Source organism: Cajanus cajan, chromosome 1 (assembly GCF_000230855.2).
Source record: "Cajanus cajan strain Asha chromosome 1, NIPB_CcT2T_4, whole genome shotgun sequence".
Taxonomy (NCBI): Eukaryota; Viridiplantae; Streptophyta; class Magnoliopsida; order Fabales; family Fabaceae; genus Cajanus; species Cajanus cajan.
Window position 1 is genome coordinate 24,040,787 of NC_138517.1, and position 72,089 is coordinate 24,112,875.

General features: G+C 34.9%; 3 protein-coding genes across 11 annotated transcripts; 1 reads left to right on the forward strand and 2 right to left on the reverse strand.

Moving 5' to 3' along the window:
- Positions 1-18,690: 18,690 nt before the first annotated feature.
- On the reverse strand, positions 18,691-58,612 carry LOC109815907 (uncharacterized). Of its 9 annotated transcripts, XM_083076936.1 has the most exons (6): positions 57,473-58,612; positions 56,543-56,658; positions 22,479-54,950; positions 20,366-22,381; positions 19,367-20,270; positions 18,691-19,095 (listed from the first exon to the last, which is right to left on the reverse strand). In XM_083076936.1, exon 3 carries the CDS (start codon positions 45,579-45,581, stop codon positions 44,679-44,681), a length of 903 nt encoding a protein of 300 aa, XP_082933062.1. In that variant the 5' UTR covers positions 45,582-54,950; positions 56,543-56,658; positions 57,473-58,612; the 3' UTR covers positions 18,691-19,095; positions 19,367-20,270; positions 20,366-22,381; positions 22,479-44,678. The 9 variants fall into 9 exon arrangements, with proteins under 9 accessions (XP_082933062.1, XP_082933061.1, XP_082933063.1 ...); XM_083076935.1 differs by having other exon boundaries at positions 56,543-58,612; XM_083076937.1 differs by having other exon boundaries at positions 20,366-21,876; positions 22,076-22,381; positions 22,479-58,612.
- LOC145953371 (uncharacterized) lies at positions 31,161-32,090 on the forward strand. The gene has a single exon (XM_083067326.1). The coding sequence runs from the start codon at positions 31,161-31,163 to the stop codon at positions 32,088-32,090; it is 930 nt and encodes a 309-aa protein (XP_082923452.1).
- Positions 38,318-40,330, reverse strand: LOC109815898 (uncharacterized). The gene is made up of 3 exons (XM_083067382.1): positions 40,068-40,330; positions 38,753-39,499; positions 38,318-38,687 (listed from the first exon to the last, which is right to left on the reverse strand). The coding sequence occupies exons 1-3, from the start codon at positions 40,328-40,330 to the stop codon at positions 38,318-38,320; spliced, it is 1,380 nt and encodes a 459-aa protein (XP_082923508.1).
- Positions 58,613-72,089: the final 13,477 nt, after the last annotated feature.

Here is a 72,089-nt window from a genome sequence, read left to right on the forward strand (position 1 = left end):
AAACAGCTTTATCTTCATCATCAATTTTAATTTCAATATTTTCCAAATCCATGATAATAGAATTAAACTCATTAAGATGAGATTGAATAGGAGTACCTTCGACCATACGAATCGTATATAGTCTTTCTTTGAGACGAAGCTTGTTTGCGAGACTTTTGGTCATATAAAGAGATTCCAATTTCAGCCACAAAGCAGCAGCGGTTGTTTCATTTGCTACTTCACGAAGAACCTCCTTGGACAAGCATAGTTGGATTGCTGAAAGCGCCTTTTCATCCAACTCGTCCCATTGCTCATCAGTCATGTTGACCGGCTTTTTGGCTTTTCCATCTAAAGCTTTCTTCAATCCATTCTGTGTAAGAACGGCTTTCATTTGGACTTTCCAAATAGAAAAACAAATCTTGCCATCAAACTTCTCAATGTCAAATTTAGTGACGGTAGACATATTGAATCTCTAATTAAACAAGTAGCTCTGATACCACTTGTTGGGTATCAGAAAGAATGAGCGGAATGCGGAAGCACCGGATCAAGTTAATTAGAGATAGAGAGAAGTAAGTAGAGAGACAAGAAAAATAAATACACACCAAGTTTACGTGGAAACTCCAAAGACGGAGAAAAAACCACGGGCGATCAAGAGCAAGATAATTCCACTATGTAGAAATAGGAGAGTACAAGAAGTTCTCTAATATCATGAGAACAAAGATAATCTCTCAAATATAGACTAAAAATACTCTCTTGAATCTTTCCTCTCTATGTATGATTTTTCTCAAGTGTGTAGATTGCTGAATCAATTGCAATTTGCTCCAAATGCTTGATGCCTTATATAGGCATTGAGAAGAAGCGTATGCACCCAGAATAAGGAAACCTGGAACAAAACAAGGAGCGAAAAAGAGGAAACCATGCATGGAATCATGGCCTAAAATCAAGGAAACGTGTTTTCCTTAAAACAGGAAATATGGAAGAAATTTGTGCCATAACTTTACAATAACCAATATTAAATGTACATTTTTAACATTGATCAACACTCAATATCAAAAGTCTCTAAATATCATATTGATATAATCAACATAGTTATATATATATCTAAAATAAAAGGCTTTAAATAACCGATTTAATGAAATTACTTCCACTAGTTGTTATTCTCTTATTATTCTTTTCAAGTTAATTCCTTTAAAATCTAGAGCGAATCTCAAGTTGTAAAATGACCCGTTGACAGATACATAATACCAAAGTACTAGTTTGTTCTTGTCAAGTGCAATTTTAGCTTCCATCAAATAAAAAATATTCTCACCATTAAGAAGATTAAAACAAAGAAACAATAAAGGATGTACTTGTTGCATAAGCATAACATATGCTATCAAGTGTCAATCTAATGATTATATTTTGTGCTGAAAACACAGATATAATTAAGATATTGAACCACGAAAAACAAAACTGTTTTTCAGTCATGCATGGAAAGGTACGGTACGTGAGTGTGCACTGAAGCACGCGAGAACAAATACCATACAAGAAGCATGCAAGTGTGCTTTTGGCTTCCTGTGCTGCAGTCACGCTTCAAAACCTGAGAATAATTAGAAAATCTTTGAGATACAACCTATAAATTATTCAAGTTAGCCCTTGTGTAGTGCCACTTTTCAAAAGAAACATTCTCTTCCTTTGGCTTTAGCCAACACTAAAGCCTCCTTTCATTCTATTTTCTCGTAAATTTCAACACATAAATGCCAAGTAAATTTCGATACTGAATTATTGCATGGTATTGTCTCACTCATAATAATTGCAATGCACTTGATGCTGCGAGTTTGATTTTTAATTTATTTGTTTTTCTTTATGAGGTTTGGGGTCCAAAGCAAAATATATATTAATGCATAATATATTTATTTTAGATTTTAGAACACCGAAATCTTTTCTGTCAAATCTGAAAATTCTGGCAGTCTCTCTTTTTTCTTTTTCTTTTTTATACGGCATAATATCTTTTATAAGAGACAATTAGTTTTCTTATGTAATAATTTTTTTTTGTAGTTTTTGTAATTAATTTGGCTTATAATAAAACAAATCAAAAAATAGCTTTTTGCAGCGGAAAAAAATTAATTTTGACTTGTGATCCTCAAAAAGATCCTCGTTCCAAAACTATATTAATTATAAAATTATGAATATCAACAATTAAATTAAAATGAAAAAAATTCATTTATCATTATTCTTCAAATTAATGTAGTAATTTAGTATAATAATCAAGTGATAATCCTTTGTTTATTCGACTTGCTTGGTGTGTTTGATTTAATTTATTTTGGATAAATAATTGTTTGTTTTTATTAGAATTTGAAGAGAGTTTTTAAAGAATAAGTAATAATTTTTAAATAAAAAAAACTGAACTGATTAACACGTGCTTATAATATAATACCAACAAACTCGTACAAAATTGAGTTCACTTAATCTAGCTATATTAAATAAATTTCATTTAAAAGTGAAAAGCAATGTGAATGTGGGAATTCAAACGTACTTTAATTTGCAAAAATGAAGCAACAACACGTAGCAGGAACAAAGTGGTCTCTAGAAAACGAAAAAAGAAAAAGAAAACGGTGGAATTTATATACTTTGGGTTCCATAGGATATCTTACAAGCACTTGAAGTGTAGAAATGAATCATGACAATGGGGAAATATATGCACACGTACGTGATATTCGGAAAGAGATTATAAATGTTAGGTTTATTAGATTGAAGAGTGAGTGATACTATTATTCTTCCATGGAGGTGGACCATGATGAGTTAATTATGTATGGGTCCTGCAAAAGCTGCACCAAAGACCAAGCTTGATGTTAGAACTTCACTCAAAAAGTTGCCACGTCGAAGGATTCGTATGATTATGATATTGGGGGTGCTTTTTTACTTTAATTACTTTTCATTTTGCAAAATGTGAAGATGGCTTGAGTTGATGACACTTTTTAGACTCAAATGCACGTGTTCATTTTTTAGGGTTTTCTCCAAGTAGGATTGTTAATTTGTTAGGATATTATTTTTTATAGACACGAGATAGATTAATTCTATATGAATATGTTTACCTTCAAATTTAAATTAAATTGTATTAAATATTGTTAATATGAGGACTATAGGGAAAAACCGGCACTACATGTAATTTTTCACTTTTTTCAAAAGAAATATTAACATTTTAATAATTTTTATCTTTTAACATATAGATTAGTATAATTAATTTGACATAAGAATGTGAATAGGGATGGCAATGGGGCCTTACGGGGTGGGTAATAGTAAACCCGTCCCCGTCCTGCTAGATGAAAATTAGCCTCGTACCCACCCCATATCCGTGCCGGTATCCATGAATTTCTTGAATACCCACAAATATCTATAGATATTTATAAATTTTTTAAGAAATTAAAAAAATTAATTACAAATAATTTTAAGTTTATATTTAATGTCATTGAAATATTAAAAATAAAAATTTAATGTTAATTTTGAACTTATATTTAACGTTAATTTTGTTGAAATAATAATAAAAATACAAGATAATCAATAACTTAAAATACATCAATCTCACAAGTAAGTGAAAGTTTCATATCACAAAATTACAATAATTTAATCTCATAATTCTAAACGAAAGTAAACAACTTAAAATACATAAATCTTATTGGTCAAATCAAAGCTAGAAAATTAATCAAATTACATCCAACATAATTCTATAACATGCTTAACACATGTTGGTAACTTCATCAACCTCACTTTTGTAAGAAAATAAGATGAGAGAGTGTAGTTTTAGGGTTATGTGGTACAAGAATAATTAGAATATTTAAGAAATATTATTAAACGAGTACCCGCGGGTATGAATATCATCATACCCGCCCCCGCCCGTTTATAAACGGGTAAAAGATTATCCGTCCACATTATCCGTGAGTATCAAATTAGCCTATCCATTTATTATCCATAGCAGATTTTACTCGCAGGTATTCGCGAGTGCGAGTATTTTTGCCATCCATAAATGTGAATGAATATTATGAGTGTAGTGGGTAGTTTAGAAAGTAATTAAAAGATAAAATAGTCTCATTAAAAGTGGAACTCAAAAGGAATTATTTTCTTTATTATAACTATAGAATACTATTATTTTGTATTCAAATTAAATCATATTTTATTTCAATCTCTAACAAAATTTATTGTCTGAAAAATATTTCTTTTATAATTATGCTCATACCTTCAATTCAAATTTAAATCAAAATAAATATTATTTTATATTAATTTTATAATTCTAATTTTAATTTATAGAATTAAATAATTGTATTTATTTTTAAAAAATAGTTACCCAATACATTTCCAAAGCTTGAAATACTAATTATGTATCAATGTGTTGAAGTAATAAAATTGGTCTCTAAAAATACTTCAAGCAATAAAATTGGCTGTCAGTACTCAAAGTCTATCTCAAAAACTGGACAATTACATCTAGGGTTGAATTGAATTGAAGGATCAAATAATAGGACCAATAAGCCAATTACAATAAACTTTTATGCTTTGATATTCCACAATATTCTCTTCTCAAATCTAGAATACTTTTTATATTATAAACAAAAAATGGGAGAATAAGTTACTTTTTTGTGAATAGCCTTGTCATCCAAAAGCCTTTCGGCACATTCTTTTTCTACACACGATCTAGAAAACCTTTCCTTTTCTAGAATCACAATCTTTATTAGGTTAGATGAAATCCCTTATAACTATCGTTGTCATTCATGATATGCTATATAATAGCCCGCGGTTTTGTCTGCCTAAGGCCTTAGATCAGTCTAAGATCATGCTATAAAATTAATTATGCATCTAATTTGATGAACTTAATCCGATTATAGTATCTCATAACGTAGTTCCAAGTCCATAAAATCGGCTAGGAATGTGAGTAGTGACAAATATTAATGTAGTTAAAAGTAAACCTCGTACACAAGGGGAAAACAAAAAAACAAAAAGCTGGTCAGAAAACTGTGTCTTGAGGCAAAAATTAATAGCTCGATGAGTGTTTTCTTTCTTTTAGTAAATCTAATGAACTGACATATATATATTAATGTTTCCGTGAGATCCGCTAATATCGCATGAGGGAGTTCTGAGTCCATAAAATCGGCTACAACGTGACAAATTCCGTACAAAATTCAAGTTAAAAATCATCCTGGTGGTAGACATAGACACAAAAGAAATAATAATAATAATGATGATGATAAAAAAAAAAAAAAGCTTGATCCTATGCTTCAAATCTTTGGTTGAGACACTACGTGATCCGTGTAAAAAAAAACTCAATGTTTTGTTATACTTATACTTAAAAGAAAGAGAAAAAAAAAAGATGTAACGTATAGCTTTAATTAAGACAATAATAATAAATAAATAAATTAGTTCATGTTAGAATTATTATATACAGAAATGTTCTCGTCAGAAGTATCTAGGGATTGTATAACTTAATATTCGATTTTAAGACTATTTGTAAAGTTGAAACATGTATCAATTAATTTATGCATTCACTAAGAATAATAATAATAATAAATTTAAAGTGATTTTTTCCATACATATTATTTTAATTTATTTTCATTATATTGTTTTAAGAATAAGAAAAAGCTTTTGATCAATGGTTTTTAAGAAAACTTGCCGCGAATAAAAAAGAAGAAGTTATTGAATATAATAAACTGTGTCGTATCCCTGCTTGTCTGTCTCCACAATTCTGGGATTAGAGTGTGCAAATTCTAGGAAATTACATATTTCTTTTGTTTTATAGGTGGTCTTTTGGCACAGAAAAGGATATCACGCCACGTGTTGATAATAATATTATTGACAACTATAATAATAATAATGATAATAACAATTATTATTATTATTGTAAATTATGTCATATAAATAACATTGATAATTATATTAATAAGTGAGTATATAATTAAATTTTAATTTTACTTATTAATTTTTTTATATAAAATTTAATAACTATTATTTAGTCATTTCATTTGTTATAATGAAATATCTTCTCATTTGATACTCTCCTTTTATATATATATATATATATAAATAACCAATGAAAGTATGTCTTATTGTGAGAGAAGTAAGTCATAACCTTTTGATTATAGATAAAAAATAATTAAAAATTAAGATTAAAATTTTATTATAAACACTCTCTTATAAAATTATTACTATTATCGCTTCCAACTCTATCAATACCACTATAATTAGTTACCCAACAATAATTCCAACACTAGTATAAAAGCATCCAACGCCTCGGCAACAACTGCACAACTCCAACTTAACCCTAAATTACTTTAGATCTCATACACAATATGATCATCGCAGTTCATCCACGTGGAAACAGAAGGATAAGCTAGAGTGCAAATAAATAAACATAAGCATAAAAATAAGCATCTATGCTACATCATCATCAAATTCATCAATCATTTTCATAGAGTCAAACAATGAACTCTATCATACAACATGCAATAAATGCAACTCATGAAAGATATCAATGCATATCAATCATCTAATGCGTCGTCACGCATTCACCTAGGAGATTTCCCTAACAATAGAGTAGTATAAACGACATCTCATCTTATCGAAACCACCCCGACCGCTTTTACGCTCGAAGCGCCCGGTGCAATTCACATTGCGCCCCGCCTCACAAAGTCAGAGACTTCCACGACCTCCCACGCTTGACGTAGTTAGCCATGCGCCCGACGCCATATCAATAAACCCTACACATAATCACTGTTTGATATTGCGCCCGACATGGCCTTCCTCATGCCCGACGTGACTCATTCCAGGGACTCCTATTTCAAATCATGCCCAGTGCAACTAACCCTGCACCTGGCATAGTTAAGAAATGGTTGTCTCTATTGAATGCACACTCAACGCCAAGAACACGTGTCCGGCGTAGATTCAAACAACAACATCCCAAACCCAGAAAACCCATCCAAAATCTTGAAAATCAGAAGATTCAACCACATGAAATCCATACAAGATCACCAACAGACCTCAAGGAAAGTAAAAACAAGCTTAAATCCAACATGCAATCCTTTGATGCGCCCAAATCACCAAAATCCCATTTTAGCCCGAAACCTCTGAAACCTCAATTCAATAGAAAATCCCTAAATCTATGCACCAAATTTGAGTTTATAAACTCAATTTCAACCAATCTACTTACAATCTAGCTTCCCTTACATGAATCCGGCTCAAAATAGCCAAGAACAGGAAGGAGAAGAAACTCCAAGAGGTCGACAACTTCAATCTCCAAAACTCAGCTTTCTAGCCTGAATTTCAAGAAATGACAGAAGTGATTAGTAATCTATGGGAAGAAAGAAATCAAACAGAGAATTTTGGGAGAAAAAGGAGCTCGCAGTCCTATAGTCCTTCTCTTTAGAACTTCTCTCTAGATTTCGTTGGAGAAAGAACTTATGGGGCTCTGTTCTCTAAAGAAACCTTATATACCTTTTCCCTTAAGAGTAACTAAAGTCTAGACAGCTTACCTAGCACCATGTTATAAGTTTCAACACCATCATTATCACCATCACGATATATAGAGGTGGTGACAATGACAATCGTGATAGTAACAATGGTGGTGGTGATCGCACGCACGTACTCGCGCACACACACCCACCCACCCACCCTCCACACACACAGAGAATATATTATCTTTCTTATAATTAAGACCAACATATATTATCTCACACACACAGACCAGAATATATTATCTTTCTTATAATTAAGACCAGAATATATTATATCACACACACACACATAGACAAAGAGAGAGAATATATTATCTATTATCTTTCTTATAATTAAGAATATACAGACACAAAGAGAATATATTATCTTTCTTATAATTAAGACTAGAATTGTAACGCCTAGTCGTATTAATATTAATCTCAATAATATACGTATATATATATATATATATATATATATATATAATATTTATAGATAGAAAACACATGTATAGTAATAATATTATACATAATAACATACTAATAATATTTACCACTACGTACGTAGTTACTTATTTTTACATATATATTACATTTTATTAAAAATATTTATAATACGTGCCTATTTACATACCATAGTTTCTTTTTCTACTTCTATTATAATTTTTACATGGGTGGTTGAAACAAATTTACAATTGGATTCACATGGTTAGCGGGTGGTAAAAAGAAAGTGACTATTATTGGGCCGTCAATCACTGTAGAGACTTCTTGGTTTGGAGAGAAGGTAAAAGTCGACACTGCCACTCCATTAAATGTGACTGCATTTGTTACCGCATCTACACTCCATGTAGTTCCAGAAAAGACTGCAGATATCACTGAGGGAAAAGGTCCTGGAATGTTGGACGCATCCATCTATATATATATATATTTGTTTTTTTTATATATAAATTAATACAAATTTTAAACAAGAAATATAAGGAGTGAGAACAATTTTCAAAGAAATATTTATAATTACTTACCATGCGTAGCAATAGTTAATATTAGAAAGTATACATATAAAAATTCGAATTACACTTGCAATGACTAGTCAGGATAAATGAGCATTATAATATCAACCAGCGAAAGAATTTTTAATCTTAACTTCTTACTCATTTAAATCCCCAAGGTCAAACATCCAGCTACAAATAATTCAAATTTTATTTTCTATAGCCATAGAATAATATTTATCTTTAAAACGAGTCAAAGACATTTTAACAAAATTATATTATAATCAATCATAAAAACAATCACACTAAATAAATTTGAGAATTTATCATTATTTAAGCTTTAATTAAATAACATATACGTAAATAAAATATATTAAGAGCATCAATTAATTAAATGACAATGATAATCATTATAAAATAATTAAATAATATAAAATATGAACATATTAATAGTTATTATGGATAAAAATAATCATAGATTAAGTAAATAAATGAGATTAGGGACACCCCACTAAATTATATATAAAAATAGCATAAATAAATAGACATAGTAGTATATAAAATTTTAAAGAGATAAAGTTCTCCTCCCCCTTACCTTAGTAGATATATAAAATTGTTCCTAAAACAGTGTACCACAACTTTCTTTCTCACGTACTTTTTTTCTTCTCTTTTTACGTTCTCGTTCTCTCCCACTGTGCTCGAATGTTTCAAATGGTTACTCCTATTTATAGGGGTGTAATACCCCTTGATTACGTAAGATGATGAGTAACCTACATTATCAACTGTTGTGTTGTTCAATAATTGCTCTACACATATATACGTTATACGTTATCTACTGCTCTGTACATATTTATCTACTGCATCTCATATTCATATTTATCTACACCTATTCATCATTTCACTACACACATGTCACACATACACGTACACCACTCACCACACATCTCATATTATCTACACCTATTCATCATTTCACAACACACACGTCACACATACACCACATCACTTATCTTTTATTATTTAATTTAATTATATTTAATTACTTATTAAAATATATAAGTTATTATATACATTATAATAGATAGTTTTATATATAATTATAATATTATAAATATTTATAATATTATTGGATATCATATATATATATATATATATATATATATATATATATATATATATATATATATATATATATATATATATGTGTGTGTGTATTTAAATATGATTATTTATATATATATATATATATATATATATACTTATATATACATGATGATTAAAATATTATTCTAAAAATGTGAATTATAACTATCTAAAAATAATAATAATAATACAACCAATTTTATTTATTTTAAATAAGGTAACTAAAATTTAAAAGAAATATTATTTTAAAAATATATATATAATATAAAATTGAGAATGTTGTATCACAAATTTAGAATATTACAATTTTCCCCTACTCACAGAAATTTCGTCCTCGAAATTTTTATTGCTTAAAAATAAATAAGGATAGTTTTCCCTGATTTTTTCTTCCAATTCCCACGTAGCATCTCCAGTAACATCATTCCAGATGACCTTTACCAGTGAAATCTGTTTGTTTGTCAACTGCTTGATCCTTCTGTCTACGATCTGTACAGGCATTGTTTCAAATGTAAGGTTATCCTTTAACTGTACTGTATCAGGTATTATTACATGAGATGAATCAGAAATATATTTTCTTAACTGAGACACATGAAAAACATTATGAAGCTTAGAAAGAAAAGGAGGTAGAGAAATTTGGTAAGCAACAGGACCTATTTTTCTGAGGATTTGATAAGGACCAATAAATCGAGGTGTGAGTTTCTTTGATTTCATTATCCTACCAATTCCGGTTGTTGGTGTAACTTTCAAAAATACATGATCACCTTCCTGAAATTCAAGATATCGTCTTCTCCTATCAACATAACTTTTCTGTCTACTTTGAGTCATTCTCAATTTTTCCTGAATCATTTTGATTTTCTCCGTTGTTTGTTGCACCAATTCAGGGCCCAAGATTATATTTTCTCCTGTCTCAAACTAACACAAAGGAGTTCTGCACTTTCTTCCATATAAAGCTTCATAGGGTGCCATACCTATGCTAGAATGGAAACTATTGTTATAAGTGAATTCAATCAGAGGCAGATATTGATCCCAACTACTAGAATCCTCTAGCACCCAAGATCTCAATAAATCTTCTAAGGATTGAATGGTCCTTTCTGATTGTCCGTCTGTTTGAGGATGATATGCAGAGCTAAGGCGAAGCTTAGTTCCTAATGCTTGATGTAAACTTCCCCAAAATTTAGAAGTGAATCTAGGATCTCTATCAGATATTATGCTAGATGGTACACCATGCAGCCGTACAATCTCCCTTATGTACAGTTTAGTCAATTTTTCTAGTGAATACCTAATGTTAATGGGTAAGAAGTGAGCAGATTTTGTCAGCCTATCCACGATAACCCATATGGAATCAAACTTATGAATTGTTCGTGGTAAACCAACTACAAAATCCATTGCTATGCTGTCCCATTTCCATTCAGGTATATCTAAGGGTTGTAACATTCTTACTGGCTTTTAATGTTCTATCTTGGCCTTTTGACAAATCAAACATGTAGCTACATATTGTGCTACTTCCTTTTTCATTTTAGGTCACCAAAACATTCTCTTGAGATCCTGATACATTTTTGTTGCCCCAGGGTGTATACTCAACTTGCTCTTATGTGCCTCACCTAGAATTATTTTCTTAATTTCTGAATCATTGGATACACATATCCTATCATTAAATCTCAAAACTCCTCTTTGATCTATATTAAACTTTTCACCATCATTTTGTCCCAACAATCTCTTTTTCTTTTGAATGAATTTATCAACTACCTGAGCCTCACCAATTTGTCCATGTAAGTCATTAGTAACTTGAACTGCATGCAATTGTATTCTATCCTGACTTACTGTAGTTGATAAATTCATATCTCTAAATTTTTCTATCAAATTCATCTCATGAATCATTAGTGAAGAGATGTGTAAAGATTTTCTACTCAGTGCATCAACCACAACATTGGCTTTTCCTGGATGGTGATGTAATTCAAAATCATAATCTTTCAAAAATTCCATCCACCTTCTTTGTCATATTTAGTTCCCTTTGATCAAACAAATATTTTAAACTCTTATGATCGCTAAAAACATCAAACTTACCACCATACACATAATGTCTCCATATCTTGAGTGCAAAAACAATGGCAGCTAGTTCTAGATCATGGGTTGGGTAATTCCTTTCATGAGCTCTTAGTTGTCTAGAAGCATATGCTACTACCCTTCTATCTTGCATAAGAACACACCCTAATTAATCCCATTTTTGAAGCATCACAAAATATGACAAATTGTCCATTAGGATTGGGTAAGGCTAAGACTGGTGCAGTGGTTAATCTTTTCTTAAGCTCTTGAAAACTATTCTCACATTTTTCTGTCCACTCAAAGAGTTGTCCTTTCTTAGTGAGTTGAATTAAAGACATGGCTATTTTAGAAAATCCCTCAATGAATCTCCTATAATATCCTGCTAAACCCAAAAAAATACAGATTTCTGTCACTGTCTTTGGAGGTTCCCATAACAGAACTGCTTCTACTTTAGACGAATCCACAAACACTCCGTCTTTGGAGATCACATGTCCTAAAAATTTAACCTCCTCTAATCAAAATTCACACTTAGAAAGTTTAGCATACAATTGTTTATCTTTCATGATTTGAAGAATAGTTTGAAGGTGTTCTTCATGCTCTTCATGAGTTCGAGAATATATGAGGATATCATCTATAAAGACCACCACAAAATGGTCTAAATACGGACGAAAAATCCTATTCATATAATCCATGAACATTGCAGGTGCATTGGTTACTCCAAAAGGCATCACTTGATATTCATAATGACCATACCTTGTTCTAAATGCAATTTTCTGTATGTCTTATGCTTTCACTTTGATTTAATGGTATCCTGATCTTAAATCTATCTTAGAAAACACAGTGGCTCCTCTCAATTGATCCATCAAATCATCTATCCTAGGAAGAGAGTATTTATTCTTTATGGTAAACTTATTTAATTGACGATAGTCTACACACAACCTAAAACTTTCATCTTTCTTTTTAACTAACAAAACAGGAGCCCTCCAAGGTGATACACTAGGGCGTATGAATTGTTTTTCAAGCAACTCTTCTAATTGTTTCTTCAACTCAGCTAATTCAGAAGGTGACATCCTATAAGGTGCCATTGAAATTGGTCCAGTTCCAGGCATTAAGTCAATCGAAAATTTAATCTCTCTGTCAGGTGGCAAACTAAGAATATCATTAGGGAAAACTTCAGGAAAATTTTGAACAACAACTATGTTTTTTAAGTCGACTTCCTCTTTAACTTCCATAGAGGACAAGATTAAATATCCTTGAAATTTACCCCAAGAAAACTTGCTTATTGGTTTGGATAATGAAATCGATAGGTCCTTAGAATCAAAAAATCTTACAGACTTTTTGGCACAATTGAGAAAGACATGATTAGAAGATAACCAATCCATACCTAAAATCACATCCAGTTGTGATAAAGGTAGGCAGATCAAATTTACAAGAAATTTTCTATCACCAATAAAAATAGGGTAATCTAAACAAACTTTATTGGCAATCATAGATTCATTTGTAGGGGTTGAAACAATTAGATTAGTCTCTAAAGAAGAAACTGACAATTGAAGGTGTTGAACGCAATCATTGGAGATAAAAGAATGAGTTGCGCCTGAATCATACAGTACATTTAAAGTTTTGCCTTTAATGAAACATGTACCTTGTATTAGATCATTGTTTTGAGCAGCTTCAGTTTCGGTCATGGTATAAACTCTCCCAGTTGTAGGAGGTCTCGGTTTGGGTCCAGAAGTATTCGCGTGCGCCTTTGGTTGTCCACACTCAGAAAACACATGACCCGACTTTTCACACTTGAAACAAACAGGTCCTTTGAGATGACAGTCTTTAGTATAATGACCTTGTCCACACTTAAGACACTTAGCTTGATTATTCATGGGTCTACTGGAATTTCCTGCAAATTGAGAAGATTGGGGTTTTCATTGAGGTCGATCATAAGGTTTTCCTTCATTATTCCTTTTCTTGTTAAACTGAGGACCAAAAGATTTTGGTCTGTTATCCTTATTGTGATCAAAACCTTCCAGAAAACGACACTTGTGTATTAATGTGGGAAAATCAGGAATTTCTAATATTCCTACTGCCTTTCTTAATTCTGGTCTAAGTCCATCCTCAAATTTAATACACTTCATTCTCTCATCAGGGTGATAAAAGAAAGTAGAATACTTTCCCAATTCCTCAAACTTGGAAGCATACTCTCCCACGGTCATGTTCCCTTGTTTTAATTGCATAAATTCTATTTCTTTAACCCTCCTAACATTATTAGGAAAATATTTTTCAAAAAATTTAGCTCTAAACACTTCCCATGTAATAATTATTCCTCCTCCTTCTAATAGTCTTCTAGTACTATCACACCAATATTCTGCTTCTCCTACTAACATAAACACTGCATAATTTACTTTTTGGTTATCAGGACAGTTCATGGCTCGAAATATCTTTTCTATTTTTTTAATCCATAATTCAGCCTTTTCAGGATTATATTCTCCATCAAATTGGGAAGGTTTATTTCTCCTAAATTCCACTAATCCTTGTGACTCCTCCATTCCTTCCGGTCGTTGATTCCTTAACAAGGCTGCATCCATGTCTTTAATAGCTTTCACAGCTTCTGGCATTTTTGTGTTTCTTCCTCCTGCCATCTAATATTTTTATGGATTAGTTTATTATACTAGAAACATGGTTAGCACATTTCCCAAGTTACACATGGAACGTTGCTCTGATACCATTAAAATGTAACGCCTAGTCGTATTAATATTAATCTCAATAATATACGTATATATATATATATATATAATATTTATAGATAGAAAAAACATGTATAGTAATAATATTATACATAATAACATACTAATAATATTTACCACTACGTGCGTACTTACTTACTTTTACATATATATTACATTTTATTAAAAATATTTACAATACGTGTCTATTTACATACCATAGTTTCTTTTTCTACTTCTATTATAATTTTTACATGGGTGGTTGAAACAAATTTACAATTGGATTCACATGGTTAGCGGGCGGTAAAAAGAAAGTGACTATTATTGGGCCGTCGATCACTGTAGGGACTTCTTGGTTTGGAGAGAAGGTAAAAGTCGACATTGCCACTCCATTAAATGTGACTGCGTTTGTTACCGCATCTACATTCCATGTAGTTCCAGAAAAGACTGCAAATATCACTAAGGGAAAAGGTCCTAGAATGTTGGGCGCATCAATCTATATATATATATATATTTGTTTTTTTATATATAAATTAACACAAATTTTAAACAAGAAATATAAGGAGTGAGAACAATTTTCAAAGAAATATTTATAATTACTTAACATGCGTAACAATAGTTAATATTAGAAAATATACATATAAAATTTCAAATTACACTTGCAGTGACTAGTCAAGATAAATGAGCATTATAATATCAACCAACGAAAGAATTTTTAATCTTAACTTCTTACTCATTTAAATCCTCAAGGTCAAACCTCCAGTTACAAATAATTCAAATTTTATTTTCTATGGCTATAGAATAATATTTATCTTTAAAACGAGTCAAAGACATTTTAACAAAATTATATTATAATCAATCATAAAAATAATCATGCTAAATAAATTTGAGAATTTATCATTATTTAAGCTTTAATTAAATAACATATACGTAAATAAAATATATTAAGAGCACCAATTAATTAAATGACAATGATAATCATTATAAAATAATTAAACAATATAAAATATGAACATATTAATAGTTATTATGGATAAAAATAATCATAGATTAAGCAAATAAATGAGGTTAGAGACACCCCACTAAATAAATATACATAAAAATAGCATAAATAAATAAACATAGTAGTATATAAAATTTAAAGAGTTAAAGTTCTCCTCCCCCTTACCTTAGTAGAGATATAAAATTGTTCCTAAAAGAGTGTACTACAACTTTCTTTCTCACGTACTTTTTTTTTCTCTTTTTACGTTCTCGTTCTCTCCCACTGTGCTCGAATGTTTCAAATGGTTACTCCTATTTATAGGGGTGTAATACCCCTTGATTACGTAAGATCATGCGTAACCTACATTATCAACTGCTGTGCTGTTCAATAATTTCTCTACACATATATACATAATACGTTATCTACTGCTCTGTACATATTTATCTACTGCATCTCATATTCATATTTATCTACACCTATTCATCATTTCACTACACACATGTCACACATACACGTACACCACTCACCACACATCTCATATTATCTACACCTATTCATCATTTCACAGCACACACGTCACACATACACGTAATACACCACATCACTTATCTTTTATTATTTAATTTAATTATATTTAATTACTTATTAAAATATATAAGTTATTATATACATTATAATAAATAGCTTTATATATAATTATAATATTATAAATATTTATAATATTATTGGATATCATTTATTTATATATATATATATATATATATTTATATATGTGTATTTAAATATGATTATTTATATATATATATATTTATATATACATGATGATTAAAATATTATTCTAAAAATGTGAATTATAACTATCTAAAAATAATAATAATAATAATACAGTCAATTTTATTTATTTTAAATAAGGTAATTAAAATTTAAAAGAAATATTATTTTTAAATATATATATATATATATATATGTATATAATATAAAATTGAGAATGTTGTAACAAATTTAGAATATTACAAGAATATATTATCTTTCTTATAATTAAGACCCAAATCAAAAGTATAATTTCTCAAGAAATAATCTAACATGTATCTTGTATTAATTATTTTTTTCAAAAATATTCTTAATTATAGTTACTTTCTCTTAATTTAATAAGTAGTTGGTAGATATATATTAAAAAAATTGAAAATATAAATTTAAGATAAATCTAGTATTATTAACTAAATAAAATAATTTCCTTAATTTGAATGATTTAAATAATTGAGTGATGTAAGACTGGAGAGTATTAAAAAGTGTGTGCTGAGATCCTCCTCTTGGGAAGAAAAATAAACGTGTGCTTTAATTTCTAAGTTCATCTTATGCAAAGAAAATAAAATAAAAACATTACGTACGTTCCGAAATAATGTTACGTCCTATATGGAAAACAATATCGCAAAGATTGTGAAACGTGGAGCATTAGTAGATACAGTGTATCCAGCAAACCTTTTTCAGTCACTAAAAAGCAAAAGAAAATATTAAAAAAGATTCAAAACAAATATATTTTTTTATTCAAATTGCATACCCATCTTTATTTATTTTTTCATCATTTCTAAAATAATCCATCATTTCCCCTGATATATTATTTAGAGAGGCTTCTTATGCTGAAACTTAATATACGATTTAGTGTGTCTAAAAGGTGGGACCTAGGACCTAATGTATGTATATTTAACTCTATCTAAATTATCCTTGTATTTATATTTACTATGGAGTGGAGTACTTTATACTTCCTAATAGTTTTCTTTGTCAATATATATACAGGTAAAACAAAATAAATACGAAATATAATTAACTACTTAATTATTTATAGTTGATAATTAAGTTCAAATATATTTTTCTTCATATGTTTCACGAATATGTAATTATAGTCTCTCATAAGTTTTTATTAATTTAATCTTTTAATTTTTAAAATTAATAATTCATTAACATATAACAAATTAAATAAAAAATGATAATGCGATTAACCGATTATAAATGAAACTGTATGTCAATTATTTGTCACGTTAACTTTCATGTAAGGAATACTATTATTTTTTTTATTATATATACATATATGTTGTTTCTTTTTTATTATAATTAAAATTTATACCTGATTAAAATAATTTTAATTTTTAATATTATCTAACTACAAGTATCATCACAGACACTCATCAACTTTTTCTATTGAATTTTGAATAACATACTAACTATAGATTAATATTGCTTAATTTGAATTGATAATGTGATCAACTTTATTATAAAATTAGTTTAATGCATGTGTTATATTTGTTAGCAATAAACAAAAGAAAAGGTATGTGTAACCGACCGACATGTTCCACCCGTATGCAAAGATATCAATTATAATACACATGTTCATATATGACAATAAATAAACATGTTATATACACCAAAATGATATTTGTTTTTACTATATTTTAATGTTATAAAGTTTATTTCTTTTATGTAAAAGTAATATTTGAATTCTCGAGTTTTCAGATAAGATGGTCCAGCTTAGAGAAATATCGATTCAAAACTTTGAACAGCACCACAAAGGAGACATTGGCGTCATCCTACTTCCATGTTCTGCAATATAATATTTTCAAACATTGTAGATAAATTATTGCCATATTTTGCATTCGTGATAATAATCAACTATATATTAAAGGAGTTTGAAGAAAATCGATTTAAAGCATGAGGAAGAGCTAAAGTTTGAAACAAATCTATGTAATTAATTAAGTGGAAATTAAAAGAAAAATATCTAAAAGCTATAAACTATAAATCAAGTGTTAGTTATTTATTCTACATGATGTTGAATATAGGATAAACATTGTTAATGTTAGGCGTATTATCTCAAATTTCTTACCTTCTATTTAGCTTTTCTTTTTCTTTTATGCTTTCACTTGGTTGGACGTAAAGATAATAAATAAATTTGTACACGTGAATAATATCTCAATTCGTCTTGGCTTTAAAGAGAAATATCCAGTTTGACCGAGTATAGATATAAATAAAACTCGAAATATTAAATCCAGGACGAGTATATACTTACCTGCCCAGTCCCGTTCTCGTTCCCGATTTTGATTATTTTAAAGAATTATAATATTTAATTATATATAATTATTTATTATGATGTAAAATATTTGTGATTGTTTAATTATTAAAAAATCTCTTGATTAAAATATGACACAAGATAAAGATTTTGACACAGAACCAAAAAGAATGAAAAATGCCACTAGTTCAACTTGGGCCTTAAATAACGACATTAGTGGGTATCCACAAGCTTTAGCACCAGAATACAAAACAAGTAGGACAATTAGCAAGTAGCAATCAAATAATAAACCAAAATACTGCAAAAGATTAAATTGAACACTTCAGCATCATGAATCAACGTCAACTATAGCCATTGGTTAGAAAGTATATATTGCAACTTGTCCTTTTCTGCGGTTTTCACGTTTTATCTTCTCAAACCTTTTTATACGGTTCAACAAACACCACAGTTACAACTTAGACCATTATTTTATAATATATTATATGATCACATTCTTTCACCCCCACACCACAAAAGTCTTGTCATCCTAGTGTATCAAATTGCTAATTTCGAATGTCACTATCTCCCTTTACTAACCTGTAGTGATTATATTTTCTGACAAAATGTCTCTTAACTCCTTGTAAAGGTGATCAATGCATGACATGACTAGGGATTATCACTTGGGTATGTACAAAACAATGGGTTAATTATTTTAGTAATACAGGATCACTTGTCTAGTTTTTCAATCACCTAGAACCTGCACCAAAAAAGAAAATGTTTTAACTAATTAAAACTATAAATTTATGTGCGAAATTCATGATCAAAATAACTTGCTGGCAAAAGCATAAAATTGTATTTATTTTGAACGTAGGCATGTTAGATGGTTCTACCTCAATTGGTTTTAAGATGAAACTTAACAACTAAAAACTTGTCAGGGTAAAAATAATGATCTTTACTAGCACTCAACATTTAGTTTGAAGATAAAGAACTAAAATACATCCATAATTCAAGTAGAGAAACAAACTTACCTTGACAACTTTGGCACTTCCAATTGTGTACAGTATACACATGACCTACATCTGAGTATAATAGTAAGTTGATGCCTTGATGGGGCCACCTGAATTTAGATGAAGCTAGTTGTACATTTCAGCATAATAATGAATGCAAGTGTTGTGTGAATAGTATTGTTCCTTGTAGAATAACTACTGAAATGGGAAATTTCTTAGAAAAAGCATGATGTATAAAGTAGTTTTGTGCATTTGGCCAATTGAAAATGATTGTTTGTCTGACATTTCGAAGTTGGATTCCACCGAGTAGATTTTGTCAAACCAACTAAATGCACTTACTAATCCTAAGCACCAAGTTTATCTAAGCTTGCTCCATTTCCATGCAACTAATATGATATTTATAACAATGATGTCTGTGAGTGTAGAGGTAAAATGAAGGGGTAAAAACTAAAACTATTAGGTAACTTTCATTGGTTGTGAAGCAGTGCAGTATCTTTCAAACAAAGTTCCTTTAAAGATAGATCTTGACTACTAATACATTTAAGTAGTGAGTCTTTCTACTTTAGTCCACACTTATACTTCAAATCCATGATTGATTTGCCATTACAAATATGATACCGATGCATTTTCATTGTACAATTGGAACACAGTGGATAATGATATTCGAAAAAGACTTGAAGAAAATTCTACATCTTGAACTCACAATATGAAATTTTTTATTTGCTCAACATGTTAGTATCCACATCACATTTGACTTGCAATAAGATCTTAAAAGAAATTCAAGCCGTAGAAAATTATAGTCGATAATTTTAAGCCGTCACCTTGCAGTGGACAAATGAACCATTACGTGGATCTTCTTTTCTATCGTTATCAAAGCTTCAAAACTTTAGAACTCATCGCATGACTTCAGTTTTAAGAAAAAGATCTAGCCACAAAAAGTAAAATAAAGCAACAAAGAATTCAAATGGGGGAAAAAAAGAACAAGCTAATAAGAAAAATGGTAGCACGAATGAAATGTACCTTTCACGGGGACCAAGGGAGTTTGTAGTTCAATGTATATAACTCTCCATATTTGACTTCTGGACAAAAGCAATAAGCTTCCACTCATGACCCGTCATTCTCGTAAGCCAAAAAAAGTTATGAAAGAAAAGTAAGTCTTGCATTTTTGGCCCGCTCTAGTTATGTCTAAAGTATCAACATCAACCAAACTAGTGTGATGTCCATTATTTCAAGCATAAATTTCCAAAGCTCACTACTTAAAAGAATACAACAGTTAGCAATCTCATATTCTGATTATATAGTGTAATTAAAAGAAGAGGAACATACAATTATAATGAGATAAATAACATAGAAATGGAAAGTAACTAAAAGTTAGTATCAATTATGATCATGGTAAAGGAGTTTAATAATAATGAAAATGATTGATCCAAGCAATGTGACACCAGTTATCCTAAACAAGTGTTTTTCAAAGATAAGATACACAAAAGGTGCCAAGGTCAAAAAGAAGCCTTATAGAGAATGGTTGGTTAGTTATTAGATTTTGATACCATGACTACATATGAAGCAGTTAGACTAAAAGATGCTCAAGAAAGGAACACGATGATCGTCATTAACCGTGTTACAAGAATTTCATGACACTGACAACTAACAACCACGGTCATATTAACCTTAACAAGAGAAGGAAAATTTATGCTTCAAAACTATTCCTAGTTTATTTTATGATGAACAATGGTTTTATATAAGTGGCACTTATCTTGAGGGAGTGCCTACCTTGAGAAGAGAGGAAGGATTAAGAGTGTGCATGGTTTGGTTTTTCAAAAAAACTGCACCAAACTGAACCACACCATTTTACTGAACCGGTTTATAAATCATTTGAACCACTTTAATAAACTGGTTTAAAAACTGAATTGCTTTAATAAACAGGTTTATAACCGGGTTTAAAATTGGTTTCATAACCAAACCTGATTTTGAACTAGTTTTAAGAAATGAACTGGTTTTAAACCAGTTAGAATTGATTTTTCTATATTTTTTTCGGCTATAAAACATCACAAACCAGTTTATTGCCTTTTAATATATTAAAATCAGTTTCAAAACCTATATTTTTTCTGTTATAAAAACGTCAGCAGTTTAATGATGTTTCCTATATATAAAGGTAGTGTCAAAAATAAAAATATATATGCAATGACCATGAAAAACCATACTTTAAAAATATATGCATAAAATCACCAATCAATATCCTAAGTTGCATCAAGCATCCATTATAAAAATTGCACTTGCGTAGAGCCCATCACAAGAGCAGATGCACTTGCGTAGATCCATTATAAAAATATATATACAATGATCATGCCGCTGCTTAACAGCATTTCAAGTCTTCTTTCATCAAAACAGTTGGATAAAATCTGCATTATACACTAGTAACTAGTAAGACAGAGGACAAAGAACACCACTTTGTTTACTACTCATTCATCTCCGCGTGAACTACTGTTTTCTTTTAAAAATCTAGCAAGAGAGTTTCCACCACTTTTAATTGCCTGCAATCTCAGACATTCCAGAAGTGAGTACATTTCAGTTAGTAGTCCATGGATGCTCTGAAAAAAGTTAGCAGAACATGTTAAAAACTGAATCTTAATAAGATTGCATGGGTTAATAAGTTATATTTTATGGCACAACTCAGTCATTGCATATAAGAATAGTGGTGAGCATTCAAAAATAGAGGACAGAAAGACAAACCTGAAAGGGTACTATGTAAAATGTCCAGTATAACAGACAGACTTAAAAGAGGAACCATATCTGTGACATAATCCACCACGTCCTGCTCAGTGCTAAATACATAGCCAAAAACCTCCCTGCAGGCAAAAATGATTGAGCTCACAAGAATGGCCTCCAAAGCTGCAAGAGCCATAGCAGCAGAAACAGACACTCGTGCTGCTTGTGAATTTCCAGCTCCTAATGCATTTGAAGTTTGAAGTTTCAAGCTCTGGATTTGGTAGAAGACCAGAAAGCAAGGTTAGCAGCTCAAATGACCACCATCCAAGGCTGCAATCATCAAATATGTAAGAAACAGACCATGGTTGAAAACCAAAGGGCAAATAAAAACACCGCATAAAAGATCATGTATGAGGAAGAAACTCACCAAATCATTCCAGCAGAAGGAATAGCATAGTGAAAGAACTCCCCATTCCCATGGGATAGTTCCATTGTAATTGGGACCTGAGTCGTTTCACACTCAGGAGAGAATTTCATATATAATACGAGTAAAATGATCACATTCAGCCAGTATGAAGTTCCAATAGAATGTTGCTCCTTATTGGTGTATGTCAATATATGTAAATATTTTTTCATCATTAGTTTGTTAGGTTGTTAGAATATTTGCTGAGCTGTACAGCTGTATCTTCCTTATATAAGGAATGTTTACATATCATTTGATATTGTGAATATACAGAATCATTTTCTGTTTTCCTTTTCTCCAATATGGTATCCAGAGCAAACGATCCTATCTCCCTTTAATTTTTTCCACATTTTCTCTTTCTCCTCTTACCGGCTTTCATGGCGCTTTCCACTGTTTCTCATTCTCAATCCTTTCTCAACTCTGTTACTGAACGTCTTGATGATTCCAATTATCTTCATTGGAAACAACAGGTTGAACCGGTCATCAAGTCCCACAAACTTCAACGGTTTGTGGTCAATCCGCAGATTCCTCCGCGATACCTCACCGACGATGATCGTGCATGTGATCGCATAAATCCTGAGTTTGAGGCGTGGGAGGTTCAAGATCAAATGCTTCTGACATGGCTTCAATCAACATTGTCGAAATCCGTTCTGTCTCGTGTTCTTGGCGCAACTCACTCCTACGAGGTGTGGGAGACGATTCATGAGTATTTTCAAATGCAAACTAAGGTTCGTGCGCGTCAACTTCGCACTGACCTTCGTTCGGTTCAATTAGAAGGTAAAACCATGCGTGAGTATCTTTTGCAAATCAAGAGCATCGCTGATGAACTCGCTGGTGTTGGCTCTCCAGTAAAGCATGAGGAATATGTTGATGCCATTCTCGTTAATCTTCCGCAAGAATATGCACCAGTTGTTGCTGTTATTGAAGGTAATTTCACAACACCTCCGGTTAATGAAATTGAAGCTCAACTTCTTTCCTTTGAGTCTCGCAGCAATCGTTTTCGACAGCAGTCTATTCCGGTGGTTAATTATGTGTCGCATGAGGGTTCTGGTTCTCGAGGTCGCTCATTTGGAGGTCGTAGTGCTTATGGAGCCTCTGCTATTAATCGTGGTGGTCCTCGTGGGGGTACTTCTGGTCGTGGTCGTGGTGGCCGTTTTGCCAATTTCCAATGCCAAATCTGTTTAAAATTTGGTCATACTGCTAATGTTTGTCATTTTCGTGCTAATGCATCCTATCAACCTCCAGATTCTATGGTGTTATATGATCCTACTACACAGCAACCTGTTAACTTCAAAAGTTCCAACACCTGGACCAATCCTAATCTCAAATCTAGTACTCCTACTGATGCTCCTTCTCAAGGAGTTTCTGCTGAAGCTAACACAACTTGGATTCCAGACTCAGGGGCCTCAAATCATGTTACTGATACAGCTCAAAACATCACTCAGTTTTCTCACTTTGATGGTCCGGATCAGATTTACATTGGTAATGGTCAAGGTTTGCAAATTAAGGGTTCTGGTTCTTCATATTTCATCTCTCCCTTTAATTCTCAAGTTTCGTTTAAACTTAATCATTTACTTCATGTTCCTGCCATTGCTAAAAATTTGTTGAGTGTGAGTCAATTTGCTAAAGACAATTCAGTCTACTTTGAGTTTCATCCTCACTTGTGTCTTGTCAAATCTCAGGCGACTCATGAAATTTTACTTCAAGGTGCTGTTGGTTCCAATGGTCTCTATTCCTTTCCCAATCTCAGGCTGCACAATCCTTCTGTTTCTACTGCTTACTCATGCAAGAATAAAGCTCATGTGCAACCTGTCCCTGCACATTCCTTAGCTACTGCCAATTCTGTTGATGTTTCAGCTCCAGTTGTTTTAACTTCTAGTTCTAGCAATCTTTGGCACACTAGGCTTGGTCATCCTAATTTACATGTATTGAAACTTGTTCTCAATCAATGTAAACTTGGTTCAGTAAATAAAAATACCCTTGACTTCTGTAATTCATGTGTTATTGGCAAATCTCATCGTTTACCTTCTCTTATTTCTGATTCTGTTTACACTACTCCATTGGAATTGATTTACACAGATTTATGGGGTCCTTCTCATGTGATTAGCTTTTCTGGTTATAGCTATTACATTGCTTTTGTTGATGCTTTTTCCAAATATACTTGGATTTATCCCTTAAAAGTCAAATCTGAGGCTCTCCCAGTGTTTAAACATTTCAAATCCATGGTTGAACTTCAACTTAATTATAAAATCAAAAGTGTGCAGTCTGATTGGGGAGGTGAATTTAGACCTTTCACATCTTTTTTAGCATCGCATGGCATTACTCATAGACTTATATGCCCTCACACTCATCATCAAAATGGAACTGTTGAGAGAAAGCATCGCCATATTCTTGACAGTGGTCTTACTTTACTGCATCATGCTTCTTTACCATTAAAATTTTGGGACTTTGCCTTTATGACTGCTGTTTACCTATTTAATAGGTTACCTAGTGCTGCACTCAATTTTGGTGTTCCTTATACAGTTTTGTTCAAAACCCCACCTGATTATGATTTTTTAAAGGCATTTGGTTGTGCCTGTTTTCCTCTCTTAAAACCTTATAATACTCATAAACTTGCCTATTGATCCCAAGAATGTCTGTTTCTCGGTTATTCTCATGCTCATAAGGGTTATAAGTGTCTTTCTGCTACTGGCAGAATTTATATCTCCAAAGATGTTATTTTTAATGAACAAAGATTCCCTTATGCTCATTTGTTTCCTCAGTGTCCTGTTTCCTCCTCCACTTTACCTCAATATTTTACTCTCCAACCTAACTTGTCACCTTTTACTTCTTTAAATTCTTCCTCTCCTACATCTATCCCTTCCTCTACATCTCATTCATCTTATCCTACCTTTACAGAGTCTGCCTCCCCCTCTTCCTCTTGTGCTATTGTCCCTTGTGCAAACACTGATTCTACCACTCAAGGTTCTGATCCTTCTATTTTTCCTGCTGCATCATTTTCTGGTTCTATTCCCAACAATTCAGAACCGAATATTCCAAGAACCATCAATAATCACCCTATGCAAACTCGCTCAAAGTCTGGAATACACAAACCTAAACTCCATTCTTCTATATTTCTGGTGCATTGTGAGCCTAAAACAGTCAAACTTGCTCTTGCTGATCCTTTATGGTTTGCTGCTATGCAACAAGAATACACTGCTTTGATGAAGAACCAGACCTGGGATTTGGTCCCTCTCCCACCTAATAGGCAGGTAGTGGGCTGTAAATGGGTTTTTCGCATTAAAGAGAATGTTGATGGGTCTATCAATAAGTACAAAGTCCGATTGGTTGCCAAAGGTTTTCACCAAGTTCCTGGATTTGATTTTCATGAAACATTTTCTCCTGTTATTAAGCCTACCACACTTAGAATCATTCTCACTTTGGCTCTCACAAATGGTTGGGACTTACTTCATCTTGATGTGAACAATGCTTTCTTAAATGGCTTGTTGGAGGAAACTGTTTTTATGGTCCAGCCACCAGGTTTTGAAAGTGCAGATAAAAGTTTGGTTTGCAGGTTAAATAAGGCCCTCTATGGCCTTAAACAGGCTCCACGGCAGTCGTTTGCCAGACTCAAAACTACTCTTCTGCAATTTGGTTTTTCTGCCTGCAAATCTGATCCATCCTTGTTCACTTACACTCTTCAACAGCAAACTGTTTACCTATTGGTGTATGTAGATGATATCATTCTCACTGGAAGCTCTCAGTCTCTTATTCAGCAGCTTACAACTCAGTTAAATGCAAGATTTGCTCTCAAACAGCTTGGTTTGTTAGACTATTTTCTTGGTATTGAGGTCAAATATTTTACTGATAAATCTATTTTGATGACACAAAGCAAATACATTAGGGACTTGTTGCACAAAACAAAAATGGCTGAGGCTCAACCCATTTCCTCTCCTATGGTTTCTTCCTGCAAACTCTCCAAAAATGGCAATGATCTTTTTCATGATCCCACCTTATTTCGTTCTGTTGTTGGGGCATTACAATATGCCACCTTGACTCGTCCAGACATTAGCTACTCTGTTAACAAGGTCTGTCAGTTTATGGCTCAACCTTTGGACACTCATTGGATTGCTGTAAAACGAATTTTGCGTTACCTAAAGGGTACTATTTCTCATGGGCTTCATTTCAGACCTGCTGTTCCTGGGAAATCATTCAATTTGACTGCAATGTGTGATGCTGATTGGGCTTCTGATATTGATGATAGACGCTCTACATCTGGTTCTGCCATTTTTCTTGGTCCTAATTTGATCTCTTGGTGGTCTCGTAAGCAACAAGTTACTGCTAGATCAAGCACAGAAGCTGAATACAGAGCTATTGCTCAGACTACTGCTGAGTTAACTTGGATTCAAGCTTTGTTAAAAGAACTGCATGTTCCTTTCTTTTCTCCTACCTTGTTTTGTGATAACAAGAGTGCTGTTGCTATTGCTCATAACCCTGTTTTTCATAGTCGTACTAAGCACATGGAAATTGATGTATTTTTTGTTCGTGAGAAAGTGTTGGCTAAGCAATTACAGATTCAACATATTCCTGCCTTAGATCAGTGGGCTGATATTCTGACCAAACCTCTATCTTCTTCCCGATTTACAGTTCTTAAAAGCAAACTTCATGTTCAGGATTTTTCCTCTCACAAATCCTCCACATGAGTTTGCAGGGGGGTATTGGTGTATGTCAATATATGTAAATATTTTTTCATCATTAGTTTGTTAGGTTGTTAGAATATTTGCTGAGCTGTACAGCTGTATCTTCCTTATATAAGGAATGTTTACATATCATTTGATATTGTGAATATACTGAATCATTTTCTGTTTTCCTTTTCTCCAATAGCCAGTAGCCAACAGAAAGCTACATAGAAGCAAAGAGTAATGGGGGAACTTATGACAAGGCGACTGATCAAACTTTGCATAAGAAAATATCGTACCAAGGCCCGAAGTGTTGCATAAGCAAATAGAGCAGGGATCACGCACAAGGCAAAGTTTCCAGCTTCTTGGGAAATCAAAGAATCTTGGCCAAGAACAGTTAGTACATAGAAGAAGCCAAATAATTAAAGTTTCTAAGCATAATTTGAAGCAATAAAATTCTGGAACTCTGCTTGCCATCTCCATCACTATTTCCACCCTCCCCATTCACTGCCACTTTGCCAACAGAAATGTTCACTGCTTGCCAACAATATCATTATGATACCCTTACTTATACTAATAGTCATAATTCCTAACTAAACAGGGTAACAAAATATGATATTAGGAAATGCAGAAACTAAGAAAATAGTGAATCTAAGATAACATTTCCCTTCAAGTTAAAGTTGGCTAAGCAGCAGCAGAGCAAACCCCTCAATACACTGCATTCAAATATTTCAATTGAAAAACATATATTCACGGAGCAACCCAAACTAAACATTATCAAAAAAAAATATAAAAAATATAAAAACAACATTAAACTATAATGCAAGTGTTTCGCTAGTCATCATCAAGTGTAATGGAGTAGACTAAATAAACAGTCTTGTGAGGGAATAATTTATGCAACATAAAGAAAAATATCATCGGTTAATAGCTGGTCATATTATATTAAATAGATAATAAAATAATATAGCATAAGCCAATTAAATAAATTTTATTACCTTGTTCAAATTTCTCAAGCTCCACAAAATCCTCTATTTCCTTCGAAGACAATGGTGAGAGTGTCCCTTTGAGCCAATCTTGCATGTAAATAAGTGCTTCCATCGTTTGTGGTGTAAGAGAACTACAATATGGATCAAGAACTCTTCCTACAATACTAAAGGCAGATTCAGAGGCCACGGTAGAAACAGGTATAGCAAGCAAATCTCTTGCCATGTTTGAAAGAATTGGAAATCAACCCGAATTTAGCTTCCACCAATTTAAAACATCCAAATATCCATGACTCTCTTTTAAGGCTTCCTATAAGTATTTACTTCATTCAGATTTATGAGACGACTTGAAGAATTGCTTGAAGTCATAAGGATTGTCACTTGCTTCTTCATTGAGTCGAGCTTCCTGTGAGTTAGCTTCAAACTCATTTCTCCCACCATTATACTCTTCAAAAAGTAATGTCATACTTGATTCCACTTTATCTTTCAAATTAAATGCCACAACACCATCAACAATTTGATTAATCAACCAATGCATGAATTTTAATTTATATCTTGGATGCAACACAAGAGCAATCAATAATAACATGTTCAATCGATCAAGTTTGCCCCAATATTTATCATATATTATTTCTTCTTCATGTTTTCAGCCATCATACTTATAGTCACATCCTTGGAAGCCCACATTTGCTTAACCTTTACTCTAATTTCAAAGGCCTCAAACATGTACATATTGCTAGTCACATAAGATGAACCAAAGATACACATAGTAGCATCATGAAACAACTTCCAAAAAGCTTCATGCTCAATATTTCGAAAGGAGAGTTCCATTGCTATGAACATTTTTCCTAGTGCATTCCAACATGCTTCTTGGTCAATTTTAGGCCTAGCCAAGAAAGGGGAAGAAACAACATTTGTGGATGAATCTGACTTTTGCTTCTTTCTCGCTTCCTTATTTGGGTTATTTTGGCATCTGCATAGATCAAATCGCATTGCACTAGTTCCCTTTTCAAATTTGATCAACCTATCACAATAGTTGCATTTAGCTATCTTATCTTCATCGGATTCCTTAGTGAAATGATCCCATACTTTAGATCGATTTTCACATTAATCAGAACTATGAGGAGGAGGAGAAACTAAATGATCAATGTTCTTGAAAGCAAATTATATTGACTAGAATATCATTACTTAAATAAGAGATTTTCAGGAAACAAAGAATATCATTCATTTACAATATTTTGCTCTAAAAGCATTATAGGCATGATAAGCCTGATTTGAACTTTGGTTCCTCGAAGCACATTGAACCTCCAACCTCTTCTTGTGCTCTAAAGTCTTTGAGAGCCTAGATAAGATCTCCTTTCCTTCATCCCTCAGCTTCTTCTGTTTTTGAACGACCTCCTGGCTTTGAGCTTTTAAGGCCGCATGCTTCGATCGTATTGTATCAAGCTCTCTTTGAATAGCCTCGATCGTCTTCTCAACATTAGCTTCGTGCTTCTTAAGCTGCATCAAGACTAGGATGATGTGTTCGGTGGATTCCTATATCACAAGATTTGGAGTCTTCTCAGATACCGATGCTCCACTAGTCTAGTTATCCTAGCACTTCGAAAATATCATCTTGATCAACATTAAAGAAACTTATGAGATCTAGATCTTCAGAAGAAATTGAAATTGGTGGGGCATAGAAGACCCAACATCATCTTTGCATGGTTGAGGAAAAGGAGAGTTGGTCAATCTCTATAGAAAGTGCTCGAATGTTAATACCTTATCATTATAATATTCACACAACCATCGAAGAAAACACTTCGATACAAGAAAAGGAGAGAAAGGGAATGGATTAAGAGAGTTGCTTGTCATAACATAAAATTAGCTCTAAGATAACCTCATAATCACCCTCCTCAACATATATTGGAATCAATCTTTTTTTTCGACGAAAAGGGAGGGGTTTCATCTGACACAACACAAATTGTCTGGCAAAGAACCACAATTGATAAGGATCAATGTTGTCAAATATCGGTTATAACGGCGTTATAATAGAAAAACGTCGCGGTTTGAACCTGAACCGCCATTCGCCATTTTTGATATGGCGCCCAACATGGTCATGGCGTCGTGAAGCTTTATGACGGGCATGGCAGTAATGACGGATTTTTTTTTTAAAAAACCTATTTTTGGGTTTCGAAACAGGCCCAAATGGAGTGAGCCCTATGTTTTTGGCTCGTCTCCGCGTCTCGTCTCTCCTCCCTCACAGTCGCGACGTTCTACACTTGAAGAGGAGCTCATGCCCTAAACCTCTCCGATCACCTTCGTTCAACTCCAATCACTTCACTCTGGTCACCTTTGCCACCGACCACCTGAACCGCGGTGGCCCAACACTCCGGCTAGCAACCACAAAGTGTGAACAGCACTTACATTAGTCAAAACCGCCCCTAATCACCTCCGTTCACCACCACTTCGTCACTTTTCTGGCCAACGACCTGAACCGTGGTGGCCTAGTACTCCGACGAGCTACTCCGACAAAACTAGGTTTTTTTCTCCAGTTTTAATCCTACTTTTTTTTTGTTTTATTCTTCCTCCTACTTTTTTTTTCTTCAGTTTTAATCCTCCTCCTTTTATTTTTTCAGTTTTAATCCTCCTTTTTTTTTTCGAGTTTTAATCCTCCTTTTAATTTTTCCTACTCCTTTCTTAATGAATTCATTGTTGCATCTGCAGCAACAATGTTTTTAATCCCAATTCTTCTACCAATTGGGTCAATTTAAATTCCTATTTTTTTCTAAATTCTAAACTAACATTGAGTGTCTATTTTATTATTGTTCTTTTTCTTATTTTTAGGGCAATGTCTAGCAACCCAATTCCAAGCCAAAGTCAAACATTCTCAAACTCTGTTAAGAGAAGAGACATAGGATGGAAACATTGTCATCCAACCAAAGAGAATGATACCAATGAAACTGTCTGCAATTATTGTAAAAAAAATCACGAAAGGAGGAATTACAAGAGCAAAGCAACATTTAATGGGAAAGAAGGGAAATGTTGCACCTTGTCAAAGTGTTCCACAAGAGGTTAAAGCTGAGTTGTGGGCAATTGAGAAAAATAAGAAGATGAAAGAAAGTGAGTCATGCCAAAGAGTAATGGAAGATGTGACTCTTGGTAGTGAAGATTATACGTTGGAGGGAGATTTAAGAGAATTAGAAGTTGAGACACTTGGGGCCAATGAAAGGAAGAAGGTTACTATGAAAAAGGGGCCTATTGACCTTTTTTGTAAACGTCAGGAAACAACAATTGCAAAAAACAAGGAGAAATTGAAGCAAATAAGTATAAGGGAGAATTGTGACAAGGAAGCTACAGCAAGGGTCCACCAATATATAGCCCAGTTTTGGTATCAAGTTGGACTATCTTTTAATATGATCAAATTCGAGAGCTTTCATGACATGGTTGCAGCTATTGGGTCTTTTGGACCGCATTTGCGACCTCCATCTTATCATGAGATAAGAGTTCCACTTCTCCAAAAAGAGATGGAGTATACTGAAAAATTGATGAAGAGTCAAAAGGAACATTGGGCTAGTTTTGGATGTTCCATCATGTCAGATGCTTGGACGGACAAGAAGCAAAGATGCATTACTAATTTTTTGGTGAACTCTTCTGTAGGGACAATGTTCATCAGATCTGTTAATGGGTCTAATTTTGTGAAGATCGGAGAGAAACTATTTGAATTACTAGACTATATTTTAGAGGATATTGGGGAGGAAAAAGTTGCCCAAGCCATCACGGACAATGGAAGTAATTATGTCCTTGCTAGCAAGATGTTGGAGGCAAAAAGAAGAAAATTTTCCCATTGCATAGATTTAATGTTGGAGGACATTGGGAAGCTTCCCAATATCAAAAAAACAATTCAGCGGACAATTTCTCTTGTTGGCTTCATTTATAGTCATTCAAGCACCTAAGTTTGTTAAGGTTTTATACAAACAAAAGGGAGCTAGTGAGGCATGCGGTGACTCGATTTGCAACATCTTTTCCTTCTTTGGAAAGGATCCACCAAGAAAAATCAAATTTAAGAAAGATGTTTGTTTCCGATTAATGGAATTCAAACAAGTTATCAGAGGAAGCAAAAGGAAGAGAAGCATGTAAAACTGTTTTAATGCCTTCTTTCTGGAGGAATGTAGAATACTTAAAGTCATGGCGCCTCTTGTAAAAGTACTTAGGCTTGTTGATGGTGAGAAAAAGCTAGCTATGGGCTAGATATATATGAAGCTATGGATAAGGCAAAGGAAGCTATTATGAAGTCTTTCAATAACAATGAGACCAAATATAAAGCCGGGTTTGATATTATTTATAGAAGAAGGGATGTTCAGCTTCATCGTCCATTACATGCAGTTTAATATTTTTTGAATCCAGAGATGTTTTATGACAACCTTGAAATGGAATTTGATAGTGAGATTATAAGAGGGTTTTATGCAAGCATGAATAAGTTGGTAGGAGATTTGCAAGTGGAGCAAAAAATCATGATGGAGCTACACACTTACAAAGTTGCAGGAAAACTATTTGGGACTGAGCTTGCTTTAGCAATGAGGAAAAAGGTTTCATCGGGTTAGAAACTAAACCTTTAAGAGTTTTAAACTTCTATTCTACTAATTGTTTCGTGTTACACACACTTTCTTTTGACTTTATAGCTCAATGGTGGAGACTTTATGGTTCATCAACCCCAATTTGCAACAACTAGCCATAAAGATATTGAGCTTGACTTGTAGTTCATCCGATTGTGAACGTAATTGGAGCATCTTTCAACAAGTAATCAATTTGCTTTTGAAGAGTCTTATTAGTTCCAAATATTTTAAAATGTTTGCTTAATTATTTAACTTAATGTTGTAGATTCATACTAAGCGGAGGAATAGGCTTGATCTTAAAAAATTACATGACTTGGTCTATGTTAAGTATAATCAAGCACTCATGTGAAGATACAACCTTAAGGATGAAGTTGATCCCATTATTCTTAATGATATTGATGAATGTAATGAATGGCTGGTTGGAGAGATGGATGGGGATGATGATGATGATGTTGAAGATCTAGATGAGAGTTTTTGGCGGAAATGATCCACTTACTTGCAATCAAGTTTATGATGTTTTAGGGGTTGGAGAGCCTCTAATGTATACTAGGCGTAACAAAAGGAAGCAACCTCCAAGTGGGGAAGAAGCATCATCTCAAAAAGCTTCTAAAAAAGGCAAAGGGGTGTCTTCTTCAACTAGGAAAGGAAAAGGAAAAGTGGCTAAAGTTGTTGAAGAAGATTCAGAAGATATTAGTGAGGAATCAGAAGAAGAATTGCCAAATATTAACTTTGACAATTCAGAAGGTGAAGTTGAGGCTATGCTCCTTTGGCATTCAATGAAGAGAATGATTACATTGAGGAAGAGGAGGAGAATGATGATGAGGAGGAAGATGATTAGATTAGCAAAATGCTTCTTGTACTCGTTTTTCTATGTTTTTTGTTGTGTTTTAATCAATTATGTTATGAGACTTAATGAATTATGGTATTGTTGTTATGATATTTAAGTTGATATTATGTTGCTTGTTATTTATTTTGTTGTTTTCTTTATATATATATATATATTGTCCGCCATGGCATCCGCCATAGAGTTATAAAGGATTTTCGGCCTCACCGCCATGGACCGTTATCCGCTATTAATAACCTTGATAAGGATAAACTCTTACAACTTTTTGCTTCATGCCAGAGAAAATGACATCTCAAGACAAGAATCTAAATCATATTCGATCATATCTCGAAAAAAACATCCAACTTGATTATTATTCTTCAACCAGGGACGACCCACCAAATCAAGGCGAATAAAAGGGGCCAGGTCACTAGAAAACTCTCCAAAGCTGAGAATAGTTTGAACATATCGAGCAAAATTTTCAACAAACCTCTTATTAAGAGTTAATGCAACCAATCTTGCCCCCTTGGATGAGTATGTGATGGAAGATTGAAGAGGAAAAAACTTAAGTCTCTTCTCAATAGCATTAAGCAATAATTGCAACAACTAAAGGGATCCATAAAAGTTCTAAGGGTCATTCTCTCGAAACAAACTCTCCAAAACTTCATCAAGACAGGTGTATAAAGAGGTTAGTAACAACTTACTCAAACAAAGCATCCAGAGATGCAAAGACTAAGCAAGAACATAGTAATACTTTGGTATTTGAAGAGAAGGGGCGCAAAAAACACAAACAGATAACCAATATAAAAGAAAGGCTATATGTTTGGACTCAGTAATGAGGTCACCCTCCTTACCACGATGAGTATTGATAAAAGCCAAATATGTCTTTCTGTCCCATATGATCGAAGTATCCTTAAGCAAGATCTCCTCCTCAAATGCTTCAGGATGATATTTATTCCCTATAAGACAGAAATACATATTTAGCTTTTATCAATCCTCATCGTGGCAAGGAGGGTGATCTTGTTACTGGGTTCAAACATATGACCTTTCTTTTATATTGGTTATCTACTTGTATTTTTTGCATCCCTTCTCTTCAAGTTCCAAAGTATTACTATGTTCTTGCTCAGTCTTTGCATCTCTAGAAGGTTTGTTTGAATAAATTGTTATTGGCCTCCTTGTACACCTGTCTTGATTAAGCTTCGGAGAGTTTATTTTGAGAGAATGATGCTCAGAACCTTTCTAGACCCCTTTGGTTGCTGCAATTATGGCTTAATGCTATTTTTGAGAGGAGACTTAAGCTTGTTCCTCTTCAATCCTCCATCACATACTCACTCAAGGAGGTAAGATTGGCTGTATTAACCCCTAAGAAGAGGTCTATTGAAAATTTTGCTTGATACGTACAAACTATTCCTAGCTTTGGAGAGTTTTCTGGTGACTTGGCCCCCTTTTATTCGCCTTGATTTGGTGGGTCGTCCTTGGATGAAAAATAATAATCAAGTTGGATGTATTTCTCAAGATATGATTGAAATATGGTTTGGATTCTTGTCTTGAGATGTCATTTTCTCTAGCATAAAGCAAAAAGATGTAAGAATTTATCATTATCAGCCGTAGCTCTTTGCCATACAATTCAGGTTGTGTCAGATGAAACCCCTCCCTCTTCATCGAAAAGATAAGATTGATTCCGATGTGTTGAGGGTGATTATGGATGAGGTTGTCTTAGAGCTAATTTTATGTCCTAACAAGCAACTCTCTCTTAATCCATTCCTTTTCTCCTTCTTTTCTTGTATCTATATGTTTTCTTTGATGGTAGTGTGAATATTATACTGATAAGGTATTCACATTCGAACACTTTCTACAAAGACCGACCAATTCTCCTTTTTCTCAACCATGCAAAGATGATGTTGGGTCTTCTATGCCCCCACCAATTTCAATTCCTTCTGAAGATCTAGATCTCATAAGTTTCTTCAATGATGATGTTGATCAAGATTATATTTTCGAAGTGCTGGGATAATTGGACTAGCGAGAGCATCAGTATCTGAGAAGACTCCAAATCCTATGATACACTTCCAACCTCTCTTAACTTCCTTCCGTTCCAAAGCTTATGTGGATGATATCGATCAAGCACTTCTCGATGCTAACTTTAAAGTCGAAATCAAGCAGATGATTGATGATCTAACAACCTTCCCTGATCTCCCCCTCGAAGTGACTGATGAATCACATGAATATGTACAAACTTTCACTTTAGCATTTGAGCTACATACAAAATGGGTGAGTTTTTACCAAGAAGTAGCTCAGATCGAGCTAGATACTGAGGGGGATCATGCTAAGCTTGAACAACTCAAATCAAAGCTACTCTCGATATGGGAATCCATCGAACACATCATTTCAATCTTGATGCAGCTTAAGAAGGATGAAGCTGATGTTGAGAAGACGATTGAGGCTATGCAAAGAAAGTTTGATGCAATACGATCGAAGCATGCGGCCTTAAAAGCTCAAAGCCAGGAGGTCGTACAAAAACAGAAGCTAAGTGATTAAGAAAAGGAGATCTCATCCAAGATCTTAAAGACTTTAGAGCACAAGAAGAGATTGGAGGTTCAATGTGCTTTAAGGAACCAAAGTTAAAATCAGGCTTATCATGCCAATAATGCTTTCAGAACAAAATATTGTAAATGAATGATATTCTTTGTTTCCTGTGCAATCTCTTATTTAAGTAATGATATTCTAGTCAATATAATTTGCTTTCATGGAATTCCTTTAAGTATTTACCATTTTTCACTTTTTTTGTCATTTGAATGTACCTCTTTAATTAGAAATGCATTGTTCGAAAAGATTTGTTCGATCACAAATGGGCCTTCCCAATTGTATAACCACTTCTCAAGACTGAGATTTTTGATCCATAAGAAGGATAACTTTTAGTACTAGATCGCCAATCAAAAATTTCCTATTCTTTACTTTCTTGTTGTATGTTTATGCTATCTTCTCTTTTTGATGTATAACAAGGTTATCAATAGCAGATAACGGTCTATGGCGATGAGGCCGAAAATCCTTTATAACTCTATGGCGGATGCCATAGCGGCCTATGGCAGACAATATATATATATATATATATATATATATATATATATTTATATACAAAAAAAACAACAAAACTAAATTAAAAGCAACATAATATCAACTTAAAATACTTAAATATCATAACAACAATACCATAATTCATTAAGTCTCATAACATAATTGATTAAAACACAACAAAAAAAACATAGAAAAACAAGAGTACAAGAAGCATTTTGCTAATCTAATCATCCTCCTCCTCATCATCATTCTCCTCCTCTTCCTCAATGTAATCATTCTTTTCATTGAATGCCAAAGGGGCATAGCCTTCAACTTCTTCACCTTCAGAATTGTCGAAGTTAATATTTGGCAATTCTTCCTCTAATTCCTCACTAATATCTTCTGAATCTCCTTCAACAACTTTAGCCACTTTTCCTTTTCCTTTCCTAGTTGAAGAAGACACTCCTTTGCCTTTTTTAGAAACTTTTTGAGATGATGCTCCTTCCCCACTTGGAGGTTGCTTCCTTTTGTTATGCCTAGTATACATTAGAGGCTCTCCAACCCCTGAAACATCATAAACTTGATTCCAAGTAAGTGAATCATTTCCACCAAAAACTCTCATCTAGAGCTTCAACTTTATCATCATCATCCCCATCCATCTCTCCAACAAGTCATTCATTACATTCATCAATATCATTAAGGCTAATGGGATCAATTTCATCCTTAAGGTTGTATCTTCGCATGAGTGCTTGATTATACTTAACATAGACCAGGTCATGTAATTTTTTATGATCAAGCCTATTCCTCCTCTTAGTATGAATATGCAACATTAAGTTAAATAATTAAGCAAACATTTTAAAATATTTGGAACTAATAAGACTCTTCAAAAGCAAATTAATTACTTGCTCAAAGACGTTCCAATTACGTGCACAACCGGATGAACTACAAGTCAAGCTCGATATCTTTATGGCTAGTTGTTGCAAATTGGGAGTTGATGAACCATAAAGTCTCCACCATTGAGCTATAAAGTCAAAAGAAAAGTTATTAAACATGGAACAATTAGTAGAATAGAAGTTTAAAGCTCTTAAAGGTTTAGTTTTTAACCCAGTGAAACCTTTTTCCTCATTGTTATAGCAAGCTCAATCCCAAACAGTTCTCCTGCAATTTTATAAGTGTGTAGCTTCATCATGATTTTTTGCTCCACTTGCAAATCTCCTACCAACTAATTCATGCTTGCATAAAACCCTCTTATAATCTCACTATCAAATTCCATTTGAGGGTTGTCATAAAACATCTCCAGATTCAAAAAATGACCAGCAACATGTAAAGGGTGATGAAGCTGAACATCCCATCTTCTATCAACAATATCAAACACAGCTTTATATTTGGTCTCATTGTTATTGAAAGACTTCATAATAACCTCCTTTGCCTTATCCATAGCTTCATACATATAGCCCATAGCTCGTTTTTTCTCACCATCAACAAGCCTAAGTACTTTTACAAGAGGCGCCATGACTTTAAGTATTTACACTACATTCCTCCAAAAAGAAGGCATTAAAATAGTTTTACATGCTTCTCTTCCTTTTGCTTCCTTTGATAACTTGTTTGAATTCCATTAATCCGAAACAAACATCTTTCTTAAATTTGATTTTTCTTGGTAGATACTTTCCAAAGAAAGAAAAGATGTTGCAAATCAAGTCATCGCATGCCTCACTAGCTCCTTTTTGTTTGTATAAAACCTTAACAAACTTAAAGTGCTTGAATGGCTATAAATGAAGCCAATAAGAGAAATTGTCCGCTGAATTGTTTTTTTGATATTGGGAAGCTTCCCAATGTCCTCCAACATTAAATCTATGCAATGGGCTGCATATGGAGTCCAAAAGATTTTCTTCCTTTTTGCCTCCAACATCTTGCCAGCAAGAACATAATTACTGCCATTGTTCGTGATGACTTGGACAACTTTTTCCTCCCCAATATCCTCTACAATAGAGTCTAATAATTCAAATAGCTTCTCTCCAGTCTTCACAAAATTAGACCCATCAACAGATTTTTGAACATTATTCCTACAAAAGAGTTCACAAAAAAATTAATAATGCATCTTTGCTTCTTGTCCGTCCAAGCATCTGACATGATGAAACATCCAAAACTAGCCCAATATTCCTTTTGACTCTTCATCAATTTTTCAGTATACTCCATCTCTTTTTGGAGAAGTGGAACTTTTATCTCATGATAAGATGGAGGTCGCAAATGCGGTCCAAAAGACCCAATACCTGAGACCATGTCATGAAAGCTCCCCAATTTGATCATGTTAAAAGATAGTCCAACTTGGTACCAAAATCGGGCTATATATTGGTGGACCCATGTTGTAGCTTCCTTGTCACAACTCTCCCTTATACCTATTTGCTTCAATTTCTCCTTATTTTTTGCAATTGTTGTTTCTGGATGTTTGCAAAAAAGGTCAATAAGCCCCTTTTTCATAGCAACTTTCTTCCTTTCATTGGCCCCAAGTGTCTCAACTTCTAATTCTCTTAAATCTCCCTCCAATGTATAATCTTCACTACCAAGAGTCACATCTTCCATTACTCTTTGGCATGACTCACTTTCTTTCATCTTCTTATTTTTCTCAATTGCCCACAACTCATCTTTAACCTCTTGTGGAACACTTTGACAAGGTGCAACACTTCCCTTCTTTCCCGTTAAATGTTGCTTTGCTCTTGTAATTCCTCCTTTCATGATATTTTTACAATAATTACAGACAATTTCATTGGTATCATTCTCTTTGGTAGGATGACAATGTTTCCATCCTATGTTTGTTCTCTTAACAGAGTTTAAGGATGTTTGACTTTGGTTTGGAATTGAATTGCTAGACATTATCCTAAAAAGAAGAAAAAGAATAATAATAAAATAGACACTCAATGTTAGTTTAGAATTTAGAAGAAAATAGGAATTTAAATTGATCCAATTGGTAGAAGAATTGGGATTAAAAAATTTGTTGCTGCAGATGCAACAATGAATTCGTTAAGAAAGAACTCAAAAGAATAGGAAAAACTAAAAGGAGGATTAAAACTGGGAAAAAAAAAAAGAAAGAAAAAAAGGAGAATTAAAATTGAAAAAATAAAAGGAGGAAGATTAAAACTGGAAAAAAAAGAGGATTAAAACTGAAAGAAAAAAAAAACCTATCTAGTTTGAAGTTTGGCTATGTCACTGGAATAGCTCGCCGGAGTGCTGGGCCACCACGATTCAGGTCGTCAACCAGAAAAGGGACCAAGGGACAGTGAACGAAGGTGATTAAGGGCGATTTTGACTTCCATAAGTATTGTTCACGTGTTGTGGTTGCTCGCCAAGGTGTTGGACCATTGCAGTTCAGGTCTCCGACCGGAAAGGTGACTGTCGAGTGGTGGGCGACAGCAAAGGAATGTCACCAGAGGCAAATTGAAGGTCACAGGAGTCCATTTGGGTGGGTGGCTGTCGCGACGGCTCTATTCACACTCTCTAACCCCAAAGCCATTAAGGCACTCAAATTAGGCCTGGGTCGCAGCCCAAAACTAGCACCAGAAACCCTAGACCCGTTAAGTCCACCATACCCTTCATAGTGTAACGGGTCAAAACGGCCATGGCGCCCACCACGACGAAAATGGCGGACAACGCCACAAAATGCCATATGGCGGATGGCGAATCGCGAAGAGCCCCAAAACCGCCCTGCCATTTCGTTATAACGACGTTATAACAGTTTTTTGACAACATTGATGTATAACATTTTATATAACAATTATTCTTTCTTCATCTAATTGAATCAGCTCATCATACATTAGATTCCAATAATCTTTGACTGATAGGTCATTTTGTCTTTGTATGTGAATGGACTACAAATTAATATCTATAGGCAAAATTGTTTCATGTCCATAAACTAACTTATATGATGTAATTTTAGTTGCACTCCTTGGTGAATTCTTGTAAGCCCATAAGACCTACAATAATGTTTCATGCTAGCCTCAAGGCCTAACAAAAATATGTTTTTTAATTAAATTTACCAAAAAATTTATTAACAACTTCAACCTGACCATTTGCTTGTGCATAATAAGGTGTTGAAGTAACTAATTTGGTACCTCTCGATTCAGCATATAGTGCAACTTTTCGACTTGTAAATATGATTCCTTGATCTGTAGTTATTGTTTGGGGAATTCAAAATCTAAAAATGATATGATCTTCAATAAAATCTATCACGTCTTTTTGATCCACATCCTTTAAAGAAACAACTTTGACCCATTTGGTAAAATAATCTATGGCAACAATTATGTATTTGTGATTTTTTGTTGATAGGGGATAAATTTGACCAATTAAATCAATTGTCCAATCTTGGAAAGGCCAAGATTTGTTAATCGAATGTAATTCACTTGTAGGTACTCTCTGTATTGGAGAAAGAAAGAGATGGAGAGAGAGAATAAAACTAGATACAATGGATGGGGAGAATGAAAGTTGGAGAATTCAGTCTCCCGACTACTAAAGTTACAAAATTCCAAAATATAGATTAATTCAGCCAGATTTCTTTTATTGACAAATTTCAAATAAGCAGATTATATAGTAAATTTCAAGCATTGCCAGAGAGTTATTCATAAGTGAAGAAAATAATGGCCCAAACTATTTCTGATCATAGTGTGTAGGAGACAGGAAAGTTGAATCGTAAAACTATTCCAAAAAGAATTCAATGAATATTTATATACTGATGTGAAACACTAATTGATATGTCCATGTGAGACACAATATCCACTTTAATCCATGATAAAGAAAGGTCATGAAAACACTTCAATTTATTATTTAGCCCAAGGTCCATTATGACTTATATTTTAACAAAGTTATAGAATTAGCTATGTGGTGAAAGTAAATAGAATTCTAAGCATTTAGGCATAAATGCCCACAAACATAAGCTTTTAAAAATCAAACCAATATGCAAAGTAGACTAATCAATAGGCAGAAATAGGTTTCATCCAGAATCATGGTTAGATTGACATTGCCACACCTAGCACCTAATACAAAATAAAGTGACTTTATAGCTCAATATTGAATGGTTGTCAAACTCTACTGTTTACCTTTTGTATGAGCATTGAACGAGCATTGTATTTATCCCAATACCTTGCACAAATATCAAAACTTAGAAGCTTTTTCTGTATGAAAGCAAACACAAAAAGAGTGCCTGCAACACACCATCATTCATAAGAAAACAAAAAATTGGTAATCAACATTTTTTTTTATTAGTTCCCACTTCCAACCATGTTCATTGTCAATAAAATTGCAGATTATGACATTTAACATTGGAAAACACATGTAAAATTCCATAAGTCAAATAACACACCTTAATAAAAATCAAAAAGCTAGGATAGTCACGTTGCTATTTAAAAATACCCATTAAACAAGAAAGGCACACCCATGTTTTGAATCATCCAAAATGAACATCAATAGCTTGTACTTGGATACATGAAGGGAATCAAGGAAGAGAATTTGTGATTAGGTTTCATGCAAAATGAATTGATTTGGGAAAGAAGCAAGACAAATGAATCAATTCAAAATTAAAGTCTCATTGAAGATTAGGATTTTTTAATTTCCTTTGGCCATTTGGGGCGATTGAGAATGAGTGTGACTATCAGCATGAGGTGCAAGTGGTTGGGGCGAATGAGAATGAGTGTGACTGTGAGCCATGTGAGGTGTGAGTGATGTGCAACTAAGATTACAAGCAAATGCATATTAACGTTATGTAATGACCTAGCAAGTTAGAAACTAATATCATGCAACTAGTAATTAATACCATGTACACAGTTATGTGTAGGGAATAAAAAAACCATAATAGTTCTTGTACATACATACTATATATACAAAATATACGACTATGAGCAAGATAAATCTAAGCAACCATTGGCGTCTATACAAATTCAAACTACACCAAAGCAACGATAACAAAAGAAAACTAGTCATCCCCAACATGACCCTCCACAACGACTAGCTAACCTCTCCCATATTGAGTATGATCATTGCAGTTCTAACCACAAGAAAACATAGGATAAGCTTGTGAAAAGAATTTAACATATAGTTAGAACTAAGCACCTTTCAACGATACAACATAACCAACTCATAAATAACACCATCACATCAAAATACAACAACTTACAACACCACATCAATCTCAGCACAAGAGTTTAATCAAACTCAACACATTTAACACAACACAACATCAAATCTAATGTGTCGTAATGCATATCAACTATGGAGATCTCTAACAACACAAGGTGAGCAGTTTAAATGGCTAGACCCAGTCAACTAACAAAATTTGGTTTCTCAACATTACCACTTAAACTAAGAGTTCTAGCACTACTATCAGGATAGAACAGTTTAAGTATGAGCCTACCACGGTATTAGCTTGCATTAATACGACACTAAGTCTCCGACCCAGTACTTTACTCAGTCACTTTATACATGTGTTCGACCTTTCCCACACACGAATACCAAATAAATCCTATAGGAAACAACATACAGCTTATCATTCAACAGTCAACTCACATATTGAAGGGTTTTCAACAGCTCTCTGAACACCACATCTCATCCTTACAATGTGATATTTAGTTTTCGAAATCATCACTTACTCTCTTCTAGTTTTTATGTATCTTAAATAAGACATGTATCTCAAAGACATGCCTAACAACATAACAACTTAGAGTTAGAATAGTGGATTAAGCCTAACTCAACCCTACAAAACCGGCTTGTAAGGTAAGGGTTGCTTTCCACTTATATACTATTCAATTGCCTAATCTCTAGTCGATGTGGGACTTGGGTTTTTCCCAATACACCCCCTCACGTCCAGCACTATTGAGCTTGGTACGTGAATAAATGGTGGGTGGCCCTTTTTAATGATCTAGGATTGGCAGGACTTGGGTTTTTCCCAATACACTCCCTCATGCCTGTGAGGCATGCATCAATGGTGGGTGGCCCATTTTTAAAGTGGATCTAAATGGCTTTGATACCAAGATAGAATAGTGGATTAAGCCTAACTCAACCCTACAAAACCGGCTTGTAAGGTAAGGGTTGCTTTCCACTTATATACTATTCAATTGCCTAATTTCTAGTCGATGTGGGACTTGGGTTTTTCCCAATACTTAGCAGCTTAAACAACTCACAACATTACAACACAAATCATCAATTATCCATCAACTTACAACACATCTTTCAACTATTCAAACCACTTAAAACAATCAACTTCCATCATGCAACTTGCGCCTAACGCCACTCATAGGACGCCCAACACATTTGAGGCAAAGGACACTTTGTCTCCCACACTCTCACGCCTAGCGTGGCAAGACCCACGTTCGGCTCCAATTAGGCAAAGAGTCTCTACTTTACTCACATCTGACGCTATACATATTAGTGCCCAGCGTGAATCTAGGTAGAAACGAGTCTCTCTTGTCACATCCAATGCCATTCAACCCACATCCAACCTGATTCCACCCGAGACGATTTTCTTTCCTCACACTCAGCACCCCCAATCCTGAGCATGATGTGAGTAAGACAAAGACACCTCTTTGGAGTCATGCACAACACCTTGAAGGAACCCCCAACGTGGCATCAGTTTTCGCACTAATGCACAAACCAAGTTCATCCAATCAATCTACTTGAAATTCAAAAAAATCCCAACTTGCATTGCAACATGATACATATAAGCATCACGGGTAACTCAAACCAAGGTCAAAAAGCAACATGCAACCATCTCATAATAAGAATTTTCCCTTCCTCCTCAAGTGCTTCAAGAAAACCCCAACACCCACACAATTTCATCAATTTAATCATTCCATTATTCATAGTAGCCAACAATCAACTCATTTCAGCAATAAAACCACACAATGCACAAAAGAATTCAAAATTACAGCTTCCTTCACCACTTGAAGAACCAATGTAGAAGAGGAAGAAAAGAAGGAAGCTTTGTACGACTCTAAAACTCAACCCCAACTCCGCAAGACATGATCCTTCAAATCAGCAACTTTTATCAACTACAAGAAGGAATAGAAGGGTTTCTAAGCCAGAGACAAAATTGTGGAAGGATGCATAGGGGACCGAAACATATTAGAACCTATTGAGGCAATAGATGTACCTTGGCCATTGGCCATAGCAATGTGCTCTGCGCCAGTGAATTGAGCACTCTGCAAGAGATATTGAGGGTCAGGGGTTGCATGGTGAGAAGCACCAGAATCTGGAATCCATGCTGTAGCAGGGGATGCAGCACGTGAATGACTTGACTGGTTGGATGTCGCTGCAAGGAAGGTGAATCCAGGAGGTGGGAGACAAGGACCAGAAAAAGAGCCACCCAAGGGATAAGGAGGCCACGAAACTGGACCTGAATGTCCAAGCATATTGACAGATCCATAGTAGGGAACAGCACCAGGGCCAGGATTCTGAGGCACATACCCATGTTGAGAACTGGGACCATAGGTGGGGTAAGGAGCAAACAATGAATGGAAGGGCAATCTAAAACCACCCAAGGATAAGCTATTGAAAAGCTGGTAACACGTGGAGGCTTCATGTCCACGTTTGTGACAGATTTGGCATTGAACAGCAGAACCACGATTTCGTCCACCACGAGAGACACGGCCATGTCCTCCATCACGATTATTCAAGCCACCTTGAGATTGAGACGGGAAATTCTGAAATGTATTGGGCTGAGAGTTTGACATCTGAGGCTGCTGGAAAGCCAAATTGGCATTTGGAACACCATTTGGGACAGAAGTAGTTTGAGCAAGATTGATGGACAAGGGTTCTTGAATAACAGCAGCCTTTGCTTGTTCAAGTCTTGCTTCCTGAGCAAGAATCATGTTCTCAAGTTCAGCGGGGGAAAGGATATCATCACGACTGACAAAAGCAGTGACTGTAGAAATTAGAGTCATACTCTGGTGGGAGACCACCAAGAATGCACTCAGCATGTTCGCGGGTCAAAACGGGACTACCAATCAAAGCAAGAGTCTCAACGATGGTGTTGATGCGAAGGAGATAGTCAGAACACGATCTTGTTCCTTTCTTGATGGTGCGAAGCTCTAGACATAATTGTGTCGCATTGATTTTGGTGAGTGACTGAAAATGTTGAAACACCAGATCCCAAATCTGGTACGAGTGACGACAAGAGACAACACGAGCCTAAATTGATTCAGAAAGTGTTGCGAGAAGCCAGGAAAACAGCAGCGAATCCTTGCAATCCCAGGCAGTGTATTCGAGATTGATAGCATTGGAGTCACGATCCTCAGAAGTAAGAAATTTCAGCAGAATCTTAGGATTGATGACAAACCGTTCAAGGTCATGTGCACGAATCACAGTAGTAACTTGTTGCTGCCAGGTCATAAAGTTCTTTTCATCCAGTTTGCATGTGACAGATTGGGAAAATGTATGTGAAACAGAATTGTCAGGGGTTGCGGAAGCGGAGGCCATTGGAGCAAGATTGGAAAAGAAGAGTCTCAACAGGTTGCGCAGGACCAGTGCGAGCAGAAAAACAAATAGAAGTAGCACGACGAAGTCAAAGACAAGAATCAAGAAGAGACGCAAGCAAGTCGTACAGAGAGGGTGCGAGGCGCGAGCGAAGCAGAAAATCACGCGAGCGAAAAATAGAGCACGCGAAGAGGGCGCGAAGAATAGAATCGCGCAAAGAGGGCGCAAGAAGCAAAACCACACGAAGAGGGCACAAGCAGAAAACAGAAACCCAGATCTCACCGTGCTCACGATGATACCATATGAGAGAAAGGATTGAGAGAACTTCAGTAGATTGTATTATTGATGAAAAACAAGATAGTGATATCCGTGAGATATCACTTACATATATAGACCTAACAAATCTAACCAACTGGATGAGTTGGCAGCATTTAACAGAAAACAGAAAATATACTGTATCAATACAATAAAATAATAAAAGTATTTATTATCCTAGTCTCTTCTCTAATAATGAACAACCCTTAACAGCGACTTTCTCTCGAACAAAGAAAAGATCTAATTCCATATGTTTGGTGCGCGCATGGAGAACAGGGTTGTGAGCAAGGGCCACAGTGCTCATGTTGTCACAGAAGGCGATTGGAGTTGAATGATTCACTTTAAGTTCAGAGAGTAATTTTTGTATCCACATAACTTCAACAGTAGCAAGAGGAAGACTGCGATACTCTGCTTCCGTACTGGAACGAGCAACAACAGTTTGCTTTTTGGACCACCAAGACACAAGGTTTGGTCCAAGAAAAATGGAAGCACCTGAGGTGGAGCGCCTGTCATCCAAGTCAGAAGCCCAGTCTGCATCACAATAAGCTTGAATGGAGAGGGAAGAATTGGAAGGAAAGGGTTGCAGATGAAGACCCCAAGATATAGTGCCTTTAAGATAGCGTAGAATACGTTTCATAGCAATCCAATGTTGTTCAAGAGGCTGAGACATAAATTGACATACCTTGTTTACAGAAAAGCTAATTTCAGGTCTGGTTATTGTGGCATAATGTAATGCCCCAACAACAGATCTGTAGAGAGACGCATCAAGAAATTTTTCAGAACCAATTTTGGATAATTTGCAGCCGCTAACCATTGGAGAAGAAATGGGCTTTGATGCTTCCATGTCCGTGCGATTTAAGAGGTCCCTAATGTATTTGCTTTGAGTTAAGATTAGAGAACCATGACTAATTTTTAACTTCAATGCCAAGGAAGTAATCAAGATCACCAAGGTCTTTGAGAGAAAATGCAGAATGAAGACGAGAGACAAGGTTCTGGAGAAAAGTAGAGTTGTTACCTGTGATGATAATGTCATCTACGTACACCAAGACGTAGATGACATTATTGTCAACTGAATAAACGAACAAGGATGGATCACATTTGCTAGCCTGAAAGTGAAACTGTAGCAGGGTAGATTTTAGCTTCTCAAACCAGGCACGAGGTTCTTGTTTGAGACTGTAGATAGCTTTGTGAAGTCTACAAACTAGGGTCTTATCAAAAGATTCAAATCCCGTAGGTTGAGTCATATACACCCAGTGTTTTAAAACCCGGACCGACCCGGCCGGTCGGACCGGTTGGACCGGGAACCGGTGGTCCAGCCGGTTCGAATCTGAAGTTGGATCGGTTATGCAGTCGACCCGTTTCAAACCGGATTGAACCGGTCAATTTTCCGGTTCAACCGGTGAACCGGTGGGTCAAACCGGTTCAACCACTTTTTTTTCTTATGTTTTTTTAAATTTTTTTAAGGGACCATAAATCACAAAAATAATAATGAAAATTGAATCTCTTAATGAAAAAACAAGGAGTCTTATTAAATATAACAATGACTACTTGTTCTAATATATTTGTTTGCAATATATACAACTTAAATAACTTTTATAGTATATTATTAATTTTAAATTATATATTTAATAATACAATATCTATGTAAATATTACATATATTATTTTGTGATATTAATTGCAAGCATATTATATATGTACATATTATTTATATTTTTAATTTGTATTAATATACCGTTTAACATGTAATTTTTTTATGTATTTTTTTACAAAATAAAAATAAAAATAATTTTAAATAAGATAGAAAAATTGAAATTTAAAATAAGATATGAATTTATTAAAATTTATAAATATAAAATATATTTAATATAAATATTTTTTAATAAAAATCGAGTCATGCGGTTCAACTAGTGACCCACCGGTTCAACTAGTGACCCACCGGTTCAACCTTTGACCCACTGACCCAGTACCTTAACCGGTTCGATGACCGGTCTGGTTTTTAAAACTATGTATACACCTCCTCTTCAAGGGTACCATTTAAAAAGGCATTGTTGACATCTAGTTGTTTAAGGGGCCAACAATGAGTCAATGCAAGAGTAAGACTGAGCCTAACAGTTACAGGTTTGATGACAGGTGAGAAGGTTTCATTATAGTCATAGCCAAATTGTTGATTAAAGCCTTTGGCTACAAGGCGGGCTTTGTACTTGCAAACAGTGCCATCAGGGTTTTCCTTGACTCGAAAGACCCATTTGCAGCCTATGGGAGTTCTGTTTGGTGGCAGAGGAACAAGGGACCAGGTGCCATTGTGAAGCAGAGCATTGTATTCTACCTGCATAGCAGCGAACCAAGTGGAATTAGATAAGGCCTGTCTAGTGGTTTTGGGTTTAGTATAGGTGAGTAAAAGCGTTGGTTGAAGGCGTGGCTTAACAATGCCGTCTTTGGTTCTTGTGACCATAGGATGAGTGTTGTGAGGATGAATAATAGGTTGTGATTTAGGTTCAGAAGATGAAGAAGTAGGAATAGACAGGGTGACGGGAGACGGACTAGCAATGGCGTTCTGAAAATTAGGTGGGGTTACAAGTGTGTCAGGTTCAGGAGCCACATTAGGCGATGGTGTATGAGTGGGAATTGAGGCTGATTCATGGGGTTGAGTGGATGAAGAGGGGAACGGAGTGAGAGTGGAAGGGTTGGTCACTATAAGGGGAATCTCAACAATATCTTGGGAAGCATGGATTGGGGACGGAGAGAAGAGAGCCTTGTAGGGAAATTTAACTTCATTGAAGACAACGTCTTTAGAGATATAAAGGTGCCCATTAGCAACAAGACACTTATATGTTAAGTCAGACGAAGCGCATTCCCACCGAGGTTTTGAATATGACAAATATAATACATATTATTATTACTAACATGTGCATTAGTGTTTCAGACGGATAACAATAAGTTCAAGCAATGAAGTATGATCAAGCATAATCTAGCTGGACAAAACATCAGACGATAGAAAAGCTAGTATCAAGACTAAGGTCGATTCAGGCACAAATCAAGATACAAGACAAGTCTATCAGCGAAAGCCTGAGGCATCAGACGCAACTTGGCCAAGACATCAACATTAAGTGATCATCAGATAAAACCAAATAAACTAGAAGACGAAGTTATCACTCTTATGCCCAGACAAAGAGGGTAGTCAAGATCAGACGAAGTATCATGTATCCAGACGTAGTCAAAAATAATGAAACACATCTGAAGTCCACTAATCACATCGAAAGAGATCATACAAGAAACACAAAAGAACATCAACATGAATACAAAAAAGGGAAAATAGGCAAGTGTGGATTTACAAGTCAAAGCTGAAAGCGTCAGAGAAAGGACACCTTCTTTTCAGAAAAAGACAGCACCGCAGCAGCTAAACTGATGAGGAAAGTACAAATATACCTAGATCATGATTGAAGTCAGATATTGAAGTAATCAACTACATAGAGAGACTCCACGAATACAAGCAAACATTTAATGCAAGATCAAATGCATTAAATGAGAAGATTTACATGACCATGAACGAAGCCTCCATCTGCAACGACACAAAGCTACGCTCCAACAGGAAAACTTGAATTCAAACAACGGGCAGATTTATCAAATGACTATAAGTATCAAGACAAAGAAGGAGATACAAAACTGAGAAGTAGAGAAAACGTGCAATACAAAAAAGAAAGCAAAAGAACATAAGTCATTTTTCTCAAAGCATTTCTTGTATATCAGTGTAAAAACTAAGATAGCTTATCTTAGTGAGTGTTGCTAATAGTTTATCCTCTCTACGAGAGTAAACAAACACTTAGACACTTATCCCTGTAGAAATAAGGTTACGCACCTTAGTGAGTGTAGAAACTACTCTATCTTCTCTGTGAGAGTTGCAAACACACTCAACATTTTCAACTGGTGTAAAGCTTGAAGAGGCTGGTAGAAACAATACTTGTGAACTAGAAGTGATTTGAGAATACTCGCACTAGTAAGTGAAGCTAGCGAGCCAGAAGTGGTCAAGAGTACTTGAAAAACCAGAAGTGGTTAAGAATACTAGCGTCGACAAGTGAGGTTGACGAGCCAGAAGTGGTTGAGAATACTTGTAATCCTTTGTAATTAATGGAACCCTTCAGTGGAAGGAGACTGAACGTAGTTCAGATTGAGTGAACCAGTATAATCATTTGTGCATACTTTTCATTTTTTTTAACCTTACTTACCTTGTCTTTCTTTCACATTTCTCTTCAGTAAATCATTAGACGAAAACACACTTGATCTTCTAAAACATTTCTTTTATTGGACAATAAAACTTTTCATAAGGAAAACAAATTTACTCAACATGCTTATTAAACTAGAAGATCAGTTTTTTTAAACAAAAGAAAACCACTAGACAGAAAAGCCTGCACAAGTTTTCAACCAACATTAAATACCCTACTCAAAAATTATCCTTGCGAAACAACTTTCGAAAAATCTTCCTTCGAACTCAAACACACATTCAACCCCCCTTTTTGTGTGTATTTCCGCTAACTTCATTATAGCCTTTGTGAGAGGTAGAATAACCCAAGAAGACACATTCTTGTGACCGAACTTGAAGTTTATTTTTGTTGTAAGGTCGAAGGTGTGGGAAGCAAGAACATCCAAAAACTTTAAGAAAGTGATAATCGGGAATTTTGTTGAAAATTTTTTGATAAGGATTTTCGTTTTGAATGGAGGAGGATGGGAGCCGGTTGATTAGGTAAACACTGGTAAGAAAGGCATAATCCAGAATTGCATGGGTAGATTAGCTTGAGCCAGCATGGTAAGGCCGAGTTCAACAATGTGTCTATGTTTGCATTCGACCACACCATTTTGATGGTGTGTATGTGGGCATATGAGACGATGTTGAATCCCAACATCGTTGAGATATGCAGTAAATGGGCGATACTCTCCTCCCCAATCAGTTTGTAGGGCTTTAATTGGGAGCTGAAATTGATTTTTAACCATGTTATGAAATTGTTTGAAGACACCAATAGTTTGTGCCTTGTTTTTGAGGAGATAAATCCATGTAAAGCGCATGTATGCATCAACAAAGATAATATAATATTGAAACCCACACGTAGAACTGACGAAGGCAAGGCCCCATAGATCGCTAAATATTACTTCAAAGGGGGCAGTGTAGACAGATGTGGAAGGGCCAGAATGTAATCTATGAGATTTACGAAGACAACATGAATCACAAAACACTGGTGTAGTATTATTCACGGGTTGAATATTGCAGTTTCGAAAAACTAGTTTCATTACATCAGTGTTAGGGTGACCTAATCTGGAGTGCCAAGTGGCAAAAGAAATAGAACCCTTGGTGGTAGAATGAGCAGAACACTGATGAGTAGTGGAAGGGGTCTAGACCGATTGCAGCTTGGTGTTGGAAAGCAAGGCTAGAAATTGGTATAGGCCATCAGGACCAACCATGTCATGGAGCAGGATTTCTCTAGTAGCTGTGATTTGACCAAGCAAACTGAAGGGTGAAACTCAAAGAATACAGAATTATCTTTGAAAAACTGACTGACACTAATTAGATTTTTGGTAATGGAGGGGACAAAAAGTAGGTTGTTTAGAGCAAAACGAAATTGGGAATTTATCAGAGAGGGAAACGTAGTGATACCTGCGAAATTTATGTGAAGACCTTGTCCATTCCCAACATGAATTTGATCCGGTCCTTCAAAGGGGGTGAACTGTTGAATGTTTTGTGATACATTGGTCACATGGTTGGGAATCTGGGAACCAGGTGTTGTTTCCTATGGAAGAAGATGAGGTGAGCATGGCCTGGGGTTAAACAAGTGTAGAGGTAAAGTGGATTTGTGAGGGTGGTTGGGGTCTGGGTCCAAGTATACCAGACAGGTGTGGTGAAGAATGAGAAGATTGGGAGGATTGCGAAATGTAGTGAGCTGGAGCGGATTGGGTGTTGTACCAAGGACCAAAATTAGCAGTGATGAATTGCAGAGCTTCTAGCAGAGAGGAAAGGACATAGGTCTCATCAAACCTATAGTAGCAAGAGGAAGCGACGTTCCCATAACGATTACAAACCTGGCATTGAAAGCCAGCGTATCTGCCGTGTCCGCGGCCACCGCGATTTGGGAAGCAACCACCCCAACAGTTGGTGCGTCCCCCACGGCGGTGAGCAAACTGAGGGCGAAGGTCTTGATGAGTGAGGTTGGCTTGTGGGTGCGGTATCGGAGGGTTGGGTTCAAATGAAGGTGTAGTCACATTAAGAGACGCAGCGACTTTCTTCTTGAATTTCTCAAGACGTGATTCATGTCCAAGGAGCAAGGTTTCTACTTCTTCTATGGATAGTAAGTCAAAGCAGCTGCTGATGAGCGACACAGTGGACTCATACTCCTCAAGCAGGCCTTCAAGAAGGATGTCAAGGTGTTCTTTCACAGAAAGAAAGTCACCAATGGCAGTCAGGGCGTCCACGAGGGTTTGAATCCAAAGAACATAATTTGAAATGGTCTGATTTTCAAGATTGGTATTGCGCAGTTCAGTGCAGAGTTGGCGAGCTTTGGCGTTCATGAGAGTGAAAATATGAATGTATTTTATCCCAGAGTTGAAAGGAAGTTGTTACAGATATTGTGAATATATTACAGATATTGTGGATACATATATTATGGTTATTATCCTCACTATCAATTAGGGATATGATTAGATTAGTTTCCATAATATTAGAGATTAGTATCTCTATCATTTATTATATTCACTCTATAAATAAGATTGGTATGTGTACAACAATACACACAATTCCTGAATCACAACATGGTATCTAAAGCTTAGGTTCTTTTCTTTTAGAATATATTTTTTCTCTCTTCTTGCTAAGGCCCTCGTTGCCACCTCCGGCCGCCGCTGGCAGCTGTGCCGGCGGCTGCCGCCTCCAGTTGTCGCACTGTCGACCGTCGCCTTCGGTTGCTACCTTCTAATCGTTGCTTCCAGTGGTCGCTTCCGGTCGCCAACTTCGACCGCCACTTCCGGTCGTCGCCTCCGGTCGCCGCCTCCGACCGCCGCATCCGGTCGCCAACTTTGACCGCCACTTTCGGTCGTCGCCTCCGGTCACTGACTCCGACCGCCGCCTCCGTTCGCCGACTTCAACCGCCGCTTTTCCGGTCGCCCACTCCGACCGCTGCTTTCGATAGTCGCCACCGCCTCCGACCGCCACTTCCGGTCGCCGACTCCAACCGTCGCTTCAGGTGGCTGCCGACTCCGATCGCTGCCTCCGACCGCCGCTTCCAGTCGTCGACTTCGACTGTCGCTTTCGATAGTTGCCTCCGGTCGTCGCCTCCGACCACCGCTTCCGGTCGTCGCCTCCGATCGCCGCCTCCGACCGCCTTCGATGACCAGTTAGCAGATGTGTTCACAAAATCGCTTAAAGGACCTCGGATTGATTACATTTGTAACAAGCTTGGTGCATATGATATATATGCTCCAACTTGAGGGGGAGTGTTACAGATATTGTGAATACATATATTATGGTTATTATCCTCACTATCAATTAGGGATATGATTAGATTAGTTTCCATAATATTAGAGATTAGTATCTCTATCATTTATTATATTCACTCTATAAATAAGATTGGTATGTGTACAACAATACACACAATTCCTGAATCACAACAGAAGTCTTGCAGCCTATGACGCGAGTTAGCATGTCTTTGGACATGGAGGATTGTAACCAAGATAGTAGAAGTTGATCTTGTTGTTCCCAGGCAAGGTATGATTCAGAAATTAGTCCAGCATCACGATCAGCGAGTGTAAGGTATTTTAGAGGAATTTGTGGGTTGACAAGAAAGTGGTGGTGGCAGTGCCCTTTGATCACGGGTTCAACTTGCTGACACTAGAGAAGATAATTCTTGGTGTCAAGCTTTTCAGATATGGTATGGGAGAAGGTGAGAGATGGGTGAGAGGGGGTGGGAGGGTTCTTGGAAGCAACAGTATTGATGGGTGTGGCATTGATGGGTGGCAGAGGCGGTGGTGGCAGAGAAGTATCTGTCAGTGGGTTAGAATCAGCCATGACCAGAATTGTCCGAGATGATTGAGAGGGAAAGAAGAAGAAGAAAGGGGGAAAGATCGACGAGCTCTATGATACCATAATAGAGTTGTGAGAAAGAAAGGTAGAGAGAGGGAGAGAGAGCAAAACAGAGGAGACGAGAGAAAGTTTACAATAAGGGAATTGTATTTTCATTAACTGATTCAAAAGGGGAACAATACAGGTATATATAGAGCCAATTTATATTGGTCTATATTAACGGAAATAAATGTGTACATATATATTTTAGGAGTAAAACTATACTCCAATAAGGAGTAAAAGTAAATTCATGGCTCAAATCTGAGCAGTCTCAATAATGCAAAGCCAATCAAAATGTCAGAAGTATAGAGTTACCAACTTTGCTGAAGACTCAAGTTTAACCCAGCCAAAGCAGTCTCAACAATGCAAAACCAGTCAAAATGTCAGAAGTATAAAGTGTTGATCCTTTGAATCTCTATTACCCCCAACCAACAATATGGAGTTTGACTTAAGTTTAGTCCCTACAAATACATACAAATAAAAAATAAAAAATTTATTCAGAGATCAAAATTATTAAGAAAATGATAGGATTTGAAAGAAAAAATAGTCTCTTACCTGTGTGAGGGTAATTGGTAAAGCAATGGAAAATAAGATTTACAACTTAAGTTTCTGTTAAAATTATGAGCTACTTAGTTCTTTATTGATAAACAAAAAATTAAGAGAGAAATGAAAGGTACAAATCAAGAGGAAACAAATCCTCGGGAACCATACCAAAATAAGGAAAAAAAAACTGATAACAAGGAACAAGCAACACAGCATGTCAATCTCTCTAAAGACTTAACAAAGATAGCTCCTAGAAAGATCATTAGCAGAACACCAGAACGAAGCTAGCTGAACTGCTCAATCTGAATGAACTCAAGGCAATCAATGACCAATAAAATTCTAGCATTTCATTCTAACCAGGTACACTAAATAACCACAAATTGAGAATAGCAGCAAAGCCTTTTAGCCTCTCTGTCAAATCCTCTAAAATTTACACATGGGAACTGCTCAAGATCCTTGAGGCAAACCCAATCTTCATCAAAAACACTAAACAGGTTATTCTAGAGGGAGAAAAAAAAAGTGTTTGAATACAGAACTGAGGACTTAGAGTGTTTGGTAGGCTTTTAAGTTAGCTTCTAGCGTATTTGACTAGCTTAAAAGCTTATTTGTCTAAATTAGACCTGTTTCTGTATGCTAACTGAGCTTATTTTAGCAGTTTGTTGTGTTATATCATAATTCTTAATTTGTCATTATTTCATTATTCACCCTCTTATCATAATTCATTCTTTTATATGCTTTTATGTCATTTAACACTTGTTAGCTAATTTAACAACTTGTTTTACCAAACACTTTTTATTCAATTAGCTAGCTTATTCACTAGCTTTATCAAAGACGCCCTTAATGGCGTCCTGTTTTATAATTTAATTGTTTCTCTTATAAAACCAATACGTTGAGTTAATAAAGGGGAGAGGGAAAATGAAAATATAAAATAAAAAGATGTAGATTGGCAACCAGGGTGAAAAATTGGGATCAAGCTACACTTGCGTCCCTAATACCTTGGAAAGCTTAAATGAAGTTGTCTCAATCTAACATTCTTAATCTTAAATCAAAGTTTCCTAGTACAAACACCAATGTTAAGTAAGTAGTGATGGGGACAGATCACGTAGGATGGTACCACTAAAATACCATGTTGAAATTACAAGAATTTAGGTAGAAAAAGGAGAAATGAAACATAATATTGATCTATGATGTGTGATAATGTGTTACAAAATACAAAGCACCAAGTCTTATGTATTTGGTACATGTAAGTCATTTATATAATCACCAGACTCTTAATTTAATATGGAAACCACTCCTTAGAAATCATCTAAGGTACTCTTTAATAATCGAAGATACAACAATGATGATATGAGATATTTTCTGTATATTGTTCTTGAATTGTAACATAAATATCACGATAAATATGCATGATGGAAATATCACTTCGATTAACTAAATTGTAAAAGCATTTTCAGAAATCAATTTAACTCCTTAGAATATGGCGACATGAATAAATTTTTTAATTGCTCACCTCAAGAATCAGCAAACAAGGAACCGGGTAAGGACTAAACAAAGGCCATTCATCATCATCTCAGACTCATTTTATACGAGGGTCAGGAATCCATTGTGACATAATGTCTTTCATTCCTTCTTGCACAAAATAAAGATTAGATTACGAAAGAAAAGTAATTGAAAAAAGTCTGAATATAAGAAAGTGTAACTCAAAAAAGAGACTCTGAACAATATCGTAACTAAACACAGATCCAAGGTTTTAAATGTAATTCAGATGGATCAATAAATAAAATCATGACCTGTATCACCTGACATGACCAGACATCTTAATTGCAACCAACACTAAAACTGTATCACCAGAATTGAATCTTGTAATGACTAGCAACAATTATGACAACAACCTTAATTTAAAATCTTGCAAAGACATTAAACCCCTATTTACACTTAGAATATGACTATGCAAAGACAACTATGCCCTCTACTTTTGCACTGAAGTAGCCACTTCAAGATGATGAAGATCACAAAATAGTAAATTTATTTTTCAACACTGCCCCTCAGGCTTAACACAGCATATATATCACTTTACACACCGAGCCTGTTCATTATATAACATACAACTAATCTCGGGCTGCCAATACAATTTTTTACAAATATCAGCTAGCTGATCATCTCAGTTGAGATAGTTAATGAGTAGTGAATATTTCAAAGGAGCCTAACATTTCAAAAGATAGGTGGAGATGAGAGATTGGCTCAAAGATAAAAATTAATTAGAATAAGCATTTAGCGTATGAGAAGTTATGAACTATAGGAATCCAAAGACCAAAACATTTTAAGAAGCTCTTATGCACAGGCTTCCCAAAATAAAACGTAAGAACTATCACCAACACCAAAGATATGCAAATGGGAAAACAAAAATAGACCTACTTGAGATGGATTTCAGGAAGCTTACAGGAACAGCATTAATCAAATTTTCATCATCCATACATTCCGGCAAGCACCATATGTTTTTTGAACCACTCTTGGCCGATGAGAATAATTTTCAACAGGAAACTTTCATAACCACTGAAGGCCTATTTGTTTAAGGTTAACCCCAACACCACCGGGCATTAGAGAGAAGGAAAGGAAATCATCATTCTCCATAGTCAAAACCCTCATTTTAGATAGGAGTTTAGAAGAGCTTTCAAAAGTTTCTATTGAAAATAAAAAAGTTTTTTTCTGGTAAAGAAGCTCTCAAAACACTTGTAAATCTCCATCACCTAGACCACATCCTTTCTAGGCTTACCAGCAAAGCCTCCAAACCAAGTAATGATCCTTTTTACAATCCCCAGCCCCTCGCCACAAAAAATGCCACACCCACTTAAGCATCTCTACGCCACCCTATTAGTGATTGTTACCATTATCAGGTGGTTTCAATTTCAAATTGGTTTTCCCTCTAATTCTCACCACTCAAACATGAATTCCTCTGCGTTCTAACTTCTAATTCTATCACAGAGACACCACATTGTCAATCAACAACAAAAAAAAGCAGCCAAATCCTTGAACCAACCCTCGAACATAAAAACAAAAGACATACAGTAAAAACAATCAAGTTCACAACTTCCCAGCAACAAGCGAAGCACGTTATGCACCCCATCAATGAAAGGGAGTTGGGGTGTGAAGGGATATTGTGCAGGAAAAGGGCAATAGAAGTTTTTCCCGCCAAACCCTCACCTTCGATGAAATTGTGAAAACCCAAAGAGACATTTGCACCGTTTTGTAGAATCTGATTGCTATAAATATTAGATTGCCATAAATATTAATTTTAATCTTTATAAAATCTAGGGTTTGTCGATATTTAAATATATGTAAACGGTTATTTTTATTGTATAAGATAAAAGTTATTAGTAAAAGAAACGTTTAGAATAAGATTGGATTAAGACCAATGATATTTTGAAAAACAAAATATTTACTTTTATACTACAAATTTAAATCCTAATATTTGAAGGTGGGAGTTTTGTGGAATGAAATAAGCTATTTTCACCTTCATTAAGTTATGGAAGAGTTTTACCAATCATAATTGTTCTATTAAATTCAAACAAAATTTCGATTAGTATTAATAAAAAAAAATATGTGATTTATATAAAAATAATAATAATAATAATAATTAAGTCATAATTGTTTTTGGTAGATGTTACTTAATTATATCACTAATTCTTTTTTTTTTTTACTAACACGTCAATAAAAAAAATTGGACCAAGCCAAGCTCAACATCAAAGGAAAGTGAAGGGTGAAACACTTTAAAAAAGTATTTTACAAAATCCTTGAAATGTTCAAATTACGTTATACTCCACTTTTTCCATGCTTAGTACAATCTAGAAAGAAGATCATTAAGTGATTAATGAGGGTGTCACATTCTTCATGCTCAGTAAGACCTTGACAGATAATTTCTATCTATCTCATATTAGGCACCACTCTACTCATGTTTGATGCCATTTTGATAGAAAAGGCTTTTCCCACTTAACATGTGCATGCGTTGGACGTGGTTCCATTTGCATTGAGTGTCATTTTAAGGAGATGACACCTTTTGGGCTTTTTACCCTTCTCACTTTGAGGGATTAGGTATTGTTCTTACTAGAATTTATAAGTGCTATGACAGCAAAATAACGTCTTTATTGCTCTAATATACATTGCGATGAAGGAGCACCTACAAAGATATTCTAACACTCAAAGTTAAAGAAAAATTTAGGTTAAGAATTAGGTTAAGGTAGAATAATACCTGGTGTCCCATATGTAAGTGATTGATTTTGTCTCTAGGTTTGGAGATAATGTTGCATGATTTTAGGAGATCTTCTTGTTGATAACTAGAGATATTGTTCTTGATAATATAACCACTAATATAGGGAGATATGATACGCTCCTATATTTTGGTGATTGCGTGAAGATATTATTCGCTAGAAGTTTAATCTCCAAGGGTTTCTCTTTATGATGGTGGGTTAAAGGCTCAACATGGGCGAGTAGGAGAAAGTCAACTTTGCTCAACCGAGCTAGGTGATATATAGGCCCCCCAAGCTTCGAGTCCTTTAGGGTGAGAGTTAAAAGGGAGGCTACTTTGTTTAGCCAATGGTTCATAATGGTACAAAAGCCCCTTGAGCTCCAAGCTCTTTAGGGCAAGAAAGTTCTTTTGTTTGGTCGTATTTAATGTGTGGTTGTTGACGGTAATTCATGTGCATTAATGGGAAGTAAATGCAATGCATTGCCCTAAGATCTTGTACCCTTCAACAACAATGGTTCTCATGTTAAATAGGGTAGGAGTTCCCGTTCTTGGTGTCACTTGCATTTTAAAACTGTGAGGTATGCTCATTTGTGGCGGTGTTTCTATTGGCGTTTTTGCAAGGTACATCTTGCAATGATTTTGATTGGTTGTTTGGTGTAGGTTTCTACACAAAATGTCAAAAGGCAATGGTGTTAGAGCTAGGTCTAATGATATTGACCCACAGGATGACAATTTGAGTCATGAGGAAGAAGAGGCCTTGGGGGCAGAGATTAATTTTTGTAGTCTAATTTAGATAGTAGTTAGTTAGAGAGGGCAACTTTGGCAGTGATTTGTGTGCATTTAGAGACTGAGAGGGAGCACTTGAAATGAGAGAAACATATTTTGAGGAAGACGGGTGATGTGTTGGCGACCGATGTAGCGAAGCTGGCTATTGAATAGAATGCAACTTTGTGAGCATTTGACAACTAAGTTGAGGAGGTGGACAATTTTTCTTTTGAGAGGTCATTGTTGTTATCCCATATTAGGAGTTATCAAGCTTTCCTGATGACACTAAAGGCTAACATGACTGAGGAACATGTGTGCAGTTTCCAAAGAGCGTGCGACAAGCGGCATTTCAAGTGTCAAATTTCCCTTGTAGTAGACCTTGTTGTTATTGATGGTGAGCTATTGAAAAAGGCTAATCTTCCTAATAAGGATGACATAAAGGAGTTAGTCGTTGAGTAGGAAGACGTGTTTATAGGTTGTGAAGTTGGTGGTACGCCCATTGGTGGGGCTTCAATTTCTAGTGAGAAGTGTGTGTGCATGGTAGGTAAGGTTCTTGGTTGTGTTGATAGTTGAAAGGGTTGAAGAGGATCATCTTTTACTTTGTTTTTTGGAATGTGTTTTTGATGTTGTGACGGTGGTGTAGATAGGCCTTATCAAAATTCTTTTGGTGATTTAGTTTGCTTTAATATTTTTTATGTGTATTCTCATGTCTAAGTTTGTTCGTTCTAACATCGCATGATTTTTGTGAGAGCTTGTCTGCTTGGACATCATGTGTGAAATCATAAGATTGTAAGAACTTGTTTGCTCAAAAATCGCTTATGAACTTGTAAGGACGCAAAAGCTTGTTTGCTCAGACATTGCATGTGAAATCCTAAGAACTAGAGAGCTTCTTTGCTCAGGCATCATGTATGAACTTGTAAGGACGTGAGACCTTGTTTGTTCTAAAATTGTGTGTGAAATCGTAAGAATGTGAGAACTTATTCGCTTGAAAATCATGTATGAACTTGTAAGGACACAAGAGTTCGTTTGCTTAGACATCGTGTGTTAAATCATAAGAACTCGAGAGCCCATTTGCTTAAACATCGTGTATGAACTTATAAGGACGCAAAAGCTCGTTTGCTTGGACATCGTGTATGAACTTGTAACAATAAAAGAGCTCATTTGGTCAAACATCGTGTGTGAAATAGTAAGAAGGCAAGAGCTCATTCACTAAAAAATCATGTGTTAATATAGGTGTCAAAATAAGTCAAACTTAGTGGACCAACCTGGCTCACCATGGGTTCAAGCCAAGTCGGGTCAAGAGAAAAAGAAAAACTTGCCAACTGTTACTTAAATCCAACCTAACTTACTTAACCTGTGAGCTAAATGAGTTCGAGCCTAAGTGAGTCGGGTTGACTTATTTAATCCACTAAAATTAGTATTAAAAAAACAACAACAAAAAAACAAAAATCATACCCACAACCCTTGCCAAAAACCATACCCACAACCCTTGACAAACCCAGTCCCAATAAAGTCACTCAAAAGAAAGAGTTTCATTTTTCAAAATAAAAAGGTAAAAGTGAAAATGAAAGTTACAAAACAAAGAAGGGAAAAACTGAAAACCTATCACCTTTGTTTGTCCCTATTCGCACGACACTTCTTTACCTTATCACCTCCGCCTCCTTACACCCCTGTTTGTTTGCAGCTCTGCCTCCATCAAGTTAATTTTGTCACGAGCTATAGGTATGGTTTTTATTTAATTTTTAATTTTAGTGGGTTAAATAGACCAATCCAACTTACTTAGACTCGAACTCGTTTAACTCACGGGTTAAGTGAGTCAAGCTGGATTTAAGTAACAATTGGCAAGTTGTTTTTTCTCTTGACCCAACCTAGCCCAGACCTGTGGTGAGCCGAGTTGACCTACTAAGTTTGACTCATTTTGACACCTCCAAATTTTATAACAAAAATAATAAAATTATTATATTATTTTATTTATTTTCAATATAAATTTATTATAAAAATTTTCATATTTTTATTATTTTAATATATATATATATATATATAATACATCAAAGGCAAGTGGCCATTTTTGCATACTTCTCAGCTATTTACAAGAAAATGTTTTTTTAGTGAGACTCACATTAATTTTTTTACACTTTTCTTCTCTTCTTTCACCTCAAACTCGCTACACTCTTTAACTTCTTCACACTTTTTTTTCTTTTTCTTCTATTTCACACTTCCCAAACAAACTACTAGTTAACTTTTAAAGGGTAAAATGATAATTTTACTCCAATTATAATTTAATTTCTCTTCATTTATTCAAACTAAACAATTTTATAATATTTTTCTTTTATTTTTTACCTATTTCTCTTAAAACAAACTAAGTAACTTCCACCATATTTCTACTCATTTATTCCTGTCTTTTCTATTTCTCTTTATCTTATTTCTCACATATTTCTCTCCTCACAACCAAACACAATGTAACAAAAGTTTCTAAATAGATAAACCAATTTTAAGGTAAAATATCAAAAAAACATAAAACTTAAACTCCAAAGTCTTCGATTTCACATCCTATATAAGAGCATATCCCAACCATAGTCAATGACATCATGTCTCATCACCAACATCATCCTAATAATCATCACCTGCAAAAATATTCACAAAGAGAACAACCAACATAGAAAAAGAGGAATGAGATATGTCTCACTCTAACTACTAGTGTGAGATAAGATCGGATAGCCACAAATAAACAAGTAACACAAGCATACATAATCCCTATCTTTATCTCTCTCTCTCTCTCTCTATATATATATATATATATATATATATATATATATATATATATATATATATACACACACACATATATACATACACATGACAACTATCGTATAATTAAGCAATTCAACAATGTCACACAGTTACAATGCTCACAATTCATGCAAATGTCATGGACATAAACTTCACTAGTTTTAATTGCATGTTAAGCTAGTAAAACATATTGCACGTGGCTTGAAAGCTCATAGAATAACCTAGGAGGGCATGCTAATGGTTGACCTACCTAACACTATACACTAGGATGAGTTAAGGCAGTGGTGTCACCCAAATTACACTCCATGCACACAAGCGGGTAGAAATTGGGGATCCCAAACCTAAATGCCCCTAAGGTCAAGAATCACGAACTTATAAGGGGGACCTTCCCTATCATGTATTCAAACCATACCCTATTAAATAAAAACATATAATGGATATTACACAAGACTCAATGTAAGACTTCACATCACATACTCATATTCTAACACTGCGTTGTAATTTATGGTTATTTGATTATTTTATTTAATTGAATAATTTTTTATATGTTGTTTTATTACTTTAAAACTTTAATGATTAAAGAATCCTCATAAGTTTAGTTGTTAGAGAGTTGTTTTAAGTTGAAGTCATTATTAAGTCATTATTGGTCTAGTTTAGGGGAAGGTATATAAGATTTTCTTAAGCTTAAAATTTATAAGTTCATTTCCTTAATAATCCTAGAGAGAAGTTAGTGAGATAGACTTTGGAGCCAAATGAGACATTTTTTCTTCTAAATTCATTGGTGAGCTCTAATCCTTCCCTAGGGCACCTTTTGTCGATGATTTGAAGCTTCATAGTTGAGAATCGGGAGTTGGGGTTGTTGTACAACAAAATTTGAAAGTTCATGTTCTCCGTGTGTTCTTCCTTTTCTTCTTCTTCTTTGGAAGATTAAAGGTAAAATAAGCTTGTAAATTAATTCTTATTGTTATGTTTATGTTGATTATTGCTTGAATTCATCAATTTTGTGGTTGTATTGTTGATATTAGAAGTGACGCACATTGTTGCTTGGGGTTTTGGTTTTTTGGAGATAAATTAGTGATTTTGGATCATTTGTTAATGCATGTTGTTATTTTTGATGAATTTGAGTTGCATGTGTTGTATATATATTGAAATCAAAGTTAATGTTGAATTGGTTGAAAGATTTCAGGTGTTTTAAGCCAAATTGTGATCCTGGTCAGTGTAGAAATCGCCTTCACATCAATCGCAACTTCATGGCACCAAACATGATGAAAGTTAAAGGCTCTATATTTCATTGATGCTAGGCACGAGATGAATAGCATTGGGCATGAGTTAGATAAGGGTTTTCTAACTTGGTCACATTGGACATGATATAAGGGGCTCTGAGCATGATTGCATTAAAAGCTCTCTAACTTGGTGATGTCGAACATAAGATGAATGGTTCCGGACGTGAACAAGTCAAAGGCTCTCTGCCTTGGTCACACGGTGCAAGTTAAGTAGTGTTAGGAATAGGTAAGGCAAATGCTCTTTATCTCATTAGCATCAAGCGTGGAAGGTTTGGCACTAAACATGACTGATATAAAGGCTCTCTGTCTTATTAACGTCAATCATGTAAAAGTAGTGTCAAGCGTGGGTTGATCATGCGAGGCATAAGTGTGTTGAATGCATATGAGTAATATTTTGTTGTGTGTTGTGTTGTTGATGGATGAAAAGCATGTTGTTATGTAGTATTGTGTTGTGATATGCATGATGCGTGATGTTGAACCGTGTTGTGAACTTAGGACTAACGGAGATGTGTTATTTTTAAAGTTGAAATATCTCATTATGTGGTTATGTGTTGTGGTGCTCTAAGATCCAAATTATTGAAAACCCTCATTAAGTATAGTTTTCTCTTGAAGTGAAGAGTTGAATCTCCTCTAAGTCCTCAGTTAATACCATACGGGAGCTAGGTCAAGTTATACAGGTTTCGAAATGGCCAATTGAGTAAGCTTTGAAGTCAAGGGGCAAAAAATATTTAACTAATTACTAGAAAGGTGATGACATCATGCCAAGGAGCAAAGTCCCAAACGTGCCAAAAGGAGTGGACTAGGTTTAAAGGAAGAAGGCCTAAGCTCTTATTGAACTTTGGGTCTCTAATAGCTTACTTTCTCTAGTTTGTAAATATTTTTACTAGTAAATATTTTCCAGATTTTTCACTTTGTATTTTGGGTCAAGTAGTGTAGGAATTTATTTCCTTGCAAATTTTTATTTAAGGAGTGTAAATAGTATTTTAAGATGGGTATAACTAAAAGAAGCTAGTTGGATTTATTGGGCTTGAAAAGAACTAAGAGCATCCTTCATTAGTTCATATGGGATGCCCACTTGCTTGAAGCAGGTGTGTTGGACATCCAACATGGAGGGGACAAGGATGTCCCCTAGGCCATTCAAGAATGTAACATGTAACATGGTATTGCCTAGTCACACTTTACACACTATGCTAAGTGACAACCCTTCATCGGTTTTTCTAGATCTAGAATGGTGACATGGGTCACATTTTCCTTACCTTGCTATGTGACTAACTCTCATTGTCCATTCTAGATCTAAGATAGTGACTTATAAAGGGAACTTGGTCGAATTTGAATTTAGTAATTAGGGTTAGTAGTCTTAAGTCCAAGTTAATCTAACCTAGATTAGGTTAACTTACACCACAAGCTACCAAATGATATATATAGGTGTTCCATGTACCATTCAAAACACTTTTGTCAATTGTGAGAATAAAATTGAGTTTTCTTCTTCAAAAGTCTTAATTCTCTCTCTTAGAGACACTTTTCCATAAGAATTTTCATTAAGGAAATTCTACTTACGCAAAGTTCAACGTTATTTTGTGATGGCATCCTTCCTAGCATTGATGGATAGATGTTAATCAATGAGAAGGAAACCTTGACTCCTTGGATCAAGGTCTTCAAAGGCGCAAGGAATGGTGAGGGAAAGGTGGAGATGGACGTTGAAGGTGAAGTGTTTGAGGGAATGTTTAAGAGGTGCACTCTAGGGTTGGCTCACTCCAAGGTAGTTGAAGGCCGCTACTAGGGTTTTTCTCTCAAGGTGGAGATAGGATGGGAGGTGGCCGAAAATAGCCAGGGGGACTAAGGATGATATAAAGGCAAAATGCTCTCTTTATATTCAATATCCAAAGTATTTACAAGGTGTGGTGCCTAGGGTATTTATAGGAGTGGGAGGCATCTAGGGTTGCATTGGCCGAAATTTACAATGCCAAATGCACACCAAATGAAACCCAAATTAATCCTAGATGCAACTTGGTGGCCAAGGATGGAATCTTTGGGTTTAGTTAGGCTACATCTAGGTGCATGATAAGACCATGCAACATTTGCCCTCCACTTGGGTCTAAGCCTTTCTAAGTCCAAAAATAGGTCCAAACACCACCAAAAATGTGTCTAGCTCCCTAATTAAATACCTTAGCCCAAAATTAAAAACTTATGATCTAAAGCACCCCATAATACAAGGGTAAAATGGGAAATACAAAAAAAATAAATCCTATGTCTAAGATACCCAAAATACAAGGGTGAAAATGGGAAATTTAAAGATAAGGGAAAAATAGGAATAAGTTTTATGCTAATAAAAATGTAGGAGCTAAGGCCCAAAAGTAGGCCCATTCCTCTTAGGGTTTTCAAAACTAACTCATTCCTCTTGCCTCTTTCAAAATATCACCTCTTGATCTTCTTGGCCTTACTGTGATTCCATCATCTTGCTTATCTTCTATAAGAAGTAGCACATCTATTATCTATTTCTCCTCCATCATTTTTGGTATATTTGAAGGTTTCTCATCCATGGAAGAAGATTCGGCATACTCTGAGCCTAGTTGAAGAGAAACATCAACCATCTCCAATATAGTTTCATCATATTTGGTATCATGAGGTTTGGTTCTTCCATGGAGGTTTTCTCTTATCATTTTTGTCTTGTTTAAATCTTCCTTATATGTCATGTAGTATGATGTTATTTAGATTTAATTATTCAAATAATATATGATAGATCTAAAATGTCTTAAAAAATTCTGGTTCAATTTTTTTAATACTATTCTCTATGAACCAAATCTTTGTATATTAACTTATGATTATTTTTCTATAAGTTTTCCTTTATTTTTTTTAATGTCTAATATATTATTTGATTTATGAAAACTATTCGTGTGGTATATTGTGTCTTAGAAGTCTTGTTTAGTCCTTATTTTGTCATCACTTCTAGTAGTCATTTTTCTTTTTAAATCTTACAAAATACATTATATACATTGAAGTTTAATGAAAAACACACAGAAGGGAGGTTGAATGTGTGCGAACGAAAGATGTTAAAAATGTTTTCGCAAAATTGCGTATTTTTCTCAGAAAATAATATTTGAAATGCTTAAATAATGTGCGAGATTGGTATAAACAAAATTTTGCGTCTGAAAATCTATCGTCTGTTAGAAAATAGTTTCCTAAGTTAAACAGATATAATTTTATCTAACTATTGTTTAGAGAATAGGTAGTAGTAGATGAAAATTTTTCAGTCTAATAAATCAATATAAGTAAAACTACGTTTATAAAACAAATGTTAATGCATAGAGTTTTTATACTGGCTCACTCGTTCTAAGTTACGTCCAGTCTCCTTCAACTGAAGGGTTTCACTAATCACAACGGATTACAAGTATTCTTAACCACTTCTGATTCGTCAACTTCACTCGCTGACACTAGTAATCTTAAACTACTTCTGGTTGCCCGAATATTCTCAACCACTCCTGGTTCGTCAACTTCACTTACTAACGCTAGTATTCTTAAGCCACTTTTGGTTCTCCAAGTATTCTTTTACTAGCCTCTTCAGGCTTTACAGATGATGGATGCTTTGAGTGTGTATGTAACTCTCATAGAGAGGATAGAATGGTTTCTACACTCACTAAGGTATTCAACCATATTTTTTCAAGAATATGTTTAGAGTGTGTATGTAACTCTCACAGAGATGATGGAATAGTTTCTACACTCACTAAGATAAACTATCTTAGTTTTACACGGGTATTCAAATCTGAACAAGAAGAGATGTAAGATTGTTTTGACGCTTGCTTTTGCTTATTATGTGAAGTCCTTTGCATAATTTGTTCCCTTTTATTTCTGACTTCAATCATGACCTAGGTATGTTTGTCCTTTTTTCGTCATTGTAGCTGCGGAGGCGTTGCCTTTCTCTGAACAGTAGGTGTACTTATCCTGACACATGCAACTTTGACTTGTGAATTCGCGCTTTTGAATTTTTCTTCTTTCTTTTCATATCTTTGATAACCCCGTGTGCTTTTCTTTATGAATGGAGATGATATATGATCTTCTTCGTTGTGACTAGTGGACTTTTGACGCTTTTTTCACATGCTTCGTTTGCGTCTGGCAATTTGAGTCTGCGCCTAAGAGTTAGACTTGACTTTGTCATCTCGTCTGATCAATCTTGGAGGTGTATGACTTTTATTCCGTCTAGAATGTTTCTTCGTCTTGTGTTATCCAACGACTGATGATTGTTTTGTTGACCTTTATGTGGTTGACCATTGAGCTTCGTCTGATGTTTATTCGGTGCTGAGCCAACTTTGTCTTGGTCTAGTTTTGCTCTTGTTTCTGATTTCTTATATTGCGCTCTAGATTGTTTTTCACTTATCTTCGTTTGGTATTCGTTGTCATCTGGTGCACAAGTCATGATCCTTCTATCATTTGGCTTGATTTGTCTGATCTTTGTTTTGCTCGACTAGCTTCATGCTTTAGTTTTGTCTGTTCTTATACATATCTGAAACACTACTATACAGGTTAGTAATAACATTATGTATTATATTTGTCATATTCAAAACCTTGCTGGGAATTGCTTTGTCTGACTTAATAATCTCCCCCTTTTTGATGATGACAAATATAATCTATCAATTCGTTTTAGATATAATATAGTAGATATACAGTTTCATGCCAATCTAGTAGTTTTATGCATTTCATACATACATCAGGTTGATTTCTAGGTTTTATAGGTATTTAAAACTAGGGTACTAAGGCTCTCCCCCTTAGTATGTTCTCTCCCCCTCACTTGATTATTCCTACTACTCCCTGAGATAGGTTTAATAGATTCATTCCCTACTTCTCCCCTTTTGTAATCATCAAAAGGAATAGGGATTGACAATCAACAATTTTATTGTTCACCTATCAGTTTCATTCCTAGCCTATCTCTTAGTCAGATATATCTATGTTCTTGAAGAGGCTTGGTAAAGATATCAACTAATTGTTCCTCTATTTTAACATACACTAGATCGAAGGTTCCTTTTTGCACATGATATCTTATGAAATGATGTTTAATCTCAATATGTTTATTCCTAGAATGTAAAACATAAATTTTAGAAATGATAATTGCAGCAGTGTTATCACAGAGTACAGGAATACTACTCTCATAAATATCGTAGTCTTCCAGTTGATGTTTGATCCAAAGCAGTTGCATAAGACACTGTCCTACAGCAACATACTCAGCTTTGCAAGTTGATAAGGCAATCGTGCTTTGCCTTTTGCTAGTCCATGAAACTAACCAACGACCGAGAAAGTGACATCCCCCACTAGTGTTTTTTCTCTCCCATTTGTCCCTTGCGTAATCTGCATCACAATATCCTGATAGAGAAAAATTCTGGCTTCTATAGATGTTGTGATAGACTATGGCCAAGGCCAAGGAATCCAAGAGGTGATATCTTAAAAGAACCAAGAGGAATAGGATGATCTTAAAGACCTTTTTCATATATTTTGTACATAGTTCCTTTGTATAGGTCTAGCTTTGCTTTTGTATTTGTGAGGCACTTTACTTGCTTTTAATTAGTGATTGTATATTGATTTTAGGGTGGGTTACTTGGAGAGTTTAACTCCATTTAACCTCCTTTGTTGATACATTCATTTTATATTTTTTCAGTAGGGAAAAAGGGGTGGCATTTAGCAATGCTTGAGGGTGTGACTAGTAATTGGGCCAGAACTGGGCCTAGGCAAAATTTTGCATATTAGACTCATTTTGCTCCTAATTTTTCATAAATTTGATTTAGCTAGGTCTCATGATCATATGATGAACCTAAATAAACCAAATCAAATATTTTTGAAATAAATCATGGAGCATTTTTGAGCCTTGGCCGCCTAGCCCATTCCTTTGTTCTTGGCCAAAATTTCTAGCTTCTCCTACAAGCTTTGAAGCTTTCCTTCCAAGCTTCTAAACCTTAGTAGGTTTGGCTGACCTTACCATGGTTCTTAAGTGAATCATGGTCAAGGTTAGCTTCTCCTACAAGTTTTAGAAACCATGGATGGTTAGCTACAGCTTACCATGGTTCCTAGTGAACCATGGTTAAGGTTAGCTTACACTACAAGCTACCTCTCCCTATATATTTGTAATCTTTTCACTTGTATTCACTTTTGAGCATTTGAGAAATAAAACTTCAGATTTCTCTCCAAAAGTCCCTCCTAAAACCGAAGAGAACTCTCTCTCTAAGGTTTCTATCAAAGTTTCTTCAAACTTTGCCTTGGTTCCTCAAGCTTCCTTCACAAGCTAGGAAGTAACCGAACCTATTCCATTGCTTCTCCACCATTGGAGAATCCTCCAAGGTGATTCTGCCGCCTCAAGGAGTTCTACCTCAAGAGTTCTTCGGTCCTTTGCATGGAGACTTGGATGAACAACTATCTTCTCCAAGTGGTTCCATCAAGCTAATTCCAAGGTTAGTTGTTCCTTTAAGATATCTCAAAATGCGTTTAACAGCTTGAAAATGTACCTCATTGGGTCTCACTTGAAATCTAGCTCAGACGCAGATGCTAAACATAATGTCAGGTTTGGATGCCGTTAGGTACAAAAGTGAGCCTACCATTCCTCGGTACATGGTGCTATCTACGTCTGGTGAGTCTTCGTCCAGACCAAGAGTTGTGGATAGATGCATTGGAGTCTTCATTGGTTTCACATCATCCATCTTATACTTCTTCAGTAGCTCTTTTGTATATTTTATCTGATAGATTTTGATTCCTTCGTCTGACTGGATGATTTGGAGTCCTAAAAAGAACTTTAGTTTTTCCATCATGCTCATCTCAAATTCATCCTGCATAAGCTTGGAAAACTCTTGACAGAGATTTTCATTAGTAGCTCCAAATATTATGTCATCTACATAAATTTGAACTATTATGAAATCATCTTTTAGTTCTTTTCTAAATAAAGTGCTATCAATTTTTCCTCTTATGAAATGGTTGCTTATTACAAAACAGCTTAATTTGTCGTACCACGCTCGTGGTGCTTGTTTTAGTCCATACAAGGCTTTGTTTAGTTTGAAAACATGGGATGGAAGTAAGTTGCTTTCAAAACCAGGAGGTTGATTTATGTAAACTTCTTCTGAAATTGTTCCATTTAAAAATGCGCTTTTAACATCCATTTGATATAATTTCATACCAGTGCATGCAGCAAAAAAAAGTAGTATTCTAATGGCTTCTATTCTAGCAATAGGTGCAGAAGTTTTAGTAAAGTCTATACCTTCTTATTGTGAGTATCCTTTTGACTAACCTTGCTTTGTTTCTTACCACGTTTCCTAATTCGTCTAGCTTGTTTCTATACACCCATTTTGTGCCAATTACTGTTCTATCCTTTGGAGCTTGCACAAGTTTCAAGACATCATTCTTTTGGAATTTGGTGAGTTCTTCTTGCATGGCTTGGACCCAACTATCGTCTGATAGGGCTTCGTCGTGGTTTTTGGTTCTATTTGAGACAATAGTGCAATTTGTGCTTGGGTTTTGAATGAGCTTATCGTTCTTACTGCATCTTTTGCCTCGCCAATGATATGCTCTTGAGGATGATGAGCCTTCATCTTCCAGTTTTGATTGACAGGTTCTCATTCCTCTTTATCATCTTGTTGAACTTCAGTTTCTTTAGACTCATGCTCCTTTGACTAATTTTTATTTACTTGCATATTCTCAAAGAAGGTTCCTAGCTCTCATATTTCTTTATCAGGCTTATTTTCGTCAAACTTAACGTGAATGGCTTCCTCAAAAATTTTGGTTCTGTTGTTGAAGACTCTATAGGCTCTTGACCTTTCAAAGTATCTAAGTAGGATACCCTCATCGGTTTTTGAGTCAAATTTGCCTAAGTTATCTTTAGTATTTAAAATGAAGCATTTGCATCCAAATGGATGAAAGTATGATATGTTGGGTGCTCGTCCCTTCCACAATTCATAGGGAGTTTTCTTCAAGGTAGGTCTAAGATATATTATGTTTTATATATAGCA

Bases quoted from the DNA above. Each gene is read 5' to 3' on its own strand.
- LOC145953371 (XM_083067326.1), top strand. From the start codon at position 31,161: ATGGGAAAGAAGGGAAATGTTGCACCTTGTCAAAGTGTTCCACAAGAG.
- LOC109815898 (XM_083067382.1), bottom strand. From the start codon at position 40,330: ATGGCAGGGCGGTTTTGGGGCTCTTCGCGATTCGCCATCCGCCATATG. The intron at 39,500-40,067 runs GTGACCTTCAAT...TCTTCTTTTTAG, and splicing joins ACCCACCCAAATGGACTCCT to GATAATGTCTAGCAATTCAA. The intron at 38,688-38,752 runs GTCAGATGCTTG...ACTCTTTTGTAG, and splicing joins AGTTTTGGATGTTTCATCAT to GAATAATGTTCAAAAATCTG.
- LOC109815907 (XM_083076936.1), bottom strand. From the start codon at position 45,581: ATGCTGAGTGCATTCTTGGTGGTCTCCCACCAGAGTATGACTCTAATT.